This window comes from Rhinatrema bivittatum, chromosome 3, assembly GCF_901001135.1.
Source record: "Rhinatrema bivittatum chromosome 3, aRhiBiv1.1, whole genome shotgun sequence".
NCBI classification, from domain to species: domain Eukaryota; kingdom Metazoa; phylum Chordata; class Amphibia; order Gymnophiona; family Rhinatrematidae; genus Rhinatrema; species Rhinatrema bivittatum.
This window is the reverse complement of record NC_042617.1, coordinates 200,283,166-200,355,254: the sequence shown is the minus strand read 5'-3', so window position 1 is coordinate 200,355,254 and position 72,089 is coordinate 200,283,166. Positions and strand designations below refer to the sequence as shown.

Sequence of the window (72,089 nt, the reverse complement as noted above, 5' to 3'; positions counted from 1 at the left end):
TTGTGTGTGTTGTGAGGGCCTGGGAAGTAAATAAATTTGGCATGTGTGTGGGGGGTGTGAGGAGGGTGGTGGGTGTATTTTATCTGTAAAGGAAATAGTTATCTTCCGGCGAAAAAAGTGCACGAATGTGTTAAAATGGAAGTGAAACGTGGACCTGGACTGGCAAAATGATTAGTGTAGCGTGTGTTAGTGTAAGGTGTAACAGATGGCACTTCCGTCCAGCAGATGTCGCTGTTTTTACCTGTCACAGGTGTGACATATCTGTACTTTACCTGTCACAGGTGTGACATATCTGTAATGTAAGTAAAGAAGAACCTTCCTGTATGCGAAATGAAGGTTGTGTCCAAATTTGAAAGCAATCGGTTCAGTGGTTTCTGAGATTAGCGATTTTGTCCAAACTATTTAACATTTTTATTTATGTAGATTTATTTATTTACAGGTTCTTATATACCGCCCATATCGGAGCTCCGCGCTGGGTCGTTTACAGTATCATAACACAACAAGCAGTGCACAAAAAAACAGCAACAGATTAGCAAAACATAGGACACGTGCTTATCTAATTTTTATTGTTATTAATGTATTTTATATTGTTTTACAGATCAATTTTTCTTTTCTTATGTTTGTGAACCGTTGTGACGGCCTGTGCTATATGATGGTATAAAAAAAAGCATATAAATAAATAAAATAAACATAATGCAAAAGGCAGCATACAATAAACAAAAAACAAGAAAGCTCAGCAATCATGTAAATTTGGTATAATTTCTTCAGACCTCTTTAATAAATGCAAGATTGAAAAGGGTTCTTTTATACACAATCTACTTCTGTGTCATAAACTGTAGTCGTTTTGGGAGAATGTTTTATCTATAATTCATAAAATAATAAATATGTCCTTCTTTCGTTGTTCAGTTCCTCTATTTTTTTTCTCTGTCACCAAGGGATATTTGAAGTTTATTTATGTGGCATTGTTAATGGCTTTTTTTTGTTTTGTTTTTTTAAATTTTGGATCCAGACTGAATCACTTTCTATTTCACTTTGACTTCAGCTTATGGGAGAATGGTTATATATAGAGAGATTAGATATTTTATGTATGCAACAACCTGTGGCTCAAGATTATATACAAGCATGGGTGAGCTTTTATAATCTCTTGTCAATCACTGTAAAAGATAATTTAAAACTGCTAGGATCTACTACTCATTGGTGTTAATCCAATGCACTGCTGGTCAATTTGTGTGTATGTTAAAACTCCTTTGAGAGACATTGCATATTGTTACTTATATTGGTTTCATGTATTCTGTCTGACCCAGTATGGCAATTCTTATCGTCTTATGACTTTCCATTCTCACTAGATTTAAAAAACCAGGCAAAATATTTCACATTCCTGTTCTTTTAGTTTTTACTATTAACTAACCTATTCTTTTTGCTCATTATACTCTGCTAAACGTCGGTTAAAGATTGGCTAGGAATTTTTACACTTTTACACTTTCAAAATTATGTTATAAATTATTTATCAATACTTGAAGTTAGCAAGTAGGACATTTAAAGCAAATAGGAGAAAATTATTTTTTACTCAAAGCACCATTAAACTCTGGAATTCATTGCTGGAGAATGTGGTTAAGGCAATTAGTGTAGCTGGGTTTCAAAAAGGTTTCTGGAGGAGAAGTTCATAAACTGTTATAAACCAGGTGGACTTGAGGAAAGCCACTATTTATTGCTAAGCATTACCAATATGGAATCCATTTACTGTTTGGATTCTTGTCAGGTACTTGCGCCCTGGATTGGCCACTGTTGGAGACAGGATACTGGGCATGATGTACCCTTGGTCTGACCCAGTATGGCAATTCTTATCGTCTTATGAATTTCCATTCTCACTAAAATTATTCGTTCCTAGATTTAAAAAAACAAAAACCAGGCAAAATATTTCACATTCCTGTTCTTTTAGTTTTTACTATTAACTAACCTATTCTTTTCTTTTAGTCACTCAAACATTTTTTTAAAAATTGTCCTTGAAGTCTTAGTCAGAAACATTTCACACTCATTCATAGAAGTGTTTCAATAAGCATTCCCACATATTTAAATATCGATGAGGTGTTCTCAGTCATTGGACAGAGCAAAGGTACTGTGCTTCTGCTCTCCTCTTCTCACAACTGTTGTTTCTAAACTGTTTTCCTGCCCCTTTACAGTAAAAAAACACTGCTCTCCATGACATCACTATGAAAAATAGTTCTTGACCAGCTTTGGAATCCCTTTTAATATCTTTAAGATCAGTAGCTCAACGCTGAACCAGATGACAGGCAGGACAGAAGAAACATGTCGGGCAACAGCAGATAGCAGCAGTAGCAAGCAACCAAGATCCCAAGTCATCCAAATAGGGGACAGGAGGCGAATTCTATGCTTTTATTCTGGGGCCAAAATGGCTCAGTATAACCAGAAGAGAGGCAGGGCATCAGAAGCAGTGTGGGTATTATAGCAAGAATGACAAATGCAACAACAATGACCACAGCTTCGTGTGTCCAGTAAGCCATTGAATCTGCATCCATGACTTTGATGGACTCTCCAAGATACTGCATGACTGCAATTTGTGCAAGGTTCCTCTTTGCTGACTGGAGAATATTGGCCTCAGTTGCCAACTGCTGAAGCTAGGTCCTGTAGCAGAAAAGGCCATTGTGTGATGGCTGTGGGCAGGGGTGGCAGATAAAAGTTGATTTACTAAGATTCAACTTAAATCTATAACTCAGAAGTCAATCAGCTATCGCACCAAACCTCTGTTCAATCCCTACAAATCAGTTACTCTATTTTGCTTAATTGGGCAGAAAATCTGGATGTCATCAGCAAAGAAATGGACATTCAGTCCCAAAACCCACAGAATCTTTCATAGTGGGGTTATTTAGATGTTAAACAAATACGGGGAAAGGTTGAAACCCTTTATAAACCTATATCATATCCCTACTGAATTATCTCTTCTTCCAAAGTATACAGTCTGTGTCAAGAGCTGAGGACAGTCTTGGCCTTGGCCTTCATGGCCTTTTATTTTGCCTGAGATTGAGAACATGTAGAGTATGATGAGGGTTAATGCCCTGGCACCTCACCACTTAGGAGATGAATCTGTGTGCGGACCAAACTAGGAGAATTGAACCTCCCTTTTTAAAAAATAAATAATGCACCTAAAACAGAAACTGAAAAAAATGGGATGTGTTCATACCCTTGCACTGATGGCAGAGCTCCATGGAGCCAGAAACAGATAAATAATGCAGCCACCACCGGATTCTCCATATTTTGCAAGTTAAAGTGGCAGTCTAAGGCCTAAGGCAATGCAGATTTACAAGACCTTTGATCCTTGTTTTCCCTGTATTCTTCAATACCTTTCAATTGCTAAAAGGTTGAAGGCAGACAATTTTGTTGATTGGGGTAGCTGTAGGGGTCCTTCAGTTACTTTGGGCTGCAACACTGGTCCTGTATATAGCTACAGCATAGCTTGTATTAAGTTGTGATTTGAAGTGAATTTAGAACCTGGCAAAAGTCACGCTTGTAATAAAATAGATAGGCAACAGATTTCTTGTAAAAGTGAACTAAAGACAAGGGAATAAGGGAAGCAACATTTTTTTTTTTAATTTAACTCATGCCTTTTTATTGTTAGTGCAAGGCAAGCTACAATTAAGTATTTCCCTGCTTCAGGGGGTTTACAATCTACATTTGTACCTGAAAAAGTAGAGGATGAAGTGACGCGCTCAAGGTTACAAAGCGGGTCAACAGGATTTGAAATCTGACTTCTCCAGTTCTTTGCCTGCTGCTATAAGCACTTCGGTTACTACTCCATAAACAGCCATGGGTGTCATGTACTAAAGAGGAAAGTTTTAGTAGCGCTCCTAAATATTATCTCAAAACTTTTACTCAGGTTCAACCAGTTTAGTGATTTGCATCCATAAACTTACAAGACCTTTGTTTAAAATAAGCCTTTCCAGACCCCAACTGAATCTCAATTCCACGACAACCATAGTCAGACATTCCGAGAACATTGAAAATAATTGCTCTTTCTGTTAAATTCCTTTTAGCCTTTCCTTCTTCACCCAGTTTTGAACATCCTTGTTTTATTGTAACGTCATAGTTTCTCTTCACCAGTTACTGTTTTATTTTATTTTCATTTTACACCCCCTGTTAAATGTAAACCAGCCTGATGTGATTCCTATCTTGAATGCCGGTATAGAAAAACACTAAATAAATAAATAAATAAATAGATAAATAAATAAATAAATACATACATATTTATCTGTTTCTTCACAGCCTTTTGCCTTTAGAAAAGTCATTCCTTGAAAAATGAGCACAGAATTGTGGCTGCCATGTAGGTCCATGTGGATATGTAGAATTAAGAGTCAAGAAACAAGTTGCAGGTGCGATTCAAGATTTTAACTTTAATCTTGAAGGCTGCTAACGGCCTTGCCCCTTGTTGTTGCACTGCCATATTGAAAATTTGTTGCCCAATCCGAGCTGTTTGCTTTTCTTCTAAGAACTTGCTTTATGTTCTTTCACTTAAGTAAATTCGTTTTGGCAAGTCCAGGGAACGTATCTTTCGAAGTGCAGTTCTTGATCTAGGACTATGTGGAAAGAAAGTTTGCTGACTCCAACATACTGATTGAAGGAGGGCCCCAAAGGCTATAATAGTTTGAAAGAGGAGCTGTTGAGGATCATTTTTGCTCACTTCAGGAGTACAGTCCTTTGTATACCTCTTGTTTACTTGCAGGGCAGCTTCTGTATATGATGGGAAGTTTGCTCTCACATTCAGACCGATGCAATAACGGCTTGCAAAACGGGCACTCTTGATTGAGCACCCGCTCCCTTAATGTGCACCGATCCACCTCTCCGGGGCACCCAATGCAAAATGCAAATGGGCTACCACGGTAAAAAGGAGAGGTGGCTGGCAGCTGGATAGGAAAATGGATGTTCAAGTGAGCATCCCTTTTTCTAACCTGACCACTATCACCCTTTTTTTTTCTTTAAATTTTTTTTTTCGGGACATTCTAATTTTTTAGTTCCTCCTACTTAATATCGCCATCGTGCGTAGGTAATAGCGCTCATCACATACAAATGCATGTTGAAGTGGCTATTATCTATTCCCCCTGATGCAAAAAAAATGAAATGTGTGCCCGCCACGCTCATTTTTACTCGCCAAAATTAATGCCTGCCCCAAGCAAACGTTAATTATGGAGGAGCCCAAAAAGTGTACAGTATTTTCTGCTTTTCTGTATACTTTTTGGGCATGCTAATCTCCTTTTTGCATCAGGGGTTATGGTTGAGTCGTGCACTGCAACCAGCACATGGTATTGCATCGGCCTGATTGTGTGACTCTATTGTGATGGTGTAGCAGGAGGTAGGGAGATGAAAGATTGCACCAACACTATTGCAGAGCTATGGGAGTGGGTAGAGGTGAGGTTCTGCAGTTTCTTTTCAGGAGTAGAGCAGCAGGTGAGAAGAGAGGGAAGGTCAGGGTCTCATAATGTGACCAGCAGATCTTACTCATACTGCATTGCTATAAATGGAACATGCATAAGGTCTTGCAGTAAACTCAGAAGGACCTCAAAAGCACTTTGAGGAAAAATACAGGAAAATCATCTTCCAGTGCAAAGTGGAGCATTTGAAAGAGAAGAAAAAGTGCAGCTCCTTTTTCAAGATCATTCCTAACAGATCTGCGAGACAAGAATAGAGTTCTCACGGGCAAGAAATTGGATGTCATGAATATTATTACAACTCCTACAGGGACTCTCTTCCCCCAAGCATTCCAATACAGTCCAGGCTGAGAGGTTCCTGGAGGGAATCACCAAGGCCATCCTACAGGTGGAATGCGGGAGTTGATTGGCCCAGACTTGTTGGAGATTTATGAAGCAATGGCAGAAGTAGATAGCATGCCATGGATCTTAAGAAAGGGACTATTCATGCTCTTGCAAAGAGATATGTCCTAAAACACTGTCATACCTCATCTCTCCTCTCAATATGCCCTACAGGATCCTGGCAATGGTAATGTCAGGTTGAGGACTTCCCTGTAGATTACAGGTCAACTCCAGTTTAGAGTATAAGCAGGGATAGAGTCAGAGGTATTTAAACAGAATCAGAAGAGCAACCTGACTTACATTTCTGCAGGCTATGACTATATATCATAGGGATAATGCAAACACAGTCAAAAGGTGAGTCTGGCTCAGTTAATCTAGTTATATCTGTAATCCCCCTTCACAGAGCGGCACCTTCAGGCACTGCAGGGCTGGAAAAAAACAGATCGCAGCCCTGGGATCAGGGTTCAATATGTGGAGAATTACAAAGCTATCAGGCCCAGGGGGAATCACACACCAAAAATAGCAGTCCATACCAATACTGTATTCCAAAACATGAGAAAATAAATTATTCAGAGTCCCAGAATACAAGTTAAAAAAGATTGAACTATTTGCTTTTTTTTTTTCTAACAGCACAAAGACAGTAGACAGCTTTGACGGCGAGGGGGTAGTGGTGGGGAAGAGGGATTTGATTCAGATGACATCCGATATGGGCCCTGACTTTTATCATCTGGGGTACTGATACGCAGACAAAAAGGAAAAAGCATAGGACTGCTTCAACGGCCAAATCCATAAGCAATGCACATCAAGCAGCACCGTCTGAATTTTGAAGAAGGCTCATCACCCAGTAAAAGAGAAACATGGGCGTAAACTACACAGCATGGCAGACACTACCATAAAAGAGATACAGCTTCTTAATCAGTTGACCAAAATTCACAGTGGTTATTCATTCTTCTCTCAAGCAGCTTGAGCCACCAGTTAGCAGAATTTTACAAAAATTCCCCTCAGGACCTTATCCTTGCTTAAGGCCCAAAATGACAGGCAGTGAAATTTTTCATCTTCCTCTTTTTCAATACTGCAGCAGATTTATCCAGAACAAGGAATGACGTCCCGGGATTATGAGACAGTTCCCTCCAATGATCTGTTCACTGTGCCAGGTAGATTCAGTAGATCTCTCTAGCAGATTAAGAAAGCCCCAAAGACATGTAACACATTGTTGAGCTTACTACCCGTGGGTGGTTCACTCACCCCAAAGCTGCGCTGCCCTGGCCGAGTCTGTGCTGGGCTGTCTCTTGCGAACCGAGCTGCCATCATTGCTGCCATTTCTCCGCGGCAGGAGAGATACTGCCACTCCTGATGTCGGCTGGATGGCGCCTCCTCCATCCATGCGGAGGGGGAACGCCACCATCGCTAACATGCTTCTTCACAGCCTGGGACGTCAACTTCTTCCTTGCTGCTGGTGTCTTCTTAGGTGCGCATGCGCACCTCTCTTTGCAATTTAAAGGGAACGTGATGGGAAATGCTCCATGGCCCTTTTTGATGATGTCATGCCTGCAGCCCTATTAAAGGGCTTCTCTTCCAGTCCCTGGTTGCCTTTGCAGTGGAACACTAGTGCCATCAATGTCTTCTGTTCTTTGTTCCCCGTGTTCCTGGTCTCTTGTTCTTGTTCCTGGTTTGGTGTTCCTGTCTTCATTACCTGAGGTCTAAGTCTGGTGTTCCTGTTTTTGTCTTCTGAGTTCTTCAGTCTGCAGCCTGAGTCCTCGGCAGGTTCTAGTCTTCGGAGCCCTCGTCCTTGCTTTTAAAGTCTGAGTTGCTGAGTCTTGTTCCTGAGTTCCTGGTTCCAGAGTTCCTGTTACTAGTCTTCGGAGAGCTTATTCCAGTCAGAGGAAACCTTGTGTTCAGTCTTCACTTGGTCTCTTGTTTTGTCTGAATTCCTTGTTTTCAGCTGGTTCCAAGTCCTGAGTCTGTGCCGCCATTGACATGGCCAGCTACCAGCCCATGGGCTGTGTAGGGAGCGCTACATCGCAGGGCTCTCCCTGAGCTTCGTCTTGTCAAGAGTTTACAGATTCTTCAACCTTGATTTATCTACATCTCAGAGTCTAGTGCAAGCCTTCATCATGCCATGTCTTATGTCCTCAGCCTTTGTCCGTCCTGATGCACAAGCCGTTCCTAAGCGACAGGTCTGAAAGAGCTATTGAGTGGTCAGAGGTCTACACCAGAGACCAGCATTGCATTGCTGGGTCTCACTCCTGTGCGTGTAGGGTCAGTGGAGGATCCAGTGTTCCAAGTCTGCAAGTGTTCCAATTCTCCAAGCTTCTGTCTAGCCTGTGCTCGGTTGCACTTGTCTACTCATGGTGCGTACCTTGGCGCCTTGCCCTGGGGTTGTGCCTTGGCCCAAGGGCTCATGCTCACATCCGCTCCTGGGCATCATCCGCGCTCACAACAAACATGGGGGATGCTTTCCCTGAGCTCCATACAATACATCTTACTCTCACCAAATTCTTCTCAAAATCCTAATAACTCCTCCCAAATGATGTGGAAGATTCATATATTCCCTTCCTTAAACCCATCCCCTTTGGGGGAAGAATCTTCCTATCCATCACTCATTTACTCACACCTCCCTGTGCCTCCCATTACTGGAAAGTTCTATGAATAGCACATAGTCTATTGGCCTAATAGGGGCCATATATCAATTTTCTATGTACTTGACACAGACAAATTTTACAATCTTTTAAACAAGACTTCCACAATACTCTTTTACTTACAGGAACTGATATCTAGGAATGAGCACTCATGGGGTTCTCCATGTTAAGTGAGAACATAAGAACATGCCATACTGGGTCAGACCAAGGGTCCATCAAGCCCAGCATCCTGTTTTTAACAGTGGCCAATCCAGGCCATAAGAACCTGGCAAGTACCTGGCTGAAATGGCTCAACTCATTTCAGCCCTCAGGTTGCCAGAACACTATAGTGTTCCCAGAAATCTCTTTTGAATCCCTGAGGGCTTATAGGATCTGCAGGAGTAGGGCCATGTATCAGACTAACAGATATCTAAGCCTGCTTCTAATTAAGCTACACTGTGTTTCTATATGCAAGGCACCAGCCTCTAACTGGGCATACCCTAGCTTGAGACCTCCCAGAATACAACCTAGTATACAAAAGACTGCTATAGTCATGAGCCTGGACCAAGAGAAGATATGTACCATATATCCCATGGCTTCATGAACAAGGTGCTTTATGGGTTCAGGATAGCAGAGTTGTTATGTAGATATGTCAAGGTGATGTATGCTGTCATTTTTAGTTGTGTAATGGATAATGGCTAGAAACAGATTTCTTACTAATACTATTATCTCTATAGTACTACTTAAATCAATTACAAAGTTTTAACTTTAATACATACCACCATCCACTCTAACAACTTTGGCTGGTAGGTGTAGCACTACAACCATACAAGCCACAGAGATCATTAAGATCTCAAAACAAAGGATATCTAGCGGTGCAGAATATCCATCTAACTAAAATAAGATACCGTTTTTTCTCCATAGCAGGCCCTATTCTATGGAACTCTCTACCGGAGCCTCTACATCTGACTCCAGAAACAAAGAATTTAAAATGTGAACTAAAAACGGTTAATTAAAAATGCCTATAACCTGACTTAGAACTATCTGCACTCAGAGCAAGTTCCTACAAGAACAATTTCATTAAGAACATATCACCTTATAATCCTCCATCTTTTACTAGAACATCCCTTTAGATCCATATCACCCCTGATTACATGAGCCAATGTATGTGCCGTTCTGCAATATCTATGTTATTTATTCACATTAAGTCAATGCACATGGCGATCTATAATATGGATGTCATGTTGTAAACCGTTGTAATCTTCATTTGGAACGATGGTATATCAAATAGCTAGATAAATAAACATGTACAGAACTGACTATCAGATCAAGGGTCAGACTAGGTCTGATTAGGGGTCTTACCTCTTCTGTTCGTGTTGTAGAACTGTTTTCAGAAAACATCTGTTGGCATACAGGAATCAAAGAGGTCACAGCCTTAGCTACTAAAGGAAGAGAGCAAGTGAAGTGCATGCTCTAAGTGGATGATGTCATCATCTTCTGCGTAGACCAGGTCTTGGTGAGGATGCCATTAGATGTATGTAAAGACATTTGGAAGATATTCAGGATCAAGAGTGAACTGCAGTAAGTTGGAGATTTATGCTGTTTGGTGAGTGGGATCCAACTTCTATCTCATTCCCCTTCTCCATTAGGACTAGCCTGATCAATTAAGCTTTCTTTATGCTACAGTTTGCAATGCAGGCATGCAGCTGCCAGAGCCATGAGCAGGGCACTCTTTTTCATTTGGAATTCCAAGAAAGATCATGAAATGTACAGTTATATTCAAGAAGCCACTAAAAGAAAGGGATAAAAAGAGTCCTTGATGTAGCTACCATGCTTTGAAGCTTCTTTGTTGGTAACTGCATTAGAATAACCCTGAAAGGGTTAATTGGGATATCTCATGTCTCAGTTCTTCCTCTTCCCAATCTGGAAAAAATTGAGCTGGGACATGTGGCAGAATTTATTTTCCTATAATTGGACTCCACCCCTGTACTTCAAGGAAGTAGAGCTCATTGAGAAGGCATTGAGATTAAAACATGTCATGCTAGCTCTAGGATACTAGAGATGTGAATCGGAACCGGTATCGGTTCGGATTCCAGTTCTGATTCACATGTGGGTTTTTTTCCATCGGGCCCGATCACGGTTTTCTTTATCAGCTGCGCCCGAGCCGATAAACAAAAAACCCACCCCGACCCTTTAAAACTAATCCCTTTGCTTCCCCCACCCTCCCGACCCCCCAGTGGTCCAGTGGAGGTCCTGGGAGTGATCTCCCGCTCTCGGGCCATCGGCTGCCACTAATAAAAATGGCACCGATGGCCTTTGCCCTTACCATGTGACAGGGTATCCGCGCCATTTTTAAAGATGGCACCGGCCATCCAGTGCTCCCTCCATATGATAGGGGCCAGCCAATGGCATGGATACCCTGTCACATGGTAAGGGCAAAGGGCCATCGGCGCCATTTTGATTAGTGGCAGCCGACGGCCCGGGAGCGGGAGATCACTCCCGGGACCCCCACTGGACCACCAGGTACCTGTAAAATGTTTTTTGGGGGGTCGGGAGGGTGGGGGAAGCAAAGGGATTCGTTTTAAAGGGTTGGGATGGGTTTAGGGGTTATTTTTGTGTGCTGTTTTTCCCGCCCTCCCCAAAACGATAAGAGAACCCCCACAATCAATATCGTGGGGTTTTCCTATCATTTCGGGGGAGCCCCTGATTTCTGACGATTTTGAAAATATCGATGATATTTTCAATCGTCCGAAGCCCGATTCACATCCCTATAGGATACCAAGAAACATCTACAAACTGATCTATGCAAAGTACACTATGGAATCTGTCAGTAACCTACTGGAAGCCATATGTATTAGGGATGTGAATCGTTTTTTGACGATTTAAAATATCGTCAGATATATTTTAAATCGTCAAAAATCGTTAGAGGCGCGATACAATAGGAATTCCCCTGATTTATCGTCAAAAATCGTAAATCGGGGGAGGGGGGAGGGGAAGGGGGAGGGCGGGAAAACCGGCACACTAAAACAACCCTAAAACCCACCCCGACCCTTTAAAATAAATCCCCCACCCTCCCGAACCCCCCCAAAATGTTTTAAATTACCTGGGGTCCAGTGGGGGGGTCCCGGTGTGATCTTCCACTCTCGGGCCACGGCTGCTTTAATAGAAATGGCGCCGGCGCTACCTTTGCCCTGTCATATGACAGGGCAAAGGTAGCGCCGGCGCCATTTTGGTTCCTGTCCCCCGACGTCATGAGCGCTGGAGATCGCTCCCGGACCCCCGCTGGACCCCCAGGGACTTTTGGCCAGCTTGGGGGGGCCTCCTGACCCCCACAAGACTTGCCAAAAGTCCAGCGGGGGTCCAGGAGTGACCTCCTGCACTCGTTGCCGTATTGCAAAATGGCGCCGGCCGTATGGCCGTATTGCAAAATGGCGCCGGCCATACGGCCATATGGCCATACAGCCGGCGCCATTTTGCAATACGGCAATACGGCCATACGGCCAGCGCCATTTTGCAAACGGCACGAGTGCAGGAGGTCGCTCCCGGACCCCCGCTGGACTTTTGGCAAGTCTTGTGGGGGTCAGGAGGCCCCCCCCCAAGCTGGCCAAAAGTCCCTGGGGGTCCAGCAGGGGTCCGGGAGCAATCTCCTGCACTCATGACGTCGGGGGACAGGAACCAAAATGGCGCCGGCGCTACCTTTGCCCTGACATATGACAGGGCAAAGGTAGCGCCGGCGCCATTTCTATTAACGCAGCCGTGGCCCGAGAGTGGAAGATCACACCGGGACCCCCCCACTGGACCCCAGGTAATTTAAAACATTTTGGGGGGGTTCGGGAGGGTGGGGGATTTATTTTAAAGGGTCGGGTGGGTTTTAGGGTTGTTTTAGTGTGCCGGTTTTCCCGCCCTCCACCGATTTACGATTTAAACGATTTTAAAAAAAACAAAACCGCGACGATCAGATTCCCTCCCCCCCCAGCCAAAATCGATCGTTAAGACGATCGATCACACGATTCACATCTCTAATATGTATCCCAGTGTGGCAGAACATCACATCCAGGAGAGTGACAAACCAGTACAAAGACATTTCATGGAATGCCTTAAAAGATGGCTTTAAAAGTCAATGCAGAACCTTATGCTCCCATCTGGCTTCAGCACCAACACTGTGAGCGAGGACTCCGATAGCCCCAAGCCAGAGCATCTCCTTTACTTCAGTCTCAATGGCACGGCTCTTGGCCTCAGGAATCTGACAGGGTCTTGCCGTACCACTACTCCAGGAGGCGTAATGATGTCATGCTGTACTAGGTGGGTACAACTGGGCAGATTTGAGAAAATGTCCTTGTTTTGCTCTACGAGCTGCTTTAAGTCAGCTGTCTGGCAGTGGACAGCTGCTCTCTGAAAGGAACCTGGACTCAACCTCTGGGCCAAACTCTCCTTCTTGTAAGCTTGGGCTTGAATACCCTGAGCCTTTTCTAGGCATAGGTGGGCCGCTTCCCCAGCCTTCTTTAAGTGATCTTGCACTTGGCGAATGTAGTCAATGAGGTTATGTCCGGAGTTCACGTCATCTTCCCAAGTCTCGCGAGCTATGTCCAAGATTCCTCCCAATCTCCTCCCATTCAGTAACTCAAAAGAGGAAAACCCCATCGAGGTCTGTGGTATTTTGCAGACTGTAAACAATACATAGGGTAGCAATGCATCCCACTTCTTGCTGTCTTCATCCACATATTTCCTCAAAATTTGCTTGAGCATCTGATTGAAGTGTTTGACAAGGCTCTTGGTCTGTGGGTGTTACACCAAGGTATGCAGAATTTTTACCTTGAGCAAGGTGCAAAGTTTCATTACTTTGGACATGAACGGGGTTCCTTGATCCATCAGGATCTTCTTGGACAGCATAAGTCATGAAAAAAATCTCCATTAGGGAGGTCGCCACTGTGGGGGTCGTCTTATTCTGTAGCAGTACTGCCTCCGGATTTCTTGTGGAATAGTCAAGAATAATGAGGATGTACTTATTTCCTTGAGTAGATCTCCCTAGTGGCCCCACAAGGTCCATGGCCAGTTGGCCACCTTTTCAAAAGTAGTCTCAATTATGGGTATTGGTATGAGAAGTGCCGCCCATACACCAGCAGGCTTTGTGAGTTGGCAGGTAGGGAAGGAGCGGCAATACAATTGGCTGACTGTGCCAATATTTTTTCTCAAGTGTTTTCCTCCCCCAGCTGACCAGTTATCTAATTTGACCTTTTAATAGCAATTTAATTAGATGCTGTCATATTGATCCTTGTAATATTTCAACTTTTTAAATCAATGAAGTTTCTGCTGCTTGTTTTCCTGTTCCACAGTAGCACAGCTGCAACTGTTGTGGGGAGACTGGGAGTATCCCAGAAGATTTCAGAGACTTATGCTGGGTAGGTTGGCTTTGGTTTCTTTCAGCTGCACACCCTCCGAATAGAATTTATAGTGCAGCTTTATATTTATACTTTTAAAAACTGATTGACTCCCAAGCTCCACCACATCCCATCAGCTGAGCCTGGGGTATTGCTGAGACAAATATATAGCTCTTCATTATTGCAGGTCTAACTGTGAGAACATTCCCTCTAGCTGAGTCAAACAGAATGCATGTGTTTTCTGTGACTGCTGTGGTATTTGCAAAGTGAACCAGCTCTGACCTCACAGTTCCTTTAGTAAACAGAGCCGCTAGTAGCTTATGAAAAGTAAATGAGCAAAGTAGCACTTGCTCTTTGACAAATGATCTTGAGTAGCGGTGGAGAGAACATATATCTTCTGTGCACAACAGGTCAACTGATACTTCTTACATTCACAGATTTTCACATTAACAGATTTGTGTAAAGTATTCCACTGTTTTATTGACTATGGGTTACTTTGGTATATGGAAAAATTACTTTAAAAAAAACCTTTACTTTGGTTTTGGTATTATGTTGTACCTGCCAGTCCACTAGACAGCTATTCATTTTAGAAGATGACTATTTGACATGACTATAGTATGGTGATGCATAAATGCATTGTAACCCCACTGTATATGAGTATCAGGCAAAAGATGGATACTAAGGTGTAATTTTCAAAAGCATTTCCAAGCTTAAAACTGGATTTTACACATATAAATGCACTTTACATGTGTAAGTGGGCTTGTGAAAATTGCTACAATATATCCCATTGAATCATCAATAGATTTTACCTGTGTAAGTGCACTTTTAAGTGCACTAATGGGCTTTTGAAAATTGCTACAATAGTATGTTACATTTATATGTGTAACTCCTTTAAAATTACCTCCTAAGTGGAAAGAAACAATTGCATGATACAAGTTACATATTAGGGATCTAAAAAACTCAAATTATATATTATTAGAAATGTAGCCCTACCAGAGGGGTAGTCTAGACTCCCTCTGAGAATAGACTTCTGAGGGGAGAATGCTCATTTTAGAGGCAGTTAACAGTACATCCAACACCCTTTACCTGTGAGCCAATGAAAACACCAAAGTAAAACTGCAGCTTGTACTAGTTTAAGAACCAGGGCTACAGTAAAATAAACTTGCTTACCTGTAATAAGTGTTGTCTGCAGACAACAGAACAAATCAAATCAGCCATACACAAGGATAACATTCTCCAATAGTGTCAAGATGGAAAAGCTTTTGCAGAGCTCAGAAAGCAGAGTTGCTTAACTATAACAGTTGTTCTCAGAGATGGGTGACATCATCCAATGGAACCCAGCCCAGAAAACATGCCAAGGTTTCTAGAACTTTGGCCGTGCCTCATTGAGCATGCCCATACATGTCCACACGGGTGCCTTTTAATCTTGTATTTTAGCAGAAAAAAAACACAGAAACCAACTTCATAGGGAGATGGGCGGGTTTCATTAGGATTTACAACCTGCTGTCTTCTTAGAACACCTGTTCCAGGTAAGTAACTTCTTTCTCCAAGAACAAACAGGATAACAGTCCTCACATGTGGGGAATCCCTAGCTATGGGCTGTGCCCAATGAAAAAAGAGAGAAACCAATAAGAAGCATCAATAAGCATCAATAAGCACAACAATATTTAGTGGCAATAAGCTTTTTTTTCCCCATTATATACTTAAACTATGAGATGCAGCCTGGAACAAAAATAATGGACCCTAGGAGGGAAAGGAATTGGGTTCTATACCACAAACAAATTCCACAAGACAGATTGACCAAAACTACTGTTTCGTTGGTCATCCCTGTCCAAGCAATTGTGAGATGTGAATGTGTAGAAAACTCCACATTGAAGCCATGCAGAAAGAACTCCACATTGCAGGTGAGACACGGACACTGACCTTGACATGGTCACCAAATTCAAGCCCACCTGGGCATAACAGAAGATGCAATCTGCTAGCCAATTAGATAAATTCTGTTTGGCAATGGCTATCCCTAAGTTGCTGGTATCAAAAGAAACAAAAAGTTAGATGGGGCTTCAGTCAGCTTAAGGTAGAAGGCCAAGGCTCTCTTGCATTCCAAACCATTCAGTACTTGTTCATCTTGGTGGACGTATGGTCTGGGAAAGAATGTTGAAAAGATGATTAACAGGTAAAGATGGAATTCTAACACTACTTTAGGCAAGAAAATTGGATGGGTGAGTAAGAGCACCCTATCATGAAAAAACTTGGCATAAGGTAGATAAGTTACTAGAGCCTGAAGCTTACCGACTCTGCACACTGAAGTGACTGCCACCGAAAATATGACCTTCCAAGTCAGATACTTCAGGTCATATGAGTACATTGGCTCAAAAGGAGTTTTCATCAGCTAGGCAGAAACAAGTAGAGGTCCCAAGACAGAGCAGGTCTGATGGAAAGCTTCAGATGAAGCAGGCCCCACATAAACTCGACAACTAAAGACTATACAAAGATGAGTTTACCTTCTACATGGCACCAATTGCTCACAAGTGTACTCTGAGTTGGTCTTTTGAACATAATCAAGCAGTTTTTGTGTGGAGCAGGGAAAGGATTGATGTGAATCTGCTGTGATCTCCATGAGGAGATAGCAATCTGTTGTCAAAGATCTGTAGAGAAAGCTGGGAGTTAGCAATCTGTCAGAAAGCTCTGTTGTTAAAGCTGGTATTAGCAATCTGTAGTTATTTAGAATAGTTGTAGGTGGATCCTTGGACCAGTGGCAGGTGACCATGCCCTTGGGGGAAATCCCGAGAGGGACCACTGGTCAGGCTTAGTGTAGAAGACAGACACACACTAGTTCTTTTATTAGACAATATGGTAAACCACCAGAGGTGACAGTAGTGAGCTGGAAACGCCCAGCTGGGCTGTAGTCCCTCAGGTATTGGAACAGCGATCCCAGGGTGGCTGAGCTGTAGAGAAACTAAGACAGTGAATAGGCAGTATATGCAGAGCTCTGGAACAAGTCCTTGATGGTAACACTCACACAATAGTCTCTTAAAGCAGCCCAGGAGTTGGAATGCATTAGGCCCTCGAGGAGCAAGTACCTGGTTCCAGGGAACACTCTGAGAGATAGATACAACTCACTGATGTTAATCAACAAAGACTTCTTAGAAGCAATATATCAAACCACCAAAGGTTGCAGTAGTGAGCTGGAAGCACCCGGCTGAGCTGTAGTCCCTCAGGTATTGGAACAGCAATCCCAGGGTAGCTGAGCTGTAGAGAAACAAAGACAGTGAGTAGGCAGTATATGCAGAGTTCTGGAACAAGTCCTTAATGGTGACACTCACACAATAGTCTCTTAAGGCAGCCCAGGAGATGGTATACATTAGGCCCTTGAGGAGCGAGTACCTATACCCAGGGAAAGCTCCGAGAGATAGATGGAAACTCACAATGTTGTAAGCAGCGATGACTTCTTAGAAGAAGTGGTATTCAGGAGCAAGTCCGGGACATGGACCCTCGAAGAGCGAGTACCGGTTCCGGACTGTGACCTGCAAAGAAAAAGAGAGAGCGAGGCCCCAGAGGAGCGGGTACCTCTAGTGAAGTCTGAGGAGGTAGAGTAGCTAGGGTTGCAGAGAGCGAATCCCATCCGCAGCAACCAGGAGGAAGCTAGGTAACCAATCCCTTGCTAACTCGTCTTGTTAGCGAAAACTGAGACCTTAAATATCTGGAGCTGGTGACGTCATCTCAGGGGGATGCCCCTGAGGTTCGTGCCAACACTAGTACATCAGTCGGGCCGCGCGCGCATGCCCTTAGGCATCTGGTCAACGTGGCGGCTTGCAGCGTCAAATTGGTCCGGGAACGTCAGAGGAGGACAGCCTGGAGACACTGCAGCAGCTAGCCTTCCATCAACCCCGAAGGGAGTCACCAACGAGGTAAGGTGGGAGGAGCAGAGACGTCGGACAGCGACGGACACAACAGTACCCCCCTTCAAAGGGTGATCTCCTCTTCGGTACCAGGTTCAAGTTTGAAAGATGCGCGAGATGGAGTCGACGAAGCATCACTTATCCATGATAATGGTCTGAGGCTCCCAAGTAAGTACTTTGGGGCCGAACCCTTCCCATCTTAGAAGGTATTCAAAAATCTTGCCTCTGTTATGAACATCCAGTATCTTGATTTTGATCTCAAGTCTTCTTCTGCATAGATGACAGGTGGATCTTGAAATTTTGAAGACAATTCGCTGAGTATGAGCGGTTTCAGATGAAACGTAGAATGCGTTATGGAAATTGACCAGGTAGTAGCTTCAGACAGCAGGTGACTATGCCAAAACGATGAAGGACTGGGAATGGACCCATGGAGCGAGGAACAATCCAAAAGGAGAGTAGATGAATCAGAGGTGCTTGGTTGACAACCAGACCTTGTCTCCTGGCTTGAAGACTGAAGCCTGCGCAAGGAGCACATAGTAGTACTTCTTAGCATGGTCACTCGCTTAAATGAGCATGTCCTTGATCTGAAGCCACAGTCTATGGAATTCATCAGCAGTGGTTAAGCTGCTGGGGACGTCACTGAAACTTCAGTGGAAGTGGCGATGTTGAGAACGTCCAAAAACCACTTCAAAGATGACAGTCCAGTACATATAGCTGGATGAGAATTGATGATATTGCCAGCGGATACGGACTGGGTAGTTACCAAGAGTATCTTCTTCAGGTCTTAATATGTGCTGTGGCTCATCATGCACATCCTCCAAATGGAAAAGAGCATAACAGAGATAATCTAAGGTATAGGATCCGTGAATACAGTTTGATGTTGTGCGCCTTCGAGCCACGGTGAACGTTGAAGGCTTATGAATATCAGCAGCAATGGAAAGGGCTGCTGGGGACGTCACAGTGTTCTTCAATAGAAGTGGCGGTGTTGAGAAACGTCCAAAGCCCACTTCAAGTTGGCGAGAGGACTCTTCAGATATTCCACTAGAGATTGAGGAGTAAAGTTGCCTCCTTTCCCTGAGTCCACCAGGGCAGGAGTCTGAACTGAACCCGGTCTGCAGGTCAAAGAGACTGGGAGAGAATGCGGAAGAGAAGACGCGGTAAGGCCCAAGAACAGTCCTCCTGCAGGACTTAGGCCCGTCCGTTTCCCGGACGAATAGTGCATGTAGAGACATCATGGCCAGGCTGACTGCAATACATGCAGAGGCCACGCTTCTTCTGAAATCTTCTCTCTTTAGAAGTCAAATGTCCATGACCAAGTTGCATCAGTTCATCTTTATCAGTAGCAGAAATTACTGGAACCTTTTGAGGTGCAGGTATAGAGTTAGCCTGATTCAACCCAGATAACATCCTGGGCCGGAGTTCTTCACCTTGTCCCGGAGCCGGTGATCGATCCGAGTAGCCAAGGCTACTAATTCGTCCAGCGAGTCAGGTGTTTCACGAGCAGCCAGCTCGTCTTTTAAACGGGTATCCAGGCCTCTGCAAAAGAGAGTCTTCAGACATTTGGGGTCCCAGCAAAGTTCTGCCACAAGAGTTTTAAATTCTATGGCAAATTCAGCCAATGATCTGTTGCCTTGCTTCAAATCCACCAAAGCAAAACCGGCTACAGAATTTCAAGCAGGGTCATCAAAAACGGATTTAAATAAGTCCATAAATCCTTCTATGTCCTGCAGAAAAGGGTCCTTGTGCTCCCACAAAGTAGATGCCCAAGACAAGGCTCTACCATCCAAGTAAGAAAGGATGTAGGTAGTCTTGGAGAGAGCAGTAGGAAATAAAGATGGTTGTAAGGTAAAGTGCATGCAGCAATGGTTTAAAAAGCCCCGAGTCTTCTGTATTTCTCCAGAGAAGCGGATCAGAGCTGCCAGTGGTACAGCAGTCTTTAAAGTTACCTCCTGTAACTGACTTTCATGGTTAGAACTTTCTGTGTGTGTAGCTGATGAAAAGCTGAAGCAACAAGCGTCCTGTTCCGCAATGCGCTGAGCCAGGCCCGGTATAGCCTGCAAAGCATTGAGTTGTGCTGGATCCATGTAGTTACCCAAACTCTGGAGTCAAGCCGAAACCCAGGAGTCAAGCCGGATCCTTGAAGTTAAGAGGAACCCAGGATGCAAGCCGGATCCATGGAGTTAACCGGAAACTTGGACACAAGCCGGATCCATGTAGTTAGCCGGAACCTTGGACACAAGCTGGTTCTATGGAGTTAGCAATCTGATGTGAATCTGCTGTGATCTCCGTGAGGAGATAGCAATCTGTTGTCAAAGCTCTGTAGAGAAAGCTGGGAGTTAGCAATCTGTCAGAAAGCTCTGTTAAAGCTGGTATTAGCAATCTGTAGTTATTTAGAATAGTTGTGGGTGGATCCTTGGACCAGTGGCAGGTGACCATGCCCTTGGGGGAAATCCTGAGAGGAACCACTGGTCAGGCTTAGTGTAGAAGATAGACACACACTAGTTCTTTTATTAGACAATATGGTAAACCACCAGAGGTGGCAGTAGTGAGCTGGAAGCGCCCGGCTGGGCTGTAGTCCCTCAGGTATTGGAACAGTGATCCCAGGGTGGCTGAGCTGTAGAGAAACAAAGACAGTGAGTAGGCAGTATATGCAGAGTTCTGGAACAAGTCCTTGATGGTAACACTCACACAATAGTCTCTTAAAGCAGCCCAGGAGTTGGAATGCATTAGGCCCTCAAGAAGCGAGTACCTGGTTCCAGGGAATGCTCTGATGTTAAGCAACAGACTTCTTAGAAGCAAAATATCAAACCACCAAAGGTGGCAGTAGTGAGTTGGAAGCGCCCAGCTGGGCTGTAGTCCCTCAGGTATTGGAACAGCGATCCCAGGGTGGCTGAGCTGTAGAGAAACTAAGACAGTGAGTAGGCAGTATATGCAGAGTTCTGGAACAAGTCCTTAATGGTAACACTCACGCAATAGTCTCTTAAGGCAGCCCAGGAGATGGTATACATTAGGCCCTCGAGGAGCGAGTACCTTTACCCAGGGAAAGCTCCGAGAGATAGATGGAAACTCACAATGTTGTAAGCAGCGATGACTTCTTAGCAGAAGTGGTATCCAGGAGCAAGTCCGGGACGTGGGCCCTTGAGGAGCGAGTACCGGTTCCGGACTGCGACCTGCAAAGAAAAAGAGAGAGTGAGGCCCCGGAGGAGGGGGTACCTCTAGTGAAGTCCGAGGAGGCAGAGTAGCTAGGGTTGCGGAGAGCGAATCCCATCCGCAGCGACCAGGAGGAAGCTAGGTAACCAATCCCTTGCTAACTCGTCTTGTTAGCGAAAACTGAGACCTTAAATAACTGGAGCTAGTGATGTCATCACAGGGGGACGCCCCTGAGGTTCGCACCAACAGTGGTACATCAGTCGGGCCGCGTGCACGCGCCCTTAGGCATCTGGTAAACATGGTGGCTTGCAGCATCGAGCCGGTCCGGGAACACCGGAGGAGGATGGCCTGGAGACGCCGCAGCAGCTAGCCTTCCATCAACCCTGAAGGGAGTCGCTAACGAGGTAAGGTGGGCGGAGCAGAGACGTTGGACAGCGACGGACACAACAAGGATCTAGGATTTTATGCTCACATTATAAAGCATACCTCCTCCACTTAAATCCATAGGATCTAAAGAACTCGAGATACATCTTCAGATACATCAAGGTTGCCGGCTAACCTCTCAACATCTAGGTGGTTCTAGGAAATTATATAATAGAACTTCTCCCAGGCAAACAAAGGCCCTTTGTGCAAAGCCCCTCTACATGAGCTCCCTAGCCCAGGTTGGACGCATCTGTTGTAAAGACAATTTGTGTCTGAGAATTTTGGAAGGGATACCCCTGACCAGATTGGAATTGTCCCACCACCAGAACAGAAAGTCCTTGAGCAATTGTATGACATGGATGCTATCTCATAAATCCTGAATAACCTGCAGCCATTGTAACATGAGGGTCCATTGGGCTTTTCTAATATAAAGGCGTGCCAAGAGTTAATGTGGAATTAATGCCATGAGGTCCAACAGTCTCAACATGTCCCATGCTGATGTCTGCTGATTCATCCGGATTCATTCAGCTGTGGACATATGGGTGATAGTCCATTATTGTGGAAGGAAGGCTTTTACCTGAGTCATGTCTAGCAGAACTCTGATAAACTCCAATTGAGGTAATGGGCTTAGATGAGACTTGGGGTAGTTGACAATGAGTTCTAGTAAATCTAGCACCTAGATGGTTATGCACATTGATTCTGCTGCTCGCGCCTGAGAAATGCTCTTGACTAGCCAATCATCCAGACAGGGAAACACATGAACCCCCAGCTTGTGCAGGTACACTGCCACCATGGCAAGGCATTAGGTGGGGTTGACATTAGCCAATGACAGCACATGATACTGGAGATGATGGTCTCCCATGACAAATCTGACATATTTCCTATGAACAAGGACTATCTCTGTATGGGTGTAAGCATCTTTTAGATCAAGAGAGCATAGCCAGTTCCCTTTTTGTAGAAAGAGAATTAAGGTGCCTATTTAAATCCCTCTTGAACTTTCCTCCCTTTATAAACTTATTCAAAACCCTTAGGTGTACAATGGGAGGGAGTGCCCCTGTTTTCTTTGGAATTAGGAAGTACATGGAGTAGAATCCCCGCCCCCTTTCTCGGTGGAAAAGGTTTGACCACATTGGCCTGGAAGAGGGAGAAGAGCTCCTTTTGTAGCAGCTCCTGATGAAGTGAGTGACCCCAGTTGGGAGTCTGGTGGCCGATTTGGCAGAATCCCAATAGATTTAATCTGTACCTTCTGCCGATGCTGAGGACCCATGCATCTGAAGTTATATTGGGCCACCAGTTTACGTAAAACCGCAGCCTACCTCTGACAGAAATGCCATCCTTCTTGGGTACTTATATACTGTATATTCTCTGAACCAGGTGGTGACTGGGTTTCTGTCTGGGGCTTAGCAGCCCATTGTTACTGCACAAAGGGACATAGGGCCTATTGATGGTGGGACCGAGTGGGCTACAGATAGCATCTCCTTGGTCAGAGGAAATGATTCCTCTATGCGACCACTTTCTTTACCCTATCTCCAAAAAGATTCTCTCCTGTGCACAACCCATCAGCCAATTGTTCCTGGACTTCTGAATGGAGATTTGGGACTGAGGCCCGCAGCCAGGCGGGCACCAGTCCCCACAGCAGAGACTGTCAATGCCATCTAAAAACAAAGGGGTACCGACGGTAGTGATGGGGGCATCGACTGCACGAGGGTACCGAGGAAATCAAAGGACCTGAACTCGACAGGGGCCCTGGTGGCAATGGAAACCATGGAAGTCCCTGTCCCACTAGCGCTAATAACCAGGCAGAGTGTCACAGAGGGACACTTGCAGGCTATGTGTGGCTAACTGAAACATAGGGAAAGGGAAGGCCGCAGTCGGTTGGCAGGCCAGGGAGGTGACAGGACCCGACCAAAAAAACAGGGCATAGTACTCACCGAGTGTCGAATAAACGTACGCAAAGGGAGACCCATGCAGGGAAAAGTGTTTGTGAAGTAAAAGTGTAAGTGTTTCTGTGAAAAAATGTTATAATTTCTCACAGAGCTCCTAACCGCTATGCTTACTGCAGAGTGGAAAAAAGAAGACTGAGGGAGACACCTGTGGTTCACAGGGATAATTGCAGGCTGAGCATGCTCAGTGCACTCAGTTTGCCAGTGTCAGTCAAAGCTTTGTAGAAACTTTGACAGAAAGGTTTTCCGTACAGGGCTCCATCCTGTGATGTCACCCATATGTGAGGACTACCATCCTGCTTGTCCTGTGAAAACCAGGTTTACACATGTAAATATTTTTGAAAATCAGGTCCTAACTTTGTTAAAATGGGGGAATATCTCAAGGAGTTGTTAACAGGCTGGGAAAATCTAGGGGAAGTAGAATAACAATGAGCAATACTAAAAGAAGATATGATAAGGGTTATTAACCTTTTTCTTCAGAAAGTAAAGGAAAGGTTTTCTAAAGAAGTCGCTATAAAGGTAAGGGAGGAAAGGTTAGAGTTCATCAACTATGAGATCACAAAAAGAGGAAGACAGGTGACAATATCTGGAAAAGCTGACAGAAGCTGGAAAAGTAGTCAGGAATGCAAAAATTCAAATGGAAGAAAAAATAGCAAATATAGTAAAACGGGGCAAGGAATCCCATTGTGCGCAAGGACACATAAGTAGTTACGTACACATTTCTTGGTCAGGCCCTGACATGCCCACGCCCCACCCACACTCCACCCCTTTTTTGGATCTTTTCACTTATGCACACGCCCCACCCACACTCCACCCCTTTTTTGGATCTTTTCACTTATGCACGCAGCGGGAGATATGCGCGTCCATGAGTGGTTTATAAAATCCGCTCGGTGCACTCCGGCCCAACTTATGCGCGTATCTCCCAGTTTTAGTGCATGGAGGGCTTTTAAAAATTCACCTTTTAGGCTGCAAAAACCAAAGGAAGAAATACAGTATGGGGTGAAATTGTTAGCTCAAAAGAGTGAGATCTGGGGGTGATCATATCTGATGATCCATCTTATGGTGGCCAAACAAGTGGATAAAGCAACAGCAAAAGCCAAAAAGATGCTTGGCTACCTAGTGAAAGAAATAGAAAAAGGAAGGTGATATTGCCCCTGTATAGATCCCTGGTGAGACCTCATTAGGAATATTGTGTACAATTCTTGAGACCTCACCTTCCAAGGATATTATCCAGTTGGAGTCGGTCCAGAGGATGGATACTACAATGGTCAATTGTCTTCTTTTTAAAGCATATGTGATAGACTCAAAGGCAAGATAGGAGAGATATGAAGGAGACATTCAAATATCAAGAGTTTCCATGCACAGCTGAACCTCTTTACACAAAAGGAGGTTCATGTTCAAAATCTTGAGAGGTCTAGAACGGGTAGATGTGAATCGGTTATTTACTCTTTCAGGTAATAGAAAGACTAGGGGGCACTCCATGAAGTTAGCATGGGGAACATTTAAAACTAATCGGAGAAAGTTCTTTTTTACTCAACGCACAATTAAACTCTGGAATTTGTTGCCAGAGGATGTGGTTAGTGCAGTTAGTATAGCTGTGTTTAAAAAAGGATTGGATAAGTTCTTGGAGGAGAAGTCCATTACCTGCTATTAATTAAGTTGACTTAGAAAATAGCCAATGCTATTACTAGCAATGGTAACATGGAATAGACTTAGTTTTTGGGTACTTGCCAGGTTCTTATGGCCTGGATTGGCCACTGTTGGAAACAGGATGCTGGGCTTGATGGACCCTTGGTTTCACCCAGTATGGCATGTTCTTATGTTCTTAGAATGAGCGGTCATGGGATGAGGGTGAAGGAGGGGGGGGGGGGGGTAGAATCAGCAGTAATCTTAAGAAATATTTCTTTACAAAGAGGGACGTTGATGCATGAAATGACCTCCCAAAGGAGGTGATGGCAACAAAAATGGTATTTGAATTTAATAAAGCATGGGATAAATACAGCACATCTCCTCATTCCCAAGAAATCTTGGTGGTCAAGACCAATCCTGAATTTAAGAAGCTTGAACAAGAATATACCCTGAGAGCAATTCAAATGAATTCCCTCCACATAATCCTTCCCTTCATTCAGAATGGGAGTGGATCTGTGTTCTAGCACTAAAGAAGGCTTATGTTCACATCCCCATCCACCCCTCCAATTGGCAATACCTACATTTTGTAGTAGCTTGTTCTCATATAATTGCGATGGAGAAGGTACAGAGAAGGGCTACCAAAATGATAAAGGGAATGGAACAGCTCCCCTATGAGGAAAGACTAAAGAGGTTAGGACTTTTCAGCTTGGAGAAGAGACGGCTGAGGGGGGATATGATAGAGATGTTTAAAATCATTAGAGGTCTAGAACGGGTAGATGTGAATCGGTTATTTACTCTTTCGGATAATAGAAAGACTAGGGGGCACTCCATGAAGTTAGCATGTGGCACATTTAAAACTAATCGGAGAAAGTTCTTTTTCACTCAACGCACAATTAAACTCTGCAATTTGTTGCCAGAGGATGTGGTTAGTGCAATTAGTATAGCTGTGTTTAAAAAAGGATTGGATAAGTTCTTGGAGGAGAAGTCCATTACCTGCTATTAATTAAGTTGACTTAGATAATAACCACCACTATTACTAGCAACGGTAGCATGTAATAGACTTAGTTCTTGGGTACTTGCCAGGCTCTTATGGCCTAGATTGGCCACTGTTGGAAACAGGATGCTGGGCTTGATGGACCCTTGGTCTGACCCAGTATGACATGTTCTTATGTTCTTATGCGGTCAGTGCTTTCAGGAAATTCAGCGAATCCCTTGCCCTAAGCTACTTTTTGTTCTCATTTACCTGTGTGGCCATTGGCCAATAGCAAAGACAGCCTGCAGCAGCTTTGGACCCTGATTGCAGCAGCTATGGGGCCAATAAGAAGGAGAAGAGCTGCAGAGCAGGGGACTGCCTCATTGTGGTGGGGCCAATCCTGGAGGTAGGAAGCAGCCCAAGTCTACTATTGTGTGCAGTCAGAGCATTGCAGGAAGAAACACAGCAAGGGGAGGAAGGCAGGACCTTGCTTCAGCTTGAAATAAGGTCCCACCTTCTACCCCGTGCAAAACGCTGCAGCAGATGCATCGGGACCTGGCAGTGCCGGACCTTAAGAAAGCTGCGATGCCTACACCCATGCGGAGCAGAGGGGGAAGAGGCTGCTGTTCCTGCGAGTGAAGTGAGGCAGGCAGGCAAGAGCAACAGTAGTTGCTCTCTGTTAGGATTCCTGGTGTATGAGTCTGAACTGCTGAAGGTTAGTGACAGTCACAATGTCTACCGAGTCTGGGGCTTGGGGAGGGGTTCAGGGCCTGATTCAGAGGTACTGCAGGGGACTCAGGGAAGGAAAGGAGATTGAGGCTCACCATTCACTCAGCTTGAAAGTCACTGACAGCTGAGGATTGGGAGGGGAGAGGTGGAAGGGATTCAATGCTGGGGACTATGGGGGGAGAGGGGGGAGAGAGGGACTCAATTGCTTGGGACTGAGGGGGTGAAGGACTTGACTGCGGGAGACGAGGGTTAGGGACTCGCCTCCTGGGGACCGAGGGGAGAAGGGGCGAGGGACCTGACTGCTGGGGCCTGGGAAGGGATGAGCTGCAGTTGCTGTGGGCTCTGCTTCTCTGAGAATGAAAGTGGGAAGAATTTTCATTTTCAGTCATTTTTGGGAAATGTGCATCTCTGAATATTTCTATTATGTACAGTACAGTAAATGCATTGGTTTTTATTTCTCCTGCATTACACTACTGGCAGAGTCTGGCCAGTGGTCTATTTCCAATACATGGTCAGTTCTGGATTTGGTTAGGGTCTGGCTGTGTTTTGCATGTAGGAGCAGGCTGAGGTATTCTGCTAGCAGGTAGTTTCTGTGTCAGAATCAATAGCAGACATCTTGTTCTGTTTTCCAAGCTTCACTTCCTAGTATAAGGGCGTATTATGTTCTAGAGCAGTGAGGATGTGAGCCTGCCAGAGAGCGCTTGTATGTGAGGGAGCACGCCTGTGAGCCTTAAAGTGCTCAGTTGTGTGAGAATTAACATTAGAGAGAGAGTGTGTGTGTGTGTGTGTGTGTGTGTGTGTTTATACGTTTATGGTATCTCTATTCTGTATTCGGTGAGGGTCTGTGTTTTGCATGACCAAGGTGAGGTATTTTGCTAGCTTATAGTTTCTGTATACTGATCTAGAGTAGCCTTGCTTGTTTTGTTTTCCTAAGAGGAGGTGTATTGGTGATTTAGGGCCTGGTGTAATATTTTCATGGTTGCCTTTTTCTTAGATAGGATTGACTGCTGGCAGTTAGTGCTGTTTGGATACAAGAGGCATACTATATTGTTAGTGTAATTCAGTTTACTCATGGCTTTCTGAGGGCCAAGACCACACACAGCACCTATTACAATAGGCCTAAGACCATATAGATTCCAAGTGTCTTTTTATACTTTTTTTTTTTACAAGGTTTTCTCATTGACACAATACCAGTGCCTGTAAATATAATATACATGTTGTGATATTTTTAGCTCAGAAGGCAGTACTATGAATGTCATTTTTTCATATAAACTCTGTTCTTAGGAAAGGGCAAAGGAGGAGCTGGAGAAGGGGAGGATTGAGGATGATATTGGGAAGAGGGGAGGAAAGGACCTAGAGTTTTTTTGTGTGTGGGATTAAGAATTATAACATAAATGAAATAAAAGAAAGCTAAATAAGTATTTTGGGTTGCTTCTTGCATTTGCAAACCCTTATAATACTGAGTCTTTCCAGATTTATACCACAGACACACTACCAGCAAAATTTCAGTTTGGCCTTCAGTCTTGCTTCTTGGGACACTAAATATCACTCTTCGGGATGAAGGGGCAGGGATGGGGGTAGTGGGGACAGGGAAAGTTAGGCGATTATATCAGGAAGGGAAGGTGGGAAAAGTTAGGCAATTATGGCAGAGGAGGGGGGAGGAAAAATAATATGATTAGGCTAGGGAGAGGGTGAGGATGTTGTGCATTTACTGAATCCCTTGCTTAGAATGGCAGCGCACGCCACTGTTATCATCACTACAAAGTGATTCCCTTTGGCCTCAGTTGTAGGATGTCATCACTAAATTCCTAGCTGAAGTAGCAGCAGGCCTCTGCCAGCAGAGCATCTAGGTCTTCCCTTGACTGATAAATAGCTTGCGACAGCAAATGCCCAAGAAGGAGTTTTAACGTCCCTGGAGAAATCAATAAGTCTTGTACAGTTGTTGGGCTTCCTTGTGAATTGAGAAACACTTAGAACTTTCCTTCCTTCAGATCGAGCACAACCTCTCCAGGCATTGGTTTACAGAATATTGAACACAGAACAATAAACTGCCAGCAAAGTAGGGGTTGTTCTTGGTTACATGGCAGCAGGAATCAACATAGTATTGCTGACTCCCCTGCAGCCTGCACATGTGTCACCGATAGTGGGGCCTTCAGTTACAATAAGACTAGCTTACTCAGCCTCTAACAACCAACGCAGAGATTTCAAAAGAAATGAAGCAAGAATAGAGTTGAGGGCTGGATATGTTCATTTTACAGGAAGGAGGACCACTGCATCAAGCTCAAGTAACCTTAGTTACTTAGATGCCTCCACAAAAGGGTTGAGGCCCCCTCCCCACCCGAGCTCATGGTCATTCCTGGCGAAAATTTCAAATCAAGTTCCTTGAGTTGAGGGTAATAAGGTACACTTGCCTCCTTCAAGGGAAGGACATTCTCATCTAGACAATCAAGTAGCTTTGTTCTATATAAACAAAGAAGCACACGATCTTGGATGCTGTGCCAAGAAGAGGTAAAAAGATGGGAGATGGTATGCAGTCATTAAGCTGTACTGCAAGCAATCTACCTTCCTTGAAGCTCGCATGTTGGCAAATCGCCTCAGCAATATCTTTCATCGACACAAATGCTCCCTTCAGCAATCGCTGGGAAATTTCCAGCAAATTAACTTATGTATGTCAGAATAAAACAGAAAGGTTTTGCTCATTTCTTTCAGCAAACTTTGATCCACTCAGGACACCTTTCTGCTAGACTGGAATACAGTTCTCATAGATGGTTTTCCACTGAATCTGCTGGACAAAGTACGAAGGACCAGGCCTATCTGATCCTTATAGCTTCAGCATGGCTTAAAAAAGTCTGGTTTGCTTATCTAGTACAGCTCTCCAGTCATCTTCAGATACCTCTTCGATCAGACCCATGCTTGTTAACTCAAGAGGGACGTCTATTTCATCCAAATCTTCCCTTTCTCAACTTGACAGCCTGGATGTTGGAGTTAGTGCTAAAAGGAAAAAACACAACTTATCCTTACCTAAAGCATAGAAGATAGTGTCCACCAGCAAACTTAACTAAGATAGCTTATGGTTTCAAATGGAAAAGATTTTCCATATGTTGTCAACACAATTTGGCTCCATTCACATGGTGATCCAAAACAGTTATTAAATTATCTGCTCTCATCTTCTGAATCTGGCCATAGGCTTACCCTGTTTGAAGATCTCCACTCATCCATTAGCGTCAAAATTTATGAAAGGCTTGTGAACATATCAAGGCAGCTGTTGTAAAACTTCACGTTCTATGAGATCTAAATGCAATCCTGGCACAACTGATAAAGCCGCCCTTTGAACCACTGGCAACAGCTTCATTCAAATTTCTAACACAGAAAGTAATAGTGCTGGGAGTTGTAACCTTAACTTCAGGCTTTAGTTCATTCTCTGCCTTATATGCAATTTTTGTTTTCACAATACAGTGGTCCTTTGCACCCACCTCAAGTTTATGCCAAAAGGCTGTGCCATTATTCCATATTACTCAAGCCATTGTGCTACCTCCATTCTTCCCGAAGCCCTTCATACCTTGGCCTATAAACAGGTCTTGGCTTACTACAAGGGAAGTTAGAGCCATGGTTGCATCAGTGGCTCATCTGCAAATTGGGTGGCATCTGCAAAGCTGCAATGTAGTCATCAGTACATATCTTTACATTCCCATTACGGCCTGGACACTATCTCAAAAAAACAGCTAGCAAATTCAGACAAGCAGTTTTGCATAGCCTGTTCACTAGAAGACTACTCTCCTTAGGGCCCAGGTTGCTTATTCCGTAAATGGTCCCCTGCAAACCTCAGCTTGGGACTTCGCACCTGTCATGGCTAATTCAAACCTGCTTATCAATGGAAAAAGAAAGTTTACCATAAAACGGTATTTTCTGAGACAGCAGGATAAATTAGCCATACTGAACACCTGCCCACATCTTTGGAGAATCTACTACTTAGTTAGATTTAGCTCTAAAATATACTGGGGGGAATGGGCTCACAAAGCAACACTGAAGTGAAAATTCCCACCTCTGCCCACTAGAGCAAAAGCTCTGCTGACTAGGAAAGGCGGTGGCGCTGGATGATATCACCCACATGCTTATGACGATTGAACCTGTTACCTATGGAAATCACCATTTATGGTAAGCAGAGATACTTTCTCTCCCTTTTTTAGAAGAGGGGGAATAATGCCTGAATAGAGACTTTGCTGCATCAGGACATTTAAAGGCAGCCTCACTTCATGCTGATTTAGGAAAGCACCTGCTCTTTAGTGTGCCGTTGGCTTGAGAAGTTTAATTTTTTTAGCTTCTACCTTCTGCATTTGCTGATGCTGGGCAACATTTGGGCACAGACAGGTCAGTTAGGTACATCATGTAAAGTGTTTACACAACAAGCCCTTTGCATGTTGGACTGATAAGCACATCTTGTAGAAGAACAGCCCACATTTTTTGAAGTTTTAGTTGTTGTGTGCCATAATGAAGAGAGATGAAGCTAGGCCAACTCAAATTTTGGAAATTTAAAGAAACAAAAACATTTGGAGTAGACTTAACATGAAAAAGGCCAGTTTTTACCCCCTTGCATGCTGGAACTTATTCTGCTCTCTCTCTATTCCATTGGCTATGGAAAGCAAGACTAAGTCCCTGCCAGCAGAGTAGTAAAACCAGGACTAGTCAACTTGTCCTGAAAAGCTGGAGCTAGTTGGCAAGCCTAGCCACATCATCCTGGAACACTTGCATGGTTCTCAGTCTCCTAAGACTAGCAACGGAGTTTTGGCAACCTTTAAAACTTGGCAAGGGTTGTGTGGTACCAGGAAAGGAGAAAAAAACCCAGCTTTTCTGGCGACAGCAGTAGTAGCAAGCCGCTCGAGGAGGGCAGAGAGTGTATACCTGGGGAAGAGTTAAGGAACCACCTTTAGGACTGTTGGGAGCCACATCTGACTCCCAGACCTGCACCTAAGCAAGAGGGTGGAGACACCCAGGTAGACTGGGAGGAGCCGGGGAAGTGGCCTGGTGAGGGGGCTGGACAGGAACAGGAAGAAGGAGTACTAAAGGCCAAGGGAGACATGGAGGATAGTCCAGAACCAGGGCCTATATCGATGGAGGTGGGAGAGGACTTGTGGAAACCCTGGATTGCCAAACAGGTTAGAGTCTGAAGAGGAAACTGCTGGTGGGTGGATGTAGTTGTAGTTGGGCAAGGCACAGTATTTAAGCGTCCCTCTACAAGCTCTGGTGGGTGGTGGCAGTAAGGGTTTGCTTTCCCTCGAACCAAGCCCACAGGCACTTGGATTCAGTGTTTAAACCAGAGGCAGGAGCCATGGACTAATCACTTGGTGGCTCGCTTTATGAACTACAGCTTGGCTGCTATGGAAAATGCCAGGCTGAATTTCAGAAGGGCCTGTCAGGGATGGACAGGTGGCAGGGAAGCGAGGTATTTACTTCCAGTTGTTGAGCTCTCTGCAGGATTAAAAGCACCCACTTGAGCAATGACTGAGTTCTGAAGTGGTGACACTACATAGAAGAGTTCTGCAGAGGAGAATTAGCCTACAAAGCATCAGCTGTGTTGGAACACAGGGGAGAAGGGATGACAATACATTAATAATGATATGGTGTGTTTTGCTCCTATATGAATATCCTAAACTTTATTCTAGCAAGTAAAGTAAGGTATTTTTCATAGAACTCAAAACAATTTCAATTCTATTTGGTTTATTTCCAATTCATTTTTGGAAGATCTACTGAGCCCAGCATTCTGTCATCCACAGTAGTCAGTCTGTGTCACGAGCACCCGGCCAATACCATAAGTAGATTCATTTCCTGTTTCTCACTCCCAGGTCTAACAATAGCTTTTAGTCTACTTGACTAATAATGGTTTATGGACTAGTTGCCTTGACCACATCCTCTAGCCTGATAGTGAACAGAGTGAAAAAGTAAAGTACTTTCTATTTCAGGAGTGGCCAACTCTGGTCCACAAGAGCCAAACAGGTCTGCTTTCAAGATCTCATGCATACTCATCGTGGATATTTGCATATAATGGAGGGAGGCCATGCAAATATGCCTATTGATTGTGGACAACCTGAAAACCAGATCGCTTTGTGGCTCTTGCTTTGGCCATCTCTGCACTATTTGCTTTAAATCTTCTGGTCGAGTCCCATGCTTTAGTATTAAGGTAAATAACCATCCTTATTTACCTGTTGCACCCACTCATGATTTTATAAACTTCTACCATATCGCCTTCTCAACTCTTTTGCAAGCTGAAGCACCTTAATTACATCAATAAATGAAAAGCCAAGGATTTGTTTTTTTATACAAAAATTTTAGTAATTAACTTAATACATACAAAAAAAACAGTCTGAATTGCTTTGAATACCATAACTGACATCTTCAATAGATAAATGCACTTCAAAGGACACCCGAATTGGTCTAATGGGAGTTCTTTACATAAAACTCTGCTAGTAAGTGTCAGATTTTAGAGTCCCCTTACACAAGTGTTTGGCCTTTAGTGTAATGGCAATTGTCGCTGCAAGAGGTAGTGTAGGGGCGTTAGTGTGGTGTACCACTCTCCATTGAGAGGGAGATGTATTAAAACTCTTGCACCCCTCTGACATAGGGAGAATTAAGAATCAGGCTTAGCACAGAAGTGAGGGAGGTCTGTCTCCGCCTAGAACACTTGGCAATTATGTCCCTCCACTGGGGCCTGATAGTTTGGGCAATGTGATGCCTGAAAGGAGAGAAAATTTCCAGAGCCCAGGAGGGATAAAAGCTTGGGTCTCCAGAAGAGAAGTGTTGTATGAAGAAACTGCAGTGGACCCCCAGAAAGAAGGTAGATCTTCAGAGCCATGGTGCCGCAAAGAGGATTGTCTTGAGAGGTTCCAGAGAAAAAGCAACCTGCTCCAGGAAAATCTCCAGGAGTACTGACTAAATCCAGCAACCAGAGACTCCACTAAGACGAGAGTGGAGAACTGAATAACTACAGAGCCAAAAGGTGTTGGATGGGCCCCAGGAAGGTACCTTCCCTAAGAGCTGACCTCTTTGGAGATGTGTACTATAAACTGGGAGCAGGCAAACAAAGTTCACCAGTCCACGAAAACTTAATTTGAACAGCTTTTGAATGAAAAGTGAACTTTTACGACTAGACTGGTGTACAGAAGAGTCCTGGAGAATACAACCTTATGGGCTTGAAAAGACTCCTCCCCCCACCCCCTGTGCGGAAATTGCAAGTGGTCATGGGCCCTTGCATAATCCATGGCCTTCTGTGCTCAAGAACTGACCAGGACAGGAGGTAGACCTGGTACAGATGTTGATATTAAAGGACACCAAAATTTTAGGCTTTGTTCCTTACATTTAAGAATTGTCACTTTTGCATGACACTGCAAAGAGTTTAGAATTTTGATGTAGCTGAGGGTGAGTTTGTTCTCGACTTCTAGTTCTGGTGTAGCATGATTGTATTCATGTATGCAAGGTTCACTTAGTACTTTGCTGACACAAAAGAACACCTAAAGGTGGTGAATGTGACCATCTAGCAAGCAGTTTGCACATATGGCCTGTATCTATTGTTTTAGTGTACAGTCGTTGGTTACCTCTTCAGAATTTTTCAAGAATATTTGCTTAAAAAACCCCCACAAAAACAAAAACTTTGTGAGACTTATCTTAAAATTGTCCTAAGAAAGGTCTCTCATGAGCCAACATTGGCTCGGTGTTTTAAGTAGATCTTCATCAGGGACACAAAAGAAACCATTAGCATCAGCTTTAATGACCACTGAAACAGTCGAAAAGTATTCTAAGTACTTTCTGCTATATAGAGGAATGCTAATACTACACAGTGCACAGAAGGAAATATTCAAGCCCTGACCACTTACGGTTTGGTATTAATTCTTGCATGCCAGAGTGACAATTCTCTCTGTAATGACTTCCTCTAGGGAATGCCAGCAAAACTTACTGGGTTTTAAATGCTGCGAAAGGCATAAAAAAATCCCTTATCCAATCAGCTCCTCTGATGCAACACATGACAGTCTCATGAGAATCCAAAGTGACCATCAGCTGTAGATGCAGCAAGATTTACAAAGTCACATCAACTGCTTATAGGCATTTAAAAAACTATATTCAATAAGCATGTAATAACAGTGGAAAATCATTGAAAAAGAAATTAAAAATTTGTGAACACAATGCCAAATAAATGTTATAAGCAATCAAAGCGTGCCAAGCAATCTTTTCATTTAAGCCCAATGGGGAAACAGTGTCCCATGAGAGAATCCAATACTGTTCTTATTCTAGTATCACCTTCCCACATAGGTAGCTTAATTGTTTCCAATATAGTCCAGTGCAATTGTGAGAAGCAGCGTGGGACTATTGGTGCCTGTATCTTAGTGTTAACACAGCTTTGGTGCTCATTCTAACCCAAACAGGGCAACTGGTGCATCCCACATATATCAGGTTACAGGGACACAATACACCATGTTCCTTCTGTTACAGTCTGTATGATTTTAATTGAGTCATTAGTTCAGTAAGAGAATGCTATCAGGCCTTTCCAGTATATGCCAAGGAGTACACATCACACCTTCCACAGCAAAAGAGACTAGGCACTTATTGCATATAAGCAATTTACATGGCTAAGAAAATCTCACTGCATCTATAACTGATGGTCAGTTTAGATTCTCAACCACAAATAGTATACTGGTTATTTATTACAAACACTCAATGAAAAAAAGCCTAAACCATATTTCTTTCATTGAGTGTTTGTAATAACCAGTAACCTATTTGTGGTTGATTTTTTGGTCTTTTGATCCCAGTTTACTGGAATTCAATCTTTTTGGGCAATTTCTGCAGTTTGGATTCTCACAAGACTTGTGTTGCGTCATCAATGCAGGATCTCTCATGCCAGTTGCAGCATTTAAAACCCAGTAGGTTTTGCCTGCCTTCTCAAGCAGAAGCTTTTGCAGAGAAAGAACTGACACTCTTGAGTGCATGATTTGTTAATAGTAGACAGTGTGTATTCAGGGCTTGAATATTTCCTTCGGTGCATTTTAACGACCAAATATTCGGTGCATATTTGGTGCATTTTAACGACAAATATTTCCTTCGGTGCATTTTAACGACCAAACTTCGGTGCATTTTAACGACCAAACCTGTCTTGTGTTAGCACACAAGACAGGTTTAAGATCAGTCTCACTAAGTTTTCATTTGCTTTAAAAAAAATTATTGAATTCTGAAGCAGTGACCAATGATTATACCAAAATATGCAATCTGTGCTTGCTATATGATCACATTCCCCATCTTTAGATGTGTTTTTTGTTAGTGAAGTACTAAGTGAATCTTGCATACAGGAGTGTTTTCACTTTTGGGATCTCATTTCATGATTGCAAACAGCTTATCATTTTACCAACCCTATCAATGTCCTTTTACATGATTCTTTTATTAACAGAAGACAGATTGGTATTTATAGGACAACCTTATTTATTTAGTATAATACTGCTGTCAAAAGTATTAATAAATAGTCAGTGTTTCCTCTATATCACTATCAGTTAGCATACTAACACTATGCCAGAGGCAGTAGTTTCAGTACAGCAAATCTAAAAGCTTACTGAAAAATGGACAATGCTATACCATGAGCACTATCTCCCTCTTGTGTCCTTGTCACAAATCTGAGAAGGTATGCAGCAGAATTCAGATTAAGAATCAGAGGGGTATTATGCAAGAGTTTGCCTATGGGCCCTGGAACTGAATTAAGGATCAACAATTTCTTTTATGTAGATTACCTTCTTACATCTTTACCAGAATAAGTTGAATTTGAAGCAGTGATCTGGAGGTAAGGTCTGAGGATGTGGTGAAATTATTTTCTAACACTTTCACTGCTCTTATAGCTTAATTTAGCACAGTGTTTTTCCATTTGGAATTCTATTTTCTACTCATGTCAAAAAAGGAGCATTACAAAAGCATTAAGTATGAGGCAGGGAAATGTACATTTAAGAGCATGTAGATTTCATTCCCCAATTTAAAGTGTTACATTCCCCACGACTGATAGTTTAGCAATACAGAGGTGCTCTCCATGAATGATTGTCCTGGCACATTTTAACTAATTATATACAAACTAACAAGAGTAAAAATACCATCCATGAGAGAAGAGACTTCATGGAAATGCTCCAAGTAACCTGTGTACTCACTGTCATTTTCTTTGGCAACTGGATTGCATCCAAATGTACTGCTTGAACAACTGATATAGCAACACTTAGGAAGCAATATACACAAAACTTCAAGCCTTAATAGGTAGAAAATAGTTCTAATGGACTTTAGCTGAAGGAAATGAAGTTGACAGCAAAAAACTTTAAGGGTGGGGGAGAGAAGGGGTATAAAAACCTACAAAAAGTTGCAGCTTTATGTTTACAATTAGCATAGGAAATGCTATAGTTTGCATTGTTTGAGTCCAAGTGGATCGAACATAAGCTAACTTATCAAGGCAATGCAAGAACTGGAACAATGTAATCCTATTACATTTAGAACCATTTTACTAATTTTCTTGGTTTTATCCAATTGTCATAGTGTTACCAAGATTGTCACCTGCTTTTAATCACAGACTTTCAACAAATAGCCTCTGCCAAGGCAGCTTTTCTGCATCAGCAGACAAGATTGCGACTTGTGTATCATTTGTCTACACTGCTTGTGTAATTTGTTCTTGTGACTTCAGCTGATACCCATCTTTTGACAGTAAGGTTTGCTTATGGAGATATTACTATTTCACAAACTGTTTATGCCGCCAATGTAGTCAATACAGTGGCAGAATACAAAAATACAAAGAACTTAGTGGCAGGAAGAGGAAGGGAGAAAGTCAGATTGAGCAGACCTGACAGCACAATGGGGTGGCCAAGTATTCCTCAACTGCCAACATCTTTTCTTTTGAGAAAAACAGTCTGCTCCACCAACACTAAAATGTTCATTTTCTGGGGTACATCCTTTCCAAGATACTGTTTTCATACTTCAAAAAGGCAGTCAATAGAAAGATACTGGCGCAGGAAATCAGTTTGCCTTAAAGTGTTGAGGATTACATGGAAGGTGGCGTGACTGGAGTCCATGTAGATAACAGGCGGGTGTGCACCGAGGCGTCGTACTGACTGTCAGAAATGTCAGGGGTTCCACTGTCATAAAGTGGCGATCCTGAGGAAGGTGTGGGTAGAGAGTGGGGAAGGGATGGATAGTGTGCTGCAGAACCGCGCAGGAACTGAGTGCCTAGTCCATTTGACATCGCTCCTGCTTGAGACACTGGGGTGATGGTGCTGTTACTTACAGACCACAAGCTGGGATACTGGCTGCAACAGAAGAAAAACAAAATACTGTTAGCAAACCCGACTGACAGCTGTACTTTGTCATAGCATTAGTTTAGTTTATTTCATTCTTAATATACTGCCTTTTTTGCATTAATGAAAGTAGTTTACACTAGATTAAGCCTTTAAAGTACAAAATAGTAATACAATAAAGTATTAAGAGAAAATCATATCTACAACAGCAACATTAATGATACACTCAAATTTAGAATAAGACGTAAACCATAAGGTTGTCATAAAAACAAAAATTAGACATTTAACCTATGGAAGGTAATATTCACTAGATTACATCATTTGTGTTACACCCCTATAGATCATTTGCTATTATCAAACTATCACAATGACTGGGACCGGATTTGAAAATGTGTGCCTGGTGCTTTCCAGTCTAATCTTTGCAAATAGAAGCAGACTATAGGAATATATACTGCGTATGATTTGTCCAAGACTACCAGATTGCACTTAATTACTGTAAAATTTTCTGAATACCCGAAAAAAGTTTAGTACAAGGCAGCATAGTTCAGCAATATTAAACTTCTGCAACGTATTTCACAGTGGCTTGTCAAATGCCAACTAGGCACTAAAAGTACTTACAGTATGAGAAGAGCCCATGTACAGATACATTACATTGTGCTCTCTTGCATGTTTTATTCCTCAGATGAATATGGACCTTCAGTAAACATTCCAATATAGATTTAGCACCAACAAGTTTACATAATAGTTTGTAAATACAGTCACTTAAAGATGTCTATCACCATATTGCAGTGAAGTTTCAGCACACATGACATTGTTAGAGGAGAGAAAGGTTAACCAATACTTTTAAACATCCTCTTAAAGTATCAGGCGACAAACTATGTCAATCTTGTTTTCATGCTTAATGCAACTGCAGAAAGCATGGACTCTCTGGGAGAGAATGAACCTGCAAATTCTATGCTCAAACAAGGTGATTAACCTAACCCACACTACTGAATTTTGTTTATTCCAAAATGTATTTTTTTAATTTTATATTCTACCTTTTGGCACTTCAAAGCAGATTACATTCAGGGCTTGTAATCTAAATTTGTACCTGATACAACGGAGAGTAAAGTGACTTGCCCAGGGTCACAAGGAGCAGCAGGGGGATTTGAATCCTGATTGCCCTAGTTCATAGTCCACTACTCTAACCACTAAGCTACTCCATTCCTTTTGATTTTTATTTAAACTGATCTATATTTTTGGTACAGATGTCTCGCCTGTGCTCTTCATCGAACCCCAAAAGGTTGAATTAATGACAGTTTCATTGCATGACAGGAGAAGTTTTCCTACCAGTTGGAGTTTCTCATGAGCAGGCTAAACAATGGATTGTTCTCTGGCCATACAGGAGCTCTCATAGCTGACAGCCCAGCATTACTCTAACTTCTCAGCTTGGAAAGAATCTGAAATTCAGGCTAAACACTATAAAATGAACCTAAACTAGATAAACAAGAAATCTAGATTCAACCCAAAATATCCCAGATCAACAGGATGGAGACAGTACAGAGGATAACTAAAATTGTCCATGATCTTCCTTATAAACCACTGAGTGACAAAGATCTGAACCAGCAACAAATTATGGCCCATGAGCCACATTTGGCCTGCAGAGCAAATATTTCTTGCCTGCCAAATTTTTGCCCTTGACCAAATCAGTCCACAGAATTATTATTTTTTTTTTTTTGCTCACTTGCAATGATGCTAAACACTTCAATGCTGGTGGGAATCCCAACCCCCACCGGCACAGGAAGTCCTGTTTGGAGGCATGGGCAAAGGCACAGAGAGGACAGCTGCAACCTCTGGAGGGATCACTAAGCCCTGCCAGCAGAGGACATTTGTCCTGCCAATGGTGCCGAGAAGGCTGCAATGCCGATGGGATCCTCATTACCAGACAGAAGTTGTCCTCTTAGTGAGGTGAGGGAAAGGAGGGAAGAAGGGTGAGAGGAAGGTGTGGAGAGTGGGAGGGAAAGGGGAGATAGAGAAGGACAGTATCTGACTTTAAGAATGCATGGGACAAGCTGAAGATATCTAAGAGCGGCAGGGTCTGTAAAGCTGAGCAGTTTGGAGATGAGCAGAATAGAGAGAAACTTGGCAGACAGGCTATACAGTCCATATTTCTATGTGGCTTTACCAAAGCATTTTAGAACGCCATTTGGAAGGACTCACTAGCTTGCTACCACCCATGAGACCACTACTTCCCTGAGGGCATTCAACAAGACTTTATCCAAACAGTAATGCCTGGCAAGTGAACACAGATGGCCAGATAGCCTTACGCATCTCAAAAGCCCTCTGCCCGAGATACGGCCATGGCCCTCATGAAATTTAGTCTTTACTAGTTCAGGGAGAGAGGAAGACATTTTTGTTCCAAACGTTGCCTCCGTATATCATGTGAACTAAACACAAAGCAACTGCAGCACTATTTTAGCCTCATGGGGCAAAATGCTCACGAACCCTTCTTGTAGAAAATATCAAACACAAACAAATCATCCTTCCTATAATGTTATCAGTGCTATCTTTCTGAAAAATAGGCACTGGTACTCGCTTGCAGGATGCATGATTGAGGGACCACAGGGCAAATCAAGCAGGCGGAGGAAAAAGATGCCAGCAAGAACCGCTTGAAAAAAAAAAAAAAAAGGCCCGAGTGTTATGTCTTTGTTCAAAGATGACTTAAGGACTTTTAATACTGTAAGTTCCAGCATGGAAGGCTTAAGCTAATATTAAAATTCCTGATGGCAATGTTAAATTTAATTTTTTAATTAAATTTATTTTTTAAAGAGCCTGCACTTTTTGGACCATGACTAGTGCCAATTATGGTATTAATTTTGTGTACTAATATCCTATCCTATTTCAGAATAGGATACACACACACCCATTATATTGTCAGATCTCTGACAATATAAGACCAAGGCGCACACACATGTGTGGAACAGATTTCCACTAAGCAAGAAATGCATACATGGAGAGTATTTATACAGCCATTGGGGGGCAAAGGCATACATGAACTACCAGTGAACCAGATCCCTCTATATCCAAAGTCCAGGTGAAGAGAGAAGTAGGTGGTGGTGATAGCAGCTGGCTCAGTTACCTTGGCCACGGCATGTGGCTGCCAGAGCTCCACACTCAAAGCAAGTCACATCTAGTTCCCTGTGAATACAGTTGCACTCAGCCTGGGCAGAAGACAGAGGTTGGAAGAAGAGGAGTTCAAGAGGGGAGAAGCTAGGAGGTGCTGTATACAATTTGCACAATGTCCGGCATACTGTCCATTACCATTCGCCAAGGCTCATGCTGTAACTAGAAAGAGGCATGATTGACATCACCTCTCAATGTAAATACTCCCTTAAAGTCATTAAATTATGGAGATGAGATTCTGGAAACCTGTCATTACTTTCATACAGGAGTCCCATTTTTGAAAATTGAGAGTTTAATCTCACTTCTAAATTTAGCCTCCAGAACCTCCATAAGAAGAAGAACATAAGAAAATGCCATACTGGGTCAGACCAAGGGTCCATCAAGCCCAGCATCCTGTTTCCAACAGTGGCCAATCCAGGCCATAAGAACCTGGCAAGTACCCAAAAACTACCGGTAAGTCTATTCCATGTTACCGTTGCTAGTAATAGCAGTGGCTATTTTCTAAGTCAACTTAATTAAGTTGACCTCCTGGATCTTTATACACCGTGACAGCTAGCTCCCAGTACTCTTAAGTCTTAATCTAGGTGACATGTGATGTTTGCTACCTTTGCACCTTGCTGGTAAGTTACCAAATGATTCTCACACTCAGCCACTCAGTTACCTACATTCCTAATGATTGAATCACCAACTACATTGGCTGTCCAAACCCTTGCCTCCTGGACACATGCCCCTAGAGACACCATGCATGAAGATAAAGCATCGCTTGGACAGAGTCCTAGCTATAAGGGCATTTCCTGCCACACCAAAGCAAAAGACAGGTGATCTGGCTCCTCCAAAGCAACACAAGAGGTGCTAGACTGGTTGGGACCATTCCGCTAGGTCCACTCTATATACCTGCCTCAGCAACTCCAGGACAGCCACTCTGGCCTCCAGAAATTGGACTCACTATGAGCACCAGGAGCTCTGTACTGGGTACACACATACTTCTTAGTTAATTACACATGGCACTCTGGGAAAACTGATAGAGACAGTCCAGCAGTGAGATGGGACTATTTTAATTTTGTTGAGCTGCTAAAGTTAATAGCTAAGGAGTGGATATGTCAATTTAAGGGTTTTTTTTTAAATTAAGTCTTAGGCTTCAATAGTCTTAAATTTAAGGTTTTTAAAATGTGGTTACTAGGCGACTACTTATGTTATTTGTGAATGAGCAAAAGGACTAAAATTAATCGATCACTAAAATCAGGGTTATCTTGAAGATTTTCCTCCTAATAGAGGTAAACAAAAAGTGACTAGGAAGGGTAAGAATCAAACTATTCATTAGGTGCCCAGAAACCTATATTTTAAATCTTGCAGATCACGTGACCTTTGCAAATTCAACAAATATGTGCAAATACTAACCTTTACTAGCTCACATAATTGTGTTATGGGAAAACAGACTTTGGATTAATGCTAACACTTGCAGTCAAATACTAACCTTAAAAACCTTCACACAACATAGCCAGTTTAACCCTCTTAAGAAATTCAAGACTTATGCACTTCTTCAGTAAATCCAAAAATCTTACCAATAGCACATGAAGTTTCTGCAGTCAACATTCCCTCTGCCTTCTCAGAGGACAAGCAGGATGGATAGTAGTCCTCACACATGGGTGAATCCCTAGCTACAGGTTGCTCCCCAACAGAAAAGAGGACCGACAGACACCTAACCAGATGCCAACGGGCACAACACTGGTATTATTGATACCAGAGGGGAGAGACAACCTGAACCCAAACAACGAGCCCTAGGTTGGGAGAGTTGGGTTCTACACCTCAAACAGATTCCGGAGGACAGACTGGCCGAACTTACTATCATGTCAGCCTTCCCTATCTAGACAGTAGTGGAATGTGAATGTGTGGCAAGAACTTCACATCACAGCCTTGCAGATCTCTTCCATGGGAACTGCTTGCAAGTGGGCCAATGCTGCCAAGGCTCTGACAGAATGAGCCTTGACATGACCTCCAAGATGTAGTCCCGCCTGGGCATAACAGAAGGAAATGCAATCTGCTAGCCAATTGGATATAGTCTGTTTGGAAATGGCAACACCCAACCTATTCCTATCAAAAGAAATACGTTGGGTGGACTGTCCATGGGCTTCTGTCCGCTCCAGGTAGAAGGGTAAGGTTCGCTTGCAATCCAAACTGTGCAGTGCTCATTCACCATGGTATGAATGGGGCCTGAGAAAGAAAGTTAGCAGGACGATTGACTGGTTAAGATGGAAATCAGTCACCACCTTAGGCAGGAACTTAGGGTGCCTACACAAGACCACCCTGTCATGATAACCTGGAGCTTCCAGGTCAGGTACACTTCAGGTCACAGGTATGCAGCGACTCAAAAGCTTTCATCAGCTGAGCCAATACCACGCTAAAGGTCCCAAGACAGTGGGAGGCTTTAAGGGAGGCTTCAGCTGAAGCAGGCCCTGCATGAAATTTACAACTATAGGCTGTACAGAGCTGGGTATACCAGCTACACCATGGTGATATGCGCCAATTGCACTAAGATGAACTCTAATGGAGTTAGTTTTTAAGCCAGCCTCCAAAAGGTTTAGAAGGTATTCAAGCAGTTTTTGTGTGGAGCAGGAGAATGGATCTAGGGCCTTCTGCTCACAGCACATGGAAAACCTCTACTTCAGTCCGTAGGACTTTCTAGTGGAAGGCTTTCTGGAAGCCACCAGGGCCCAAGAAACATCCTCAGAAAGATCAAGAGGTTGCAGGATTAACCTCTCAACATCCAGGTTGTTAACAGGGCCTGGAGGTTGGGATGCCACAGCCGGCCCTGATCTTGAATGATGAGATCTGGGGAAGTTCTCAGACTGATCGGTTTCTGAATGGAGCGGAAAAACAGACCTTTCTCAGCCAATGAGGGGCAATGAAACAGTCATTAATTCAAACCTTTGGAGTTCTATAAAGAGTATAGTCCCTCTGTCCTTGTGAAGCTTCAAGAGAGTCTTTGCCCCAGTGAGAATTGGAGGATATGCATATAGAAGACCCCTGCCCCAATGATGGGCAAGGGTGTCTGAGGCTGATTTGCCATCTGACTTGGACAGGGAGCAGAATCAAGGCACCTTATGGTTGTAGAGGAACGTGAACAGATCTACATCTGGGCTCCCCCAGAGGTGGAAAATCCGATTCGCTACTGTTGGTCCAGGAACCACTCGTGGAGTCTGAAGAATTGTCTCATGTAGAGCTGGTAGGCAGCGATGTGAGCAATAAGCATGGCGCCTTGAACACCTTCCTCCCAAGAACATCTAACGCTCTGTGGTCCTTATCCAGGACAGCAGGAGAGTGGGTCTGAGAGTGCTTGGCCCTCAATGGCAGATTCGACCACCACTGATTGGTGGGGCAGCTAATGCTTATCAAATCTGGCAGCCTTTTGGATTCGGTAAACCCTGTCCACCTTCTTATACATGGGAGGCACCGTGAGGGGGTGTTCCCAAATCCTCAGCAGCAACTCTAAGGATCTTGTGTACCGATCTCCTTAGGAAGCTCCACAAACTGAAGAACCTCAAACACTTTGTGCCTGGTGTCTTCTTCAGTCAAAAGCTGGAATGGGATAGCCTCAGCCATCACCTTGATAAACCCTGCAAAGGTCAAATCTTCAGGTGGGAACTTTCTGAATCCTTGAGGATTCCATCTGATCATGCCTCCAAGGGCCTAGGAACCCTCATCTTCACTGAATACCACAGGGGATGGGGCCATAGGTGCTCGGACAACATCCAGAGATGCAGGCACTGATGGAACTGGAGACTACCAGCCTAGGTGTCTCCGCTGGCCTCAGTGGAGCTTCCTCGGAGGAGCCGGCAACAGCCACCGTATCAGTATGGAGAGGCCTCTGACCTGCCGGGCACTGGTGCCATCTCGGGAACTGATGGCAGCTGGGTTGGTAAGGCACAGACAAGCACATTGAGTTTCTCCAGCAGCAGTATGAGCACAGGTGGCACTGGCTCTGGTTCCAGACCAAAGCCCTGCAGTGCCCGCTCCACTGCTAGCTAGACCTGATGCTCCAGCTCCTCATCAAATGTTGCCAATGCCAACCCTGACTAGGAGGAATGGGGTGGCCAGATCTTCCTTGGACTTGTGAGGGAGAATGGTGGATCAGAGACTGGCACCAGGACTGGTGGAGACCTTTGTGGACATCGATGGAGGTTTTGGTGCTCCTCACAATGGGGTTGCTTTGGGAGCATTGCGGCAAAAGCCTGTGCATCAACTGTGAATGGTGTTTATGCTTCTTGGTCTTCCTACGATACTCAACCCAGTCTTTCCCTGGTACTGATATAGAGGACAACTAACCTGACATCCTCGGCCTGGAGGAGATAAATGGTCTGTTTCCGGCACCCCTATCCACCGGCCACCTCAACGGACCCGCCGATATCGATTGTGTGGTGGCCATGGGTGCAGCTCCAAGATCCTCCAATGCCTTGAACTTCTTTGATCTGAAGAGGTTGTCCATCTTAAGTCTAAGCAGACATCCCTTCGGGGTCATCTAGGTGCACAAGAGGCAACCCCAGATGTCATTCAATGCACCCAGGCAGAGGATGCAAACCTCATGAGGATCAGTGATAGACATGATCATCGGGCACTGGTTGCATCTATGGAAGCCAGATGTAGTCATTTTGGGGTGAAACAAATGGGAAAAATATCGCATGATGGTGGCAGGCAGCAATGGAAGCCAGGCCCCGAGGCACCACCACCATGAGGGGAACTGACCATGATAGGAAACTTACCCACATGCCAAAAGCCCTGACTGGGAACACTCTGGGGAGGCACAGAGGGACCCGGTGACAGACTTTCGAAGAGAGATAGCCAAATGTTTTAGAGCTCAATCCAACCGCGATGCTTTTTGCCTCATGGAAAACATTTTTGTTTTTTTGCTAACAGCTCTGCGAAAAAAAAAAAAAAGACTGACGAGGGACCTCACGTGAACACATGGTAAAGGGCATGCTGGGCATGCTCAGTGTGCCTAGTCAAAGTTTCTACAAACTTTGTCATACGTTTTACACATCAGGCTCCATTTGACCATCCTGTTTGATCTCTGAGAAATTATGACAGCTCTGCTGGATGACCTTTTCAATGCTTTTTAGAGTTGGGAGTAGTTCAAAGACTGAGACAGGTAGATGTGGTTCTTTCTAAAAGAGTGAGAAGGTTGGGTACTATAGCTGTTTTAATCTGATCTTTGTAGTGAGCAAATTAATGAAATAGCTGCAGTTTCTGGAATACAACTGATTACAAGATTTGAGGCAGCATGGTTTTACCAGCGGTAGGGTTTGTCTGACAAATATGATCAATTTGTTTCACTGAGTGACCAGAGAATTGGATCAGGAGAGAATTGGATGTAGCATACTTTATTCCATTAAGGCTTTGGCATGGTTCTGCATAGACAACTTATAAAGTGATAAAGTGAACACCCTTGGTGTAGGCCTTAAAGTGATAGTTACAAACTTGAGTTAACTATTTACCACTAGTGGTGTGTTGCAGGGATCAGTCCTTTGATCCATTCTTTTAACATAAGTGATAGTGCTGAGAGGACTATCAGGAATGAAAATATGCAACAGGTAGACAGCCAGGAAGTTATTCAAAACACGAGGAATACAGCAAAAAAAGCAATTAAAACTTGAGGAATGGTCTAATCTGGCAGCCAGGTTTTAAAGTTTAACAGTCATACATTTGGGCTACAAAAACAAAAAAGGAGCATTATGGTATAGGAGGATGACATCCTATGTATGAATCAAGAGCAGAATCTGGAGCTGATCCTATCTGATTATCTCAAGGTGGCCAAACAGGTGGATAAGACAACAGCAAAAGCCAGAAATGTGCTTGAGTGCACAGGGATAAGAATGGTTAACAGAAAAAGGGGAGATATTGCCCTTGTAGAAGTCACTGGTGAGACCCAGTGGAGGTATTTGAGACAAACAATATCTGAATTTAAGAAACATGGAATCTAAGGGAGTGATGGGAATTATAAAACTAAATTGGATTGGGCAGATGGACAGAGTAGATGGGCCATACGGTCATTCTGCCATCATGTTTCTAGGAGTAATCTAAGGAAATTTGTTTAGAGGCTGATGGATATATAGAACTGCTTCCCAATGGAGGTGGAGGACAGTATCTAAAGTCAATAAAGCATGGGAAAAGTACAGGAGTATCTGAGGGATAGGTATGGACTGTAGAGCTGAGAAGTTATGAAAGGGAAGATTAGAAGGCCATATAGTCTTTCTGCTGTCATATTTGTATTTTTCTATTTGCAGTCAGTCTAAGAAAAATTATTAAACTAATGGCAACATACTAGTAAAGCTCATAGCTTTTTCTACTTTCTCAATGCCCTGCTTTAATGCTAGTTGGGTCTGTATTCTTCCAGTACAGCCACAAGCTTTGGGGTTACAAAACTGTCAACACTAATGCACCCCCTTCCTGAGCTGACAGCAGTCGGCAACTGCCATGTTGCAAGATTATCCCAATTCTGGGCCCAAGCTCTAGACATCCACAAACTAGAGTCACATCTATTCTGACATTGGCATGAAACACTAGCCGTAATATATTGTGACAAACTAATTTGAACCAACATGGGGAAAGGCTGATGTATGTTTTATTGTACACCCCCTATTACTACTACACATTTTCAGAACAGCCTGCTGTCAACTACCAATGGCCCTTCTGCTCTCCACTCCTACTGCAGTCAGGCAGGTATCAAAAATTACTAGTCTCTAGACTCAGCCAGGTCTATGAAAATTCGGCCATTGACTTCAGCCCTGAAATTTAGTGTTCCCTGAACAGAAAACCTAATTATAGAACTCTGAAAAATGTAGCTATATGTGTAAGCTGAAGAGAACTGATGGGCTAACCAAACTATTTGTTACATGTTAAGGCAAAACCTAAACCCAGCACCTTGTATCAAAGAGTGCTTCTCTGTTGGGAGACAGAACAAATCTGAGGCAGTGAACTGAAAGCAGGCCATTTATGCTGCAAGAGCACCTGTGCTCGAGAAGGATTTGTTGCCATCTGACCAGTGAATCTATAGGATATGCAAGACACATTTTACTCCCTAGTCTTAAAAACGTTAAGGATGTGCATGCTTTTCACTTATACATACCTGGAGTTGGTAGGTGTGCCAGAGTTATGGCTCATGGGTAGCATGCTGCTGTGGGTGGGCACCTGGAGACTGGACCAGTTGTCATGCGTCTGAAGCATGGACAAACAGGCAGAGGAATTATCCGAGTAGCTTGCTGCAAAATGTGCACATTGAGAGTGCAGTAAAATAAATGTTTCAACAATTTAGCAATAAACCATCGCTGCTGCCAAATAAATTATGTTAAAGTACTATTTTTTAAAAATGTTATAATACTGAATTTTAACAATGGGCTTGTTGCATATGTATTCATACACAAATTTGTTGCAAGTCAGCATTACCAGAAACCATAACCCAGTCGGCAGTTAGAAGACAGTCTAAGATATCCCTTTTAAATCAATTAAAGCATTTTAAAGTTTCTCAAAATTATTCCACCTCTTAAAAATAAGCCCAAATTGACAGATGTAATTATGAAGCACTGAAAAGGAAGATGGAGTCCACTTAAGCCAAACTACACAAAAAGCTGGAGTAACTTCTGGGGATGAGTTTTTCTAGAAGCAAGTGTGGCCCAAAATGTAAAGTAAAGTACTCATCTTAATTCTACAAATCTGTCAACAGCAATAAGGTGTAACAGAGTAAGGAAGCCAAAATCTGAAAATGGATAACTGAAGATTACAATTTAGTATAGAGGCTTTAACAGGGATCCAACATGTTAAAAATTAACAAATTTGGCAAAGCTACTCAGGAAGTGAAATTACTTCCCATAGTACCCTTGACAGAAGGCATGGGGGCAACCTGCACTGCACAGCAGTTACTACATTAAGGGGTAGATTTTAAAAGAAGCGCGATCAGCCTACTTTTGCTTGCGCATCAGACTCAAGCAAAAGTACGCTGGATTTTAGTAGATACGCGCGGAGCCGCGCGTATCCACTAAAATCCTGGATCGGCGCGCGCAAGGCTATCGATTTTGTATAGCCTGCGCGCGCCGAGCCGCGCTGCCTCCCCCCGTTCCCTCCAAGGCCGCTCCGAAATCGGAGCGGCCTCGGAGGGAACTTTCCTTTGCCCTCCCCTCACCTTACCCTCCCTTCCCCTACCTAACCCCCCCCCCCGGCCCTGTCTACACCCCCCCCTTACCTTTGTCGGGGGATTTACGCCTCCCGGAGGGAGACGTAAATCCCCGCGCGCCAGCGGGCCTGCTGCGCGCCGGGCCGCGACCTGGGGGCGGGTACGGAGGGCGCGGCCACGCCCCCGGGCCGTAGCCACGCCCCGTACCCGCCCCCAAAACGCTGCCGACACGCCCCCGCAACGCCGCGCGCTCCGGCCCCGCCCCCCGACACGCCCCCCTCCGAGAACCCCGGGACGTACGCGAGTCCCGGGGCTCTGCGCGGGCCGGGAGGCCTATGTAAAATAGGCTTCCCGGCGCGCAGGGCCCTGCTCGCGTAAATCCGCCCGGTTTTGGGCGGATTTACGCGAGCAGGGCTCTGAAAATCCGCCCTATAGGGAATAAAAATAGATTAAAAGAATAAAGCTTGCTAGGCAGACTGGATGGACCACTTGGGTCGTTTCTGCAGTCATTTATTATGTTACAAATAGGGCTTTCTGCAGTTGTATAAAATGACTAAATATCAATGACTTGCATTTGATTATAGTTTTTTTTAGTTCAATTTTAAATATCTCCTCACTACAAGAGGAGCAAAGTTGAATAAAGTTCCCACTCGGTTTTTGACAAATGAAAAGTCAAACAGATTCAGATCAAATGTCAAGCATTAAAATATTTTAATACCACTACTTGTTGATATAGACAAAGGAAGATGGGGAAAAAAATTCAGGTAGCCCAACACAAATTTTCATTTGCCTCCTCTACGTCTCCCCAGACTAACTCATTATCCAGAAAGTCCTGGCTTGATCAATCTTGGAAAAAATATCTAGCAGAGAGAAGAAACTGCAGGATACAAAAATAGTTCCTTCAAACTATACAAAATTATTCCATACAGAACCCAACATCTGCCTGTTCTAAATACTTCCTGCCAGATCTGGGAAAATATTGATCTCTGGCTCTTCATACATAAGCCGCTCTTTAAAGAAACTTTGACTCTAAAGAGACAAATCATAAACATAGGATTTTATAGCAGAATCAGGGTTAAAGGGAAATTCCCATGAATTTGAGATGCAAAACTTTAGACTAGCATGCATACAGAGTCGTTTGTATGCAAAATTTGTATTCATCCTTCCCCCTTACCTCCCCCGCCCAGCTCTTTCCCACTGGCTGGATTCTCACAGATGCACGCCCTCGTTCCACCTCCCCCTGCAATGCTTTATGCAAACTGGGCCAGACTCCCAAGTCAACCCTACAGGCACAAGTTTTGCTAGCAGCCATCAGTGGGCCACAGCTCAGCAGGATGGAGTGGGGCAGGTGGAAAGAGTAGTGGCTTCATGAACACCCCCCCCCCCCCTGCACTCTGCATCCTCTTGTGGCCGGCTACCAGGTTGTTGGTTTCCTATGATTCGGGAGCGCAGTGGGGAAGACAGGAAATCCTGCCTCAGGCGCCATCTTTGGCAGCCTTTGCCATGGAATCACAGGAAACTTGGTTTTGATTGACGCTACAAGATCCCACTTCTTTAAAACTCTTCTGAAGGGCCTTAGTTTATTCATTTATACAAGGATCACTCATTTAAAGAAACCGCTTTAGCCAACTCTAGCAGAGAAAAAGTGCTGAATTTCCCAATAAAATTTCTAACTTGCTCAAAACCTTACTCCTTGAGTGCCCCCAAACACTGATGTGCCTAGTCCATTCAAGTGCCATTCTCAACCGTGTAGAGGAGCCAGTTAGGTAAAGATGACCACTTTGAAGCCAATATTCAGTAGGCTGTTTAACGGACAAGCTATCTAGCTAAAGTCAGCCAAATAACTTGTCCTGTATATTCAAGGGTATGTTTATTCCACTAAATATACTGGACTAAACTTATCCGGATATGTGTAGCCAGATAACTAAGAAGCCTAACTGGCTATGTTCGAAGATAGTTATTTTGTTGTTTGGGTTTTTTTTGTTATCTGGTCTTGCATGGCTAAATAACTTGTTACTTATCCGGATATCTTCATGTGGCCCAATTTGCAACCTTGTACAGAAAGTTTAAAATAGGCCCTGTCTGGCTGTATATCCCCTACCCCAATATGCTGGGACCAACTGCCCCCATCCCCCGCGACCTTTCCCTGGTTCTCACTAATATAAAGTGATGCTGCCACTAAGCCCTTCCCTGCCAGTTGTAAATATGCTCAGCATCCCCCCCAGCTTCTGCCATAGACAGCTCAGGAAGCCTAAGCTACCCAGTTTGCACTTCCAGTGGGAGAGGTCCGGACCTTACTAGCACGAGAAGCATAAACCGAGGGTCACACTGCCAGTATAGTCTATGGCAGAGGGCTGCCCTGAAGATCACAGGGAGCAGTTACATTCAGAGCCCGCTCCTGACAGATTTTCAGTATTTGGGGATGCAGCACTGAGAATATTTAGATTGAGAAGGTGGGGGAGGGCCCAGCAGCAGCAGCCATACTTTATATTAATGAGAGAACCAGGGAATGGGGAGGGTGGAAAACAGCAGACCAACATATTTTTATAAAATGTAAAAAAGGGGATGGAGGTAGATGGTACGCAGCCTGACAGGGCCTCTTTTAAACTTTGTGGGCAAGGTGCTTTTTTTTCTTTTGACAGCACTACTTATCTGGATATCTTTTGAAGGGCGGATAACTTCAGATCTGCTCTGAAGCAGGTCTAAATTTAACTGGCTAATTTACAGGCCTATCCTGTAAAGTGCGGCCGCGTTTACCCTGCTCCTAAGCCGCTTTTAACTCACGTTCCGGCCGCGTTAGCCCTTCCTGCGATCCCGAATTCCCTTTAACCTACTCCTACCGCGTCCTAAATTCCCCGGGCAACCCCTTCCGCCCGCGGCATGTATATTGCATGCAAATGAGCGAATTAGCTCGATATTGCATGCAAACGAGCCAATTAGCTATTCCCTAGCATCCCGTAACCCGCGCCCCGACTATCGCTAGTTTTCCTTGCCGTTTTGTCGCGCGTTTAACCTGCAAACTTACCGCCTACCCTGACCCCTGCGGTAGAGGCAGGGGTAAGGGTAGATGGCAAGCTTTCCCCCCAGCCCCCGCTCACCTGCCCCGGCCGCGATCATGGGTGCCGGTCTCCGTGGCAGCCCCAGTCCTTTCCCCTGCTCCCGAAGCCAAAAAAAAGCGAAAAAAACGTTGCAGCTCCCCTCCGATGTCCGGACTGGGGCTGCCACGGAGACTGCAACGGCAAAGCGACTTTTCGGTTTTTTTTTTGCTTCGCCGCTGTCAGTGTCCCCCCCCTCCTCTCGGAGCAGGGCGCGAAAAGCAGCCTTGCTCCGGGAGGAGGGGGGACACTGACAGTGCAGAAGCAACGGCGAAGACAGCGCAGAAGCAACGGCGAAGCGACTTTTCGGTTTTTTTTTTGCTTCACCGCTGTCAGTGTCCCCCCTCCTCTCGGAGCAGGGCGCGAAAAGCAGCCTTGCTCCGGGAGGAGGGGGGACACTGACAGCGCAGAGGCAACGGCGAAGACAGCGCAGAAGCTTCGCCGCTGTCAGTGTGCCCCTTCCTCTCGGAGCAAGGCTGCTTTTTGCGCCCTGCTCCGAGAGGAGGGGGCACACTGACAGCGGCGAAGCAACTTACTTTTCTGAAGCCATCATCAGGAACACATGCGATCGTAGCTCCTCCCGACGAAGACAAAGATGGCCGCCTGCACGGGGGAAGCGTACAATTGGCCACTCAAGACATGACGTCGTGACGTCACGTCTTCAGCGCCAATTGCACGCTTTCCCCGTGCAGGCGGCCATCTTCGTCGGGAGGAGCTACGATCGCATGTGTTCCTGATGATGGCTTCAGAAAAGTAAGTTGCTTCGCCGCTGTCAGTGTGCCCCCTCCTCTCGGAGCAGGGCGCAAAAAGCAGCCTTGCTCCGAGAGGAAGGGGCACACTGACAGTGGCGAAGCAAAAAAAAAAAGAAAAGTCGCTTCGCCGTTGCTTCTGCGCTGTCTTCGCCGTTGCTTCTGCGCTGTCAGTGTCCCCCCTCCTCCCGGAGCAAGGCTGCTTTTCGCGCCCTGCTCCGAGAGGAGGGGGGGACACTGACAGCGGTGAAGCAAAAAAAAAAACGAAAAGTCGCTTCGCCATTCCTTCTGCGCTATCTTCGCCGTTGCTTCTGCGCTGTCAGTGTCCCCCCTCCTCCCGGAGCAAGGCTGCTTTTCGCGCCCTGCTCCGAGAGGAGGGGGGACACTGACAGCGGCGAAGCAAAAAAACCAAAAGCAAGAAGTAAGTCGCTTCGCCGCTTCCCTCCTCCCGGAGCAAGGCTGCTTTTCGCGCCCTGCTCCGGGAGAAGGGAAGAGTGAAGCGGCGAAGCGACTTACTTTTTGCTTTTGGTTTTTTCGCTTCCTGGTATCTGTCATTTCAAATGACATTTGAAATGACAGATACCAGCGTGGCGTGAAGCGTTAGGCCCGCGCACCCAGGATACTGTATAGGCGCTCTATCCAGTAAAATGGGTTGCGCGGGCCTAACGCTTCACGGGCACTTATTAGCTGCGGCATGCATTTGCATGCAATTAGAGTTCAGGATCGAGCGGTAGGTGAGCTGCACTGTGCGGGCGGTAACCGCGGGTGCCGTAGGCACTAACGCAGCTCTTCCTACCGCTCGGTACTGGATAGACCTGTTAGCAAGATAAATATCTGAAATAAAGGTAAGTTAGCCAGAAAGCTAGACCCTTCCCTGGAACCCCCCCAAATGCCTCTTAGCTGGATAGATTCTAACCAAATAAGTGGCTAAATATCTTATGCATGCCATTTAGCTTGATTACTTGTGAGTTCTGTCTAAATGGCTTTTGAATATTGACATCTGACTTTATAGTGCTTATGTAGCAAGAAAGCAAAGAGAAAGCTAGGAGGAATTTGATATGGCTAGTTTCAGAGTTGAATATATACCTAACAAAAACCAAACTCTAATATCTAAAGTTATTTCTGCATTCTTAAAGAAAAATTAGCATAGAACAATAGACATTCATCCATGCATCACTCAAAATTCTAACACTCTTTCAGTGCCCTTTTATGAATACCAAGGCCAGGGGATCTTTGAGGATGCTACACCTTAAGAAAGCAAGCTTTAACTCTGTTTTTCAGGCCCTTCAAAGCAGATTACATTCAGGTACTTTAGGTATTTTACTTTGCTCTGCTAATTGTGATTTCATAAGGACCCTGAAGTCTTAGAACGATACAGGGGAAGATTGCATAACAGTATCAGCAACGTGGAGACAAAATTCTAAAGTGGCAACATTCATATTAAGGAAATACAAAGGAAGTGTCCCAGAGATGAATATGTAGAACAATCTTAGGGCAATACTCTTAAAGCTATTAGCTTTGCAAGTCAGCTAAACTCAGATATATTTTCTAATGAGCATTAGTAAATAAGCCCCACTGAGTTTATTACAAGCAACCCATTCAGTGCAATTTTAACAAGATTTAGTAAGTGAATGCCTTACTACAGGCATATGTATGTTAATCCTTACTCTTACTCGTGTATCTTACAGTGCTCAAGCACTGTTCCCACTAAGCTATGCACACAGCAATACCACACTTGATAGGATGAATACTTACTGGGAGAATTGTTTCTGTTAGAATATGGATTAGGATAGGGGGCAGAGCGGTGATTCCTCAGTGATGAATATCTGTCACAGCTGTGGGGAGATGAAAGTGGAAGAGGGGCTCCAAACTGAGGGTGGGGAGTAGGAGGGCAAAGTGATCCAGTTCCAGGAATAAGCCAGCTACCTACTGAAGGAACAAAATTCAGTAAGGATACAGATGCTCTGCAGAAATGTTAAATTATGAAGATTTCATAATCTGTAAAAAGCCTGAAATAGACTAAAGGCTGGGACTACTGTTAAGCTAACACCAGAAGTAAATACTGAGATTTGTAATTAAGTCATCAAAATTTAACTTTCACCAAAAAAGGAATTGCAGTAGTTTAGCCCTTAAGTCAGCATGCCCCATTTTTATAGAGTTTTCAGAAACAATAAAAGTTTAATAGCGCCTTCTCAGAATGAAAATGGAGTATTGCATATTCCAGATGGTCTACAAACAGACCAGTTTTACAGTGTACTTAATACAGAAGAGCTTATACATTATGCTGGCCCAATAAAGCAAGCTTACTTGTAACGAGTGTTCTCTGAAGGCAATTCAGGCACATAAGTGGGTCACGACCACAAAGCAAAATGACATGTATTTCAGAACTTTCTGGAAAGATCTAGAGACCTTCACTGTATGTGTGAAGTTCCAGCATTGCCATGATACCACTGCTCCCATTCAGTTCTGATAACTGGGGAACAGCTTTTCCAAAGAGAGGAGGGATAGTTTGTGACTAACTGCTGATCTTCAAAACAAAACAACTTTTACAGGTAAGTCACTTTGCTTTCTAGAAAGACAAGCAGTTCACCCAAGTCACATAAGCAAGATTCCTTAAGGGTTATTCTCAGATACAGAAGCAATGAGCAGCATTCACATCACGGAGTATCCACTTAAGGAGGTAGAAACCTGGCTGGTATCTGGATGGGAAGCTAAGGTATATCAAATAACTGGCAGGAGAAAATGATTCAGTCAAGCAGGCCAAATTCACAAATGTGAATCCCAGACCGAACCGTTAACTGCATATGATAAAAACAATTAGCAAAACAGGGGGAACAGCCAAAATTACAGGCAGCAAACCTTTTGCTGGGTAAACATCTTTCTGGGTTTTTTTCCACAATTTTCGTAACATGAAAGAAGCCAAAATATGGACCCTTGGGGTCATGGAAGTGGACTCTAGCCTTCAAAAACAATGCAGAACAGAGTTGAAACATCCTGCCTGAAGCCCTGTAGTGAGATGTGAACATGTAGACTGAACTCCAAGCTACAGCCTTCAAATATCCTCAGTGGAGGTATATTTTAGTCAGATAACTCACTATGGCCCCCTAAGGTCAGGCCTGCCAGGACATAGCTGCAATTAGAAATGTTAGTTTGCCACAACAATCCCAAGTTTATTTGGGTCAAAAGAAACAAAAAAAATAAGTTAAGTGGACATTCTGTGTTTCAGTCCACTCTCATGTAGAAGACAGTTTTTGCAGCCCAAACAGTGGCTTGCTGACCTTTATGGAGATGTGGTGTCAAAATGTTAGAAAAAAAGATTGAGACCTAGATTCATCATTTTGCTATAAATTTCACATGCATGGTGCCCGTGAAAAAAAAAAAAAAAAAAGACTTTAAGGCTCTCATATTAGCCAACTATTTATACCACTGTAGGAGGGTCAACTAGTAACGTGAGGTGATGTTTTGGTGGTGGTCTTGGTTTTGGGGGGCAGTTTTACATGCACAATCAGAGGTATGAACAGTACAGTACACATCAGTGAAGATTTGATGTGATTTGGAGTGAAGAAAGGTACACAAAGATGAGATGTGTACATTGTACTTTCATCCTAGTTTGATAGCAACTAGGTTGAGAGTACACTGTACACATCTCGTATTTGTGTATCTTTCCTCACTCCACATCACATCAAATCTTCACTGATGTGTACTGTGTTCGTACCTCTGACTGCACATAAAATTTCCCCCCCTCCCCCAAACCCTAGAGCACCTCACCTCACATTACTAGTTGACTCTCCTACAGTGGTATAAAAAGTTGACTTATATTTGTGCCACCCCAGAAGCTCTCTCTCGAAATGGGATTTGATATATTTATCACAAATCCCGTTTCGGGCATATCGCACAGCATTATGCCAGGAAACAAGGTGTAGTTATTTATGGCATTAAAATGTGCGATAACGTGTATTATGCTATCGCATGCAATGTTAAACACCCCTCATTTTCATAAACTCTACCTAAACTCTTCCCTTTTGACTAAATTTTCAAAATTTGCATAACCATCTCACAATGGGCCAGATTTTCAAAGGGGTATGCGCGTAAGATATGCGCGTTACCCCCGAAAACCTGCCCGAAGTTCCCCTTGCGCGCGCCAAGCCTATGTGGAGTAGGCTCGGCGGCGCGCGCAAGCCCCGGGACGCGCGTAAGTCCTGGGGCTTTCCTGGGGGGCGTGTCGCGGCGGCGCGTCATCTGGCGGCGGGGCCAAGGCCTCCGAAACAGCTACCGGGCCAGGGAATCACGCAGCCGGCGCGCACGAGTTATGCCTGCTTCGAGCAGGCATAACTTCTGGAATAAATGTAGGGGGGGAGTTTAGATAGGGCTGGGGGGGTGGGTTAGGTGGGGGGAGGCGGAGGGAATGGAGGCAGGCTGCGCGGCTCAGCGCGTGCAGGCTGCCAATTTTGGGCAGCCTTGCGTGCACCAACCCTGGATTTTAATGGATACACGCGTATCTATTAAAATCCTGCATACTCTTGTTTGCGCCTGGTGTGCGAACAAAAGTACGCGTGCGCGTAACTTTGTAAAATCTACCCCAAAGCGTTTATCATGGGCGTTATCGCGGGCACTAGGGCCCTAACACCCGCAATAACACCTTAGCGCGATTTGATGAATAACCCTGTTAGATATTTTCTAACACATTATGCAAGAACTTGGGATGTACCAATCCAACTTTTTGTGATGAAGTTTTGTCACTAGGACCTGAAGTGCTACCAAATAGTCAACCTATGATGAATTTGACCATAAGGATTCAGAAGCTCAAATAAGGGTTTAATAAGCTGGGAGAGAACCAATTTTATGTCCCATGCTACTGCAGGAAGCTTGGTGGTGGGGGGGGGAGGGGTTGAATTGAAGCGAGCTGTACATAAATCTGACTGCAGGCTGTACAGAAATAGTATATCCTATATATTAGGATCACTGCAAGTGCACATATCACCAACAGACTTCAAAGGGGCGTGGGATAAACACTGTGGATCCATCAAGTCTACAGGGCGTGAATAAAGAGGAGGCAGCAAAACACTGCACGGAGCGGCAGTAGCCACAGAGGCATTCACGGAGCGGGATGCCAGTGGTTGGAGTTCCACCTTCACGGAGTGGAAGGATGGAGGGCTGCCATCTCCAAAAAAACAAAAAACAAAAAAAACAAACAAAAAAAACCAGAGATGGATAAGAGTATGGGGCAGGGGTGTGGCCTGCTTGTTACAGCAGTTGCTACCCCTAATTGAGCTGGATGTTCACTTGGATGCAGATACGGCGCTGCTCTCTACATTGGTGATGGGGTGGAGGGAAATTAGGGCTGGAGGGTACTGGAAGCCAATAGTAACAGGTGGGAGAGAGAAAAAGGGAAATAAAAAAAATGGATAAAGTGCATAGCTTGCTGGGCAGACTGGATGGGCCGTTTGGTCTTCTTCTGCCGTCATTTCTATGTTTCTAAGTTAGATATTCAAGTAGTTTGTGTGGGACAAGAGAATGGTACAAGAGCAAGGTCCTAGATCCAGGCTACAAACCTCCATTTAAAGCCATAAGAATTCAGACTCCTTTCTAAACAAAAGGAGTTTATGACATCTCAGCACCTAGGCTGTGAGGGTCAGACTGAATACTGATCAACAATCAGGGTTGGCCAACATCCCAACTTGATTGGTTTCTTTAGGAATAGGTCCCATGGGAGCAGATACCAGATCTGCCTTGGCCAAAAAGCAGCTATGAATATCTGTTCAATTTAAGTAAAGATTTTTGACCGGAGGAATGAGAATATGTACTGAAGACCTTACCCCCCCCCCCCCCCCGCCAAAAAAAAAGAATCTCCCATGTGAAAGGCCGGTGCATCCCAATAGGCAAAATAGGCGGTTGCCTAGGGTGCCAGGCATTAAGGGGTGGCAAAGAGTAACCATGTGGGGCTGCAAATGGAGCCAATCCCACTCACGGCCAAGAGTAGAGAATCAGCAGGCCATGAGCAGCACCTATCCTGCATACGACTGAGAAAAGCAGACACTCAGCAGGCCACGTGGCCAAGAGAAGCAGAGTCTCGTGGACTATGAGTGGAGTCTGTGTGTGTGTGTGAGAGGGATTGTGTGTGTATGAGAGAGCAATGGTGTTAGTGACAGAGGGAGGGAGCCTGCCTGGGTAAGGATTTGTGTGAATTTGACAAAGAACCTAAGTGTATAAGAGAGGGAGCCTGTCTGAGTAAATGTCAGAGCCAGGGCCTGGACTTGGGGGAGGGGAGGGCGCAAGGCAGAAATCTTGCCTAGGGCACCTAATATCCTTGCACTGGCCCTGGCCGTGTGTCTGCTTTTTCATCTCCTGGAGCAGGAAACTCATGTTCTTGTTATTACAGACATTTCAGATGTGTCCCACTCAGTCCTGTTCACTATATCCTAGTTCAGCAACCACATGCAAGGGTCCAGACTTTAATATCACAGGAGGTTTTCTTGCCAGGTATGTGGCTTAGCGTGAGCAATGGCTCAGTTCTACCCCTTTACAGACTAACAAGGGGATGGAATCTGTTCTTTCAGACCTCTGGGTATTTGGACAAGGACAGTTTTCTTGCCCACCTAATTTTTTGGAAGCATTTAGCATGTTTAGAAGTGCCTGCAATTCCATAAAGATTGGATCATCTCGCCAAGAGAAAATACTGTTTCCCATATACAAGTTTGACTATACAGTGTTTTGCATTTTTTCATATGCAAACATGCTACAAGTGCGACATGAACCATGGAAGCCACAAACCTCAGTCACAACAGATGCCAGTTCAGTGGGTGCTTAAATGCCCCCCCCGTATTGAGCGGACTCATCCACTGTGACCAGGGATGGTCAAATTTGGGGAGTCTAGCACCACCATTCATGTTGAAGTTGGCTCCTATGACTGTATTGTAAGGAAGAGAAAATGTGTCCAGAGTTGTTTTTAGCAGAGTCCAGGTCAAATGGGATTTGGGGTAGTTTGACAAACCCTAGTGATTGCAGCACCTAAATGATGCTCCATATGGATTCATTTGTTCCTTTTTGAGATGTACTCTTGTCCAGTCAAATGTCAAATAGGGAAACACATGAGCTCCTGCTTTGCACAGAAATGTCAACATATTTTATAACCATTTTTGGATCTGCTGCTAGACCCAAGATAGCACATGATACTGGAGGTGCTATTTCCCAGTACAAATCTGAGATACTTCCTGCAAGCTGGATGTACCCTGCATGCATGCCTCCTGTACGATTATGGAAAAAAAAAAAGTTTTCCTTGCTCTGAAAGGCAATTACAATACCAAGCATAATCTTGGATTTTAAGGATTATGAAAAAATTCCTGAAAAAAAAAAAAAGTATATGGTATGAAATCCATAATTATTGGACATAGAGAGGATGGGGGAACTATAGTATAAAATCCACAGTGTGTGTGTGTTTGGGGGGGGGGGATGATGGCAATCTAGAGGACCTCCCAATGATATAATCTGTAATTGTTCGTTTTTCAAAAGGACCTAATTGTCTCAGGTTACAAAAGGCCAACCGTTTATGAAAAATCTCAGACTCCTTCCTACAGAGAGGTCATCTGCACTGAGCCTGAAAACCAACTATCCCTTTTTGGCTGGGTGGCTTTGTGGTTGACTGCTTCTCTGTTGGCAAGGGCTGGGATGTTGCTTTTGCATAAAAAAACGGCTTATGAGGCAGTCCACTGCAGAACCTCCGATGTGGGTGGTTTGAGTTTGAAACATGCTGTAGTCTCACGATGAGCCGTCTGTCCTTCTCTCCAAAGCAGTTACCCTCACCGCACAGCACATCCATGAGCCTTTCCTGCACATTTTCCTTGATGCCTATAAACCATAAGAATAGGTAATGCCATGCTGGGTCAGGCCAAGAGCCATCAAAGTCCAGCATCCGTCCAGCTGTGGCCAATCTGGGTTACAAGTACCCAGCAGATCCCAGAAAGGAGTTCTATTCATAGTTCCCACTGCCAGAAATCACCATGGCTTTCCCTTGTCTACCTAGCTCATGTTTATGGTCTTCCAGAACTTGTTCAAATCTTAAAACCTGCCAAATTAGGTGCCTAGAGCACATCTGGCAACAGATTCCACAGCTTGATTGTGCAGAAAGGGGAAAAAGTACTATGACATTTTAAATCTGCTGGTTACATTTGATGAATGCACCCCCTTGTTTTAATATTTGAAAGAGTAATCAGTCATTTGTTTCTCCACACTCATGATTTTATAAGCTTGTCTTAGCTGTCTTCCAAGCACCAAAGAACACACGTATCTTATAAAATCCGGGTTCGGCGCGCGCAAGGGGGTGCACATTTGTGCACCTTGCTCGGGCAGAGCCCTGCGCACACTGCCCGTTCCCTCAGAGGCCGTTCCGAAATCTTGGAAAGAGCCTAGGAATTCGACTAATTTCTCCCTCAAAGCCAAGTAGAATTCGTCAGCCTATTGGAGAATGGTTAGGAGTGCCAGAAGCACTTGGGCTGTATGACCTGTACAGGCCGAAGGAAAGTTCCCTCCGAGGCCGTGCCAAAATCGAAGCGGCCTCGGAGGGAACTTTCCTTCGGCCTCCCCCCACCCCCCTACCTTTATCGCAAAAGTTACGCCTGCCTGGGGCCGCCGCGCAATTCCCCGGGCTGGGAGCGAATGCGGAGGCCTCGCCCACGAAATGCCCCCGGGCCGGAACCACGCCCATGGCCATGCCCCCGGAACACCCCTGAATGTTGCGCCGCTGCGACACCCCCCCCCCCCCCCCACAGGAAAGCCCCAGGACTTACGCGTGTCCCGGGGCATGCTCAGGGGGAGTTTGAAAGGGTTACGCGCATAACGTATGCGCGTAACCCTTTTAAAATCTACCCCATTGTGCCATAGGTTCTTGTCTGGAGCTCTGAAGACAAACTTTAGCATGGAAGGCTGAGGTCACCTCCAGGCTCAATTTAGGAGAGTGCCAAATTTTCTGCACTTTTATGCTCTTGGAGCCAAAATAGTGGCCTGATGCTTTAGAGCTCCTGCTCAACAAGTTTCTGGTTTCACACTCTAGCATCCAGAGCCCTCATATTTGCTCCTGAGCCCATTCTCATGTGCTGCCAAAGAGGTCAACAGCCCAGTCTTTGCACCAGACAAATGTGGCTTCATGGTCTATACTGAGCCTTAAGTGCAGCTACATGCAAACTGGATTTGTTTTTGATAAAATAGGTGACGTCCAAACTGCTTAAGGTGACATTTATGTGTAGATATTGTATCCTGAAGTGTTGTAGTCTTTCCCTAAACACTATGGGCCAGATTTTAAAAGTCCTTCGTGCGAACATCCAGAGGATTTATGCGCGTGTGGCGGAGGGGGTTTACATGCACCAGGCCTATTTTATAAAGGCCCGGCGACGCGTAACCCCCCCCATGCTGTGCCGGGGATCGCGCGCCGGCAGTTGGCCAGCGTGCGCAACTTACTTCAGCCCCAGGGCTGAAGTTAGTCTTGAAATAAAAAAAAAAAGAAGAGAAAGGTAAGGGGGAAGGGCAGGGGAGGTAGGGGAAGGTGGGGTGGGGGGATAGGAAAGTTCCCTCCGAGGCTGCTCCGATTTCAGAGCGGCTTGGGAGGGAAAGGGAGAAGGCAGCGAGGCTCGGTGCGCGCAAGGTGCACAATTGTGCACCCCCTTGTGTGCGCCGAACTCCGATTTTATAACATGTGAGCGCATGTTATAAAATCAGGCGTACATGTGTGTGCACCAGGTAGCGCGCACACATGTGCACCCGTATGCAGGTTTAAAAATGTACCCCATAGCAACTTTATAATAGTCTGATTAACATCTTCCATTTGCACTTAGGGCAGAACATTAAGCCACTGTGACATTGATTGCAAAAAAAAAAAAGGTCAGGTTAGATAACCAAAAAACCTGAATAAAATGATTGATACAGCCTATGAACCTGCAACAATGAAAGAAAAGATCCATGCTGGCAGAACAAAGAATTAAACAAAACCTATGACAAGGCTTTCTTTTTGAAGAGAAGCAGTGCATACATCAGGGCTGCTAAGCTCATGTGTGCCAACGCCAGCAGATGAAAACAGAGGGGAAAAGGGCTGTAGCATTGTGATATCTCCTGTGCATGTACGATAAAGATCTTTACGTCTTGCTGGAAAGCTAGTACAGATGTCAGTTTGACAGTCACGTGACCCACTTGTAGGACCTCAATGAACTGCTTGCCTTCAGAGGAAAATCACAACATATAAAGAACAGTTGCAGAAAATAAAAAACTTACATTGTGAATAAGCAGACTGTTGATCTACTTCATCCATCATGTCCTTGTGATCACTTCTGCCAAATAAACCATGTTTGTTAAGTAACACATGCTCCCACAGGGTAGTGTTCCACTGCAGACTTGACGCTTCATAAGACAAATTGTGTTATGTACATCTCTTCCTTGGGACAGATGGTCTATCTTAAGTTCTTGTTGTGAATAAATGGCAAGTCCTTATGCCCTGTTCCAAGCCACTAAAAGCCCCCTGGTCGATAAGCTATTCTTAATCAGGGGAGAAAATCTAAAAAAAACCTATCACCCCAGGGGTAGCCCAATCCACACCAGTCTTCTTCACCTGGCCTAAACAAGGCTTCAGTCAGAATGGAATACTTGCCTACCATGTGCTGAGACAGAATACTGGTAGGCTAAGTACGGCACAGGTCCCCATAAAGGGTCATGTCAAGCCATTTGTCTCCATTTGCTGGCTAGGAAGCATAACACATGCATTTAGCCTAGTTTGGCTGGATGAGAAGGAAAGGCTGGGTCTAGCATGAATCATTTACTATAAATGCTTTACAATCATGCACAGAATGGAGGCCACAGTCAGGTCGGAAAACCAGTCTGTCATCTATCATCTAGACTTAGAGATTCAGAGGAAGGTGAAAATGCATTGCAGAAGCAAGGTCAGTTTGGCAATTTCCTCTTGCCACCATACTGCAATTGTATTTGCCACCTGTATCCATACCACCCCCTACAGCTGGAGACCACCCTTTTACCCATGAGAAACTTTCACCAAAGGGATGCAGACACCTGAACAGACTGCCAGCAGAGGTACAGAGCCAACAATAGCAAAATACAAACATGCATAGGACAAATAGAGGAGACGTTAGTGATAGGGAGATGGTAATAGGGAGTAACGACAGATTAAATTGTGGCAGGACAGTAAGCAGGCAAAACTGAGCAAACTAGGAAGGTCAAAAGGTCCTTATCTGCAGATCTTTTATTACCTTATGAAATATTTGGAATGGTAATTTAAGTTACTATTTCAGCTCAAGAATCCTTTTGTTGATTCTGGGATAGACACCCTGTAAGGATCCCTTCCTATGTTTATACAGCATAGTTGTCCCCATCCAGTCAGTTTTCCTAAAGTCAATAGCCCCATCTGGACAATCTAGCATATATAGAGAGACCTTAATTTATGGTTCATTTATTTTCCTGGTAAAATCAGTGTTTATTCAATACAAACATGAGAACAATTAATGGAAAAATATTGGCGTTTTTAATGGACTGAAGCCAGGACAGTAAAAGTTAAGCAGATTAGAATCCTAGAGACACTTCCCCAAACTATGAAGAAAGCCATACAACTTTAAAATTAAAGAGCCTGCTGACTGAATAACCTAATCCCAACATCCTCAATTCTTCCTACTTTTCCCCTCTCCCTAGCATTTCTCCTCCCCGCCTCACCTGGTTTTATCTTATCTTCCTTCTCTCCCTCCCCCCCCCCCAGCATCTTCTTTTCATCACACCTCAGTGTCCCCTTCTCTTCTCCCATCCTCTCAGGACAGTTTCCTCTGCCCATCCTCTCATCAGCTCCAGTGGCAGCTTTGGGCTTCCTTCCCAACACCAACTCTGGGAATCCTGCCAACACAACCTTAATATTTACTCTGGCCTTCCTTCCAGTTTTGGTGATAGATCCAAGTCTCCCTCTGCCACCGTGGGAATGTGCTTGTGGCTGCACCACACGTGCATGCTGCTCCAGCACTTCACCTCCATGCCCCACTGTTTGTCTTCTAGGGGAGAAGTTGCTGGAAAGAATCATGGGCCTACGGTTTTGTTTTTGAAATTCAGATGAAATTACAGTTTAAACCAATGTGTACCTTTACAAGCGCCTGGTAGTTTCAGGGAAAAAATCAGTTTAAAACTAAAAACTGATGGCCTGATCCTACACAAGCCTTTTGTCCCCTTTTGCAAATCTGGCTCTTTTGTAAGTGCCGAAAACACATATTCCAAAGTGAGCTGACAAAGACCTTACACAGAATCCATATTACCGAATTTTTCATTCCATAAGACACACTTTTTTTCCCCAAAAGTGTGGGGGGGGGAAATGTCTGTGCGTCTTATGGAGCGAATGTAGCATCACAGACCTCACGAAACCTCTCACTCGGCAGTTAGCCCAGTTAGGGCATTAAAAATAAAAGAGCTCACCATTTCGCCACAAATCGGCTCCGTTTTCGGGCGGGGGACAGGCACGCAGCGTGGCTTACCGTGATTGACAAGTCAGTATGGCATGCCGTGCTGTGTGCCCGTCCCCCGCCTGAAACGGAGCCGGTTTGCGGCGAAACGGTGAGCTTTTTAGTTTAATGCCCGGTTTGGTATGCCGTGCTGTGCGCCTGTCCCCCACCTGAAAACGGAGCCAATTTGCGACGAAATGGTGAGTTTTCTATTTTAATGCCTGAACCGGGCTAACCGCCAAGGGAGAGGTTTCACCACCGCTGGAAGGCAGCTGCTAACGTGGCATTTCAGATCCTGCCTCCCCCCCCTCTCCCCAGCGGAAGCGCTACAGAGCGCAGGAGCCAGAGCAAGCAGGTGCAGGCATCCTGCCGAAGGAGGGACAAAAGGCAAAGAGCAGCACAAGAGCCTGGAGCCACTGCTGGTAAGGTGGGGGGAATGCTGCTACGTTGTGGATGAGGGGTGAGAGAGAGGGAAATTCTTGGCAGGGGAGAGAGGGATTTGCATACAGAGGGGAGGTAGAGACGGAGATGCTGCTGAGTGGGTGGATTGGAGAAGGGGATTGGGTGAGAGCCATAAAGTGTTCTTTCAGTTCTACAATAAATTTGCTTATTAAAATATTAATCTGCTTAATATTTTTTTTTACTGTCCTGACTTCTGTGCACCAAAATATACAGGTATTTTGATATTTACTGGTACCTGGAAAATGAGTACGGTAATACGGTATTTCCCAACTGATTTTTCTCATTTTGAGAGAAAATCCAGGAAAAACAAAAATAAAAAACAAGGCCCCCTAAAATTGATCTAAGAAAATCCATTTTTCAGTAGCATTCTGTAAATCACACCAAGGCTGGCTGTACATTTCCCATCCGTAGAAGGCACGACTGTGTGCCTCACAACACCTCGGATATGCAATGATAGGAAAGCAGCATCGATCCAGCCATGTTGGCAAACTGGAAGTTTGTTGACCAACCTGACACCTGTCGGGAAATTCTGCAGGGACGATGGTTTGGCTATGGCAGTATTATGTGGACCTATAATACACAATAAGAATGATGAGGGAGGACCATCTTAGATTTTTAATATTCATTTTTTGTCTTTGACTCCTCCCTGAGGCATTTTTGCTTTTGAGAGGTGGCAGCGTTTCTGTAGAATAGACTTTCCTTTTTAGTCCCAAATCTCGCCCTTCTCCCAGCACGTCCCGCAGCTACGCCCAGACACTGCTGTCCCCTCTGTGCTGTCTTAGAACCCAGTGGGAAAGAAGCAACTGCGTGTTGGAGGGAGTGGTGCGCTATTGGAAGGATCGGTGGGCGGGTGCAGGCTTTCCTTTAGCTGCCCCACGTGCCTGCTCCAGCCTCTACCTGCTTGCCGTGCATGAGTGCATTTCCCTCCTGCAGACTGACAGTTCTTTCATTACTGTATTTTCTTGCAGAAAAATACCACAGTCTCGTGCTACAGACAAAGATGTCAAAGCAGAAAAGGCTACATATAAAATTCCTTTTAAACTGGAGGTAGTAAAATATGCTAAGGAACATGGAAACAGAGCAGCGAAGAAACATTTTGGGCCACCTCCAACTGAAAAAATAAGGGAGTGGAGGAAACAGGGGGATTAGCTGCAAAAAGCAGATAAAAGTAAGTACGCTTTTCGTGGGCATGCTGCAAAGTGGCCACAGCTAGACGTGGACATGAAAGAATGGATCACACATCACAGGAATAATGGCTTCTCAGTCTCTGCAAAAATGATAATATATGAAGCCAAACGCGTTGCTATGCACACCAAAACTAGAATTGCGCAAAAAATGCCAAAAGAATATGAATCAAAGATTGTGTCTTTTCACAAATTTGTGATTGATGCTAAGAAAAATGATTTTGAAATTGGCCAAATTGGGAATATGGATGAAGTCCCGCTAACCTTTGATGTGCCATCTAACAGGACTGTTGATCTGAAAGGTGCCAAAACCATAACCGTGAAAACCTCAGGACATGAGAAAACCCATTACACGGTTTGTGATGTCCTTATATGCAGATGGCACCAAACTGCCACCGAATGTTAATTTTTCAAAAGGAAAAACATGCCAAAAGAAGCGATCCCACAAGGAGTTGTTGCGCATGTTCATGAGAAAGGATGGATGGACGAAAATGGAAAGAGAGTATGGGTTGAAAAAGTGTGGTCCAAGCATCCCGGAGGGGTTCTGAAAAAACCTGCCCTATTGGTGCTTGACCAGTTTAGAGCACATATTAGCGAAACCACAAAAAAAGCGCTTTAAAGAAGACGTGAAGACTCATCTAGCTGTAATTCCTGGGGGGGTCTTACCAGCCAGTTGCAACCTCTCGACGTTTCCATCAACAAACCGTTTAAAGTCTTGATGAGAGAAGAGTGGAACAAATGGATGGCTGCTAGTAATCATGATCTGACACCTACTGGACAAATGAAGAGGCCCACTGTCACTCAAGTTTGTGAATGGATGAAAACATCATGGCAGTCAGTGAAGGATTGAAACCGTTGTACGGTCATTCAAAAGATGTGGCATTAGCAATGCCTTAGATGGCACTGAAGATGATATGATATATGAAGATAGCAAAGAAAGTGATTCCAGTGATTGTGAGCAACTGAGCGTCATAAATTCTGACACTAGTGATGAGTTCTTGGGGTTCCCAGACAACTAGAAGTACTTTAACGTTCAAGTCTCTCATTTACCAATGACAGTGATGATGGCTGTTAATACTGCTGTTCACTTTACATTGTTGAAATAATATTTTATTAAATATTTTAGCACACCATTTGGTTCAGAATATTTTTTTTTCTTATTTTCCTCCTCTAAATCCTAGGTGAGTCTTATGGTCAGGTGCATCTTATAGTGTGAAAAATACGGTATATTGACCTGCTGATAGTTCACTAGTCAGCCACTCAGTATTTCAAAAGGCCACTTGCAACTTGATCTGCACCCATGCAGATCAAAGGCTACAGAAAAAGCCGCCAATCTCATTTCTTCATATTAACGCGACTATATATCCCCAGTTTAGTAGGACATATTGCTCGCTCCTAAACCCAGGCAGATTCCTCTCCAACAGCAAAATTCCTTATCTTTCCTAGTTTCTCTTCAGTCTAGTTACCAGTTCTAATACAATCCTGTTGATTACAGAAACTACATAGGCCCATCCCCAATCCTGCCTGGGTCATACCATATGTTTTGTAGGTTTCCTCCATCAAATAAGAATTCTAACGAGATACATTTCTTTAATATCAGCTTTTCATGCTACTAATGCTTTCAGTAGCAAACTCCTTCACAAGTTCACATACTTCAAGGGTTTTAAAAACTACACTGGACACAATTCTTAGGACACAGACAGTTTCAGCCCCCCAAAAAAAGATCAAAAATGCAAACAACTTCATTCTCTTTAGCTAACCCACTGTACACATGAAAATAGGAAATTAGAGGGAAAGAACTTGCCATATATCAGGCCGATTCAGTAAAAGTTGCGCACAGCCACTCTCCTGTGTGCGCAATTCAGTATTTAAATGAGGGCCCACGGTAAAAAGAGGTGCTAGGGACACTAGCGCGTCCCTAGCACCTCTTTTTTGATAGGAGCGGTGGCTGTCAGCGAGTTTGATAGCCGACGCTCAATTTTGCCGGCATCTGTTCTCAAACCTGACAGCCACAGGTTCGGAAACCGGACGCTGGCAAAATTGAGCGTCCGGTTTCAACCCGCGAGCTGATTTAAATTTTTTTTTTTTAAAAAATCTTACTTTTTACTGCTTTTCTGTACACTTTCCCGGTGCCGGCAGAAATTAACGCCTACTTTTGGGTTGGTGCTAATTTCTGAAAGTAAAATGTGCGGCTTGGCTGAACATTTTACTTAGTGAATCGCGTGGGAATAACTAATAGGCCCATCAACATGCATTTGCATGTTGTGGGCGCTATTTGTTTCGGGGGGGTGGGGGGGGTGGACGCATATTTTTGACGCGCTATTACCCCTTACTGAATAAGGGGTAAAGCTAGCGCGTCAAACGCGTGTCCAAACGCAGGTTAACTGTATCGGCTGTATGAAAGGGAAGTCAAAAAAGTAACAGATGCTATAAAACCCAAATGCTCAAAAGTTTAAACACATGTTTTTAAGCAAGTAGGGATTTATGATGTGCACATTCACTCTTCTGGAAAAGAGCTAGTGAGAAATATGGGCAAGCCACACGTGAAAACAAAAATACCATGCTAAGTCAGTCCAACAGTCCAGCAATCTCAGACAGTGGCCAATCTAGGCCACTTGACAGACTACATTCTTTGGCAACATTCTGTCGCATAATTGCGCAATAACTGTTTTAATTCTACAAGTTAGGACTAGGACAGTTCCCAAACCTATCCTGGAGGACCCCCAGCCATCTGCATGCACTGCCTCCATAGCATGCAAACTCATATGCATATTCATTGTTGATATCCTGAGAACCCGACTGGCTGGGGGTCCCCCCAGGATACGTGTGGGAACCTCTGGACTAGAAGATTATGAAGCTATTTGAAATAACTTGTTTAACTAGCTTCACACCAATCAGGATTTTATGAAAGCACCATATCTTCCTCTCCAAGCTGAAAAGCCTTAACCTGCTTAGCCATTCTTCAGAAGGGAGCTGTTCCATATGCTCACTTGTGTGGCTCTTCTCTGTACTTAGTTCTACTTAATCTTTGATATGGGGCAATATTCAAGCTGTGGCTACACCATGAGCATAAAGAGGCATTGTTAGGAACATAAAGAGTAATTTTTTTACTTGATGCCAGAGCTGTTCTTGGCCCCATGTTCAGAGGTCCCCAATGTGTATGCTGTATTTATTTAAAATTATTTATATACCATTTTTATACTCAGTAGTAGTCAGAACGGTTTACATAATTAAATAACATGCATAATAAAAGGCCTAAGACAAAACATAAAAAGTAAATAAAAATTTTTTAAATAAAGATCAAGACTCAAACTATCAAATCGGGGGGGGGGGGGATGCAGGAGAGAAGAAAATCAAAATGTTAAGGGTAGTTAGAATGGTGGGAGTTAGATATCAATTAGGTGTGTTTAAGTGGTGGGTACATGCATTAAATGCATTCCTTAACAGGAAGGTTTAAGTTCTTTTTAATCTCCTTCAGGTTTGAGAGTTGTCTCAAATTTTCAGGGATAGCATTCCAAAGTTGGGGGCCACCAATAGAAGGCATGTCTTCTTGTAATGTCTAATCTGGAAACTTTGATTATGGGTACTTGTAGCAAATTTTTATGCGTAGACCTCCATTTGCAAAGTTGTGTACTTAACCAGGATGATGTATCATTATATATGAGATTAGGAATAGTTGTAAGAATTTTGTATTTTATTCTGTAATCGATGGGTAACCAGTGTAGCTTATATAGAACAGGGGTGATGGGATCTCTGTGGGATTTGCCAGATAGAATCCGAGCTGCTGCATTTTGTACTAATTGTAGTGGGGTGAATCACATTATCGTGTAGACCAAATAGCGCGTTACAATAATCAAGGCCGCTAAAAATTAAAGATTGTAAAGTTGTTCTAAAGTCATCTTGGTATAATAGATGGCATAAGCGCTTCAACATGTGAAGTTTAACGAAAGTTGTTTTGGTTTTTTTTACAGTCATAGAAATGTGGTGTGTCATTCATAGGCTGGAATCTACAATTACTTCTAGATTGAGCTTTTGAAATGATTGGTATCAGCGTACCATCTAGATCAAGTTGTGATGGGGGGCCACAAGCAGAGTGGGGGATTGAAGACAGATGAATGATTTCAGTCTTAGCAGTACTGAGTTTTAAACAATTATGAGAGAGCCAGCTTTTGATAGTATTAATGTATGGGCATACGATAGCAAGAGTACTGGACCATGACAAAGAATATGGAATGAAACTGAACATCATCCGTGTAAATTTTAAATTGTATTCCTAAATTGTTTAGCATATAGCACAAGGGTAATAAATGTTGGAGAGTGGCAGATAAGGTTGAGCCTTGCAGAACACCCAAAGATATTGTGTAGTGATCAGAAGAATTACAGCCAATGTTTGATTGGTTTCATTTATTTCTAACAAATCGAACCTATTAAAAACAGTACCAGTTATACCGATGGTAATTTAATCTTGAGAGTAAAATTGAGTGATCTAGAGTATCGAATGCGGCACAGATGTCAAGGAGGATCAATATGTAATCTATATTGGCATCAAAGCCTTTAAATATTGTATCAAATGATGAAAGTAATAAGGTCTCAGTGATGTGTCCTTTTCTAAACCCATGTTGATTTGGGTGGAGGAGATCATTGTCATTCAAATAATTTTTAAGTTGATGAAGTACTATTGATTCAGACATTTTGGCCAGTGTAGATAGATGCAATGGGGCGCAAATTATTGAAATTTGTGATCTCCTCGTTTTTCTTTTTTGGTATCGTTTGTTTGAAGGAGCTGGGGCATTCACCAGAACCAAGCGATTGATTTACCAGGTTTGCGAGAAAATCACTTATCAAGTCTGCCGAAGTTTTTAGATATTGACCGTGACAGGGATCAAACGGTGGTGATGAGATTTTTATCTTGTGATGAGCTCTGTCCCTGTTGTCACTTGTTTTGTGAGCATTA

At 44.0% G+C, this 72,089-nt stretch overlaps 1 protein-coding gene across 1 annotated transcript; it reads right to left on the bottom strand.

The window, feature by feature from the left end:
- Nucleotides 1–32,893: 32,893 nt before the first annotated feature.
- On the bottom strand, nucleotides 32,894–65,077 carry LOC115088538 (T-box transcription factor T-like). Its single transcript, XM_029596798.1, has 5 exons — nucleotides 64,785–65,077; nucleotides 63,280–63,335; nucleotides 54,778–54,951; nucleotides 48,138–48,270; nucleotides 32,894–37,867 (listed from the first exon to the last, which is right to left on the bottom strand). Exons 1-5 carry the CDS (start codon nucleotides 65,075–65,077, stop codon nucleotides 37,603–37,605), a joined length of 921 nt encoding a protein of 306 aa, XP_029452658.1. The 3' UTR covers nucleotides 32,894–37,602.
- Nucleotides 65,078–72,089: the final 7,012 nt, after the last annotated feature.

Excerpts from the sequence above, each read along its gene's own strand:
- LOC115088538 (XM_029596798.1), bottom strand. The coding sequence starts at position 65,077 with ATGATTCTTTCCAGCAACTTCTCCCCTAGAAGACAAACAGTGGGGCAT. Across the intron at positions 48,271-54,777 it reads TAACAGAAACAATTCTCCCA|CAAGCTACTCGGATAATTCC; the intron begins GTAAGTATTCAT and ends CACATTTTGCAG. Across the intron at positions 37,868-48,137 it reads GGCACACCTACCAACTCCAG|CCAGTATCCCAGCTTGTGGT; the intron begins GTATGTATAAGT and ends CTTCTGTTGCAG.